The 72,089-nt window shown below is 42.3% G+C and overlaps 1 protein-coding gene across 1 annotated transcript; it reads left to right on the top strand.

Annotated features, from left to right (window-relative positions):
* Positions 1–13,966: 13,966 nt before the first annotated feature.
* LOC124134946 (LHFPL tetraspan subfamily member 2 protein-like) lies at positions 13,967–50,313 on the top strand. Its single transcript, XM_046500065.2, has 2 exons — positions 13,967–15,259; positions 47,751–50,313. The coding sequence occupies exons 1-2, from the start codon at positions 14,893–14,895 to the stop codon at positions 47,975–47,977; spliced, it is 594 nt and encodes a 197-aa protein (XP_046356021.1). The 5' UTR covers positions 13,967–14,892; the 3' UTR covers positions 47,978–50,313.
* The last annotated feature ends 21,776 nt before the right edge of the window (positions 50,314–72,089 follow it).

Consider the following 72,089-nt stretch of genomic DNA (forward strand, 5'->3'; position numbering starts at 1 on the left):
TAGTATCCTGTTCAACTTGCTCTTTCAGTGAAAAATTGAAAAATGGATTTATACTGGAGCAAATTTACAATATGTTCGCCACAACAAATAATGTTCAAAACTGTTTGACTGCCATGAACACACAATGCCATTTAGAAAGTGGTCAAATGTAACAAATTGTATATTTGGGATAACACTGGTAGTCAAGATCACATACTTTGTGTACCCCTCTGACAAGTGTATATTTGGCAGGGCTCCCATGGCCACTTGTCGGGACTTTCATTTTTGTTTAAGCCTCGGTGGCTGAATGGGTTAGATCGCTGACTTTGTGTGCTGGCGATTAGGTGCCTCACTCTGGCAGTGTGGGTTCGAATCCTGGATGGGACTCAACCCGAAAATGTACGAGAATCTGTACTTTGCAAAGAAAGTGTTATCCCAAATATAACATTTGTTACATTTGACCACTTTCTTAATGGCATTGTGTATTCATAGCTTTCGGCCATGGGAACAGTGCCAATTTACACTTGTCAGAGGGGTACTCAAAGTACGTGATCTAGACTACCAGTTGTCGGACTTTCATTTTTGTGGAAGCCTCGGATGCTGAGTGGATTAGATCGCTGACTTTGTGTGCTGGCGATTGGTGCCTCAGTCTGGAGAAACTGTACTTTGCAAAGAAAGTGTTATCCAAAATATATAACATTTGTTATGTTTGACTACCACTTCAGATTATTAAAAGGATATATTACATGCCTCAATAACCCCCCCAAAATCTAACGTAGCAATGTCAAATGGTTCCTCAAACCTTTTTGAGAATAATATGATGGGTAAAATTTTAAACTTTATAATTAGTGGGTTTACACTTGTCAGAGTGGTACACGAAGCTTGTGAGTACCATTTGTCAAACTTCCATTTTCGTCCCAGATGGGACTCAACTCCAACAATTACTAGGGTTTGCACTTTACAGATAAAAGTTTCATCCCAAATATGACATTTGTTACTTTGTACTTACTTATGTTTTAAATACTCTTTGCCATCAAAGTTAGAACAAATAGGGGTGACTATGGTATTTACATGAAAGGAAAACCAAGATGAAACTAATTCTATATAGTTTGTTTTAACTGAACTTCTCGTATCTACATGAATGTCACCAGAAGACCGCGTGCACCAATTCCAGTACTGGGCAGTAACATGATGTCCATTGCACCTGCAGGTTTATGAACACGCTTATAGCTCTTGAAAGATATTTCTTATTATGTCAAATGTTGAATCCAGTAAGTAAATACTGTTTCTGCTTCATGTAAAAAACCCACTTGATTTGTTAATTATGAACATTTGTTTTAATTATTCATCAATGTCTACTGTTCTTTTAATATTTTCGTACACAACTGACTAGATAAATGTTTCATGGCAAAAGAGTTATACTTTGTAATATGTCTTGCCTGCTTTTGAAAGCATTAATAAGGCCATTATGTTACGCACAATAAATTTAAATTTAAATGGGTTGTCTACAAGTTGACCAATAAACTTTTTTTTAATCTGCAGAACATTTAAATGTTTCGAAAGTAGTTTAAAATAACCAAATATCAATATTTTAAAAGAAGACAATTATTTTCTGGACTCACATACATGTCGTCTGCTACAGAAGCGCTTGTGGTCATTAATCAGATGTGACACACCAGGGAAGCTGGCAAGAGGACCCCTGCTGATAGCGGGAGTTTTGGGGGGACTGGAATGCAGTTAGCTGTTCCTCACTTTGAGGATTTCAGAGACCCTTATTCCACTAAGTGTAACGGCAATATTTCAGCCATATCATATAGAAGAGACTGAAATGGACACTTACGGATAACCTCTGTGTTATATAACTTCTTTTAAATGACATTAAATAAATTTGCGAGTGTTTTATATGAATGTTTAATAACTGAGCAATTTAGCATTTGAAATCTCAAAATAATGCATTGATTCCAAATGAAACGTCCGGGCAACAGCAACTCGATCTGAACAACAAATAAAAAACACATAATGTTTATCACCTGAGTCCCTCCTTTGAGATCCAAATTCCTATAAATGTAACGGCTTCTGTTTATTTCTGCAAATAACATCCTCAAAGGTAGAGTCCGGTGTGTTTGTTTCTATGTTTTGGCCATCTCTCTGCCCACCGCGTAAAACGGAACCAATTCCCTTCTACAAACAAAGAGACCCCATTCCTACAATGGCTCCAATTCCTTTCCTTGGACCATTACCATGGTAATAGTGACCACGGCGTCTGAGACAACATGTGGTCACTGTCTTGTCCGAACTTCATAGACAGCTTGGACACTTTAAAACCGATTCAACAAGTACCATGCCTACTGACCACAACGCTGGACATAAAACGTCAACCATTAAATCGGCCATCTTTGAAGACGGGTCTCCAGAGTGATTACCTGATTGTTATAATGTGAATTTTAGTACAGTTCCCATCGCTATCAGTGACCTGGTCATTTCGGCCACGCTGACCGCTCAGATGACCACGAGATAAGCCCAAGAGGGTCAAATCACGTGTTGTAACACCGACATGCAATTCAGAAGCATGTCCAATCATGCTTTATTCGACGGCAACAGCGTTTCTCAGTCCACGGTCATGGTCACTGAAACCGGAGATCAGATGGGCGATCGGCTATTTATCATCAAAGGATGTTATATGTCTTTCTGTTTGCTACAAGGTATAAATTCTGTTGAATCGGGTCATCAAATTATCCCATGGATATCCACTCTGAATTACTCCACACCTCAGCAATGTAAACGAAGTGCACCCAGCTGCAATAAAACCCGCAGATAATACATAGTAAATGTATCGCATAATGCCGACAGTATCCTTTGAACATTTACAACAAGGGGGTAGGATATATTATATATTGTGGTCAGCTCGTTCACAACTCTCCTTGAACCAACAATGAAACATGATTCGAGTTGTATTGGCATTGATTAAATGGCGTCCCTTATGCAGGCTATTCTCAACATATAAATAAAGGTTTTACTGCTAGGCGTTTCGGTGTAAATTGAATGTTTTGTCTGATGTAGACACGCGTCTAATTGGATTCGACAATTTAGTCAGCAAATGGGTCTTTTTTAGCTGTTAAGAATACGAGATTCTGCACAGGAATAGATATTGTCGATTCCAATTACGGTGTCTTTCCGAGTTTTGCTGATGGACTTCTGGCGCCAGATTTATTGAATCTACTTTTTCTAAGATAGAATTACTGTGACTATGAACACGATGTATATCGTCGTTACAATATTAGTAGCAAGAATGTATTGAGACCAAATGTACTTTTGTGAGGCAAAGTTCAAAAGGCCACGTCCACAACTGAATATCAGGCTTTGTGTCGACATAATTGCCTTAGCTTCCGCGCGAACAATGGATTGATTCAACTGCCACCGAATCGGATCATTTATACAGTATTCTATCATACGTGTACTCTCAGCGATCCCACAGCCACATTCGCATAGCCTCGCAATCGGCAAAACCAGCAGTAACAGTATATGTCTGTAAGAGAACATCTGAGACACTACTATCGCAATGCATACACTACTTCTCACGATTACTTACCTCTTTTTCGCGGTACAGTTCGGAAATTGTACCCCAGAACTTTTGGGGATTTGAATGTTTGCAGAATTAACGCGGTACATTTGATGAATTAACGATGTACTTTTACGGAATTAACCAGGTACGTTTACGGAATTAACCAAGTACTTTTACGGAATTAACGAGGTACTTTTACGGAATTAACCAGGTAAGTTTACGGAATTAACCAGGTACTTTTACGAAATTAACCAGGTACTTTTACGGAATTAACCAGGTACTTTTACGGAATTAACCAGGTACGTTTACGGAATTAACCAGATACGTTTGCGGAATTGGTGCGGTACGTCTGCGGACTTCACGCGGTAGTTTGCGGAATTACTGTTGTAGTGTGTGAGTTTGTTTTTACGAAAGTTTAATCAATAATCCAGGATTGTCGACGGGGATAGGGGGTGGGGGTCACCAATACTAGAAATCTGACTACATATTATAAGCGAAGCCATTCCTTCTTTCGGTTTAAGCTGGGCCTTTCAAATCAGACACGTATTCACTACCCATTCCTCAGATAGGGGTAGACTAATAATAAGTCCCCAAATAATTCTTAGTTAGGTTTAAAAAAATCATTCTACAAGCTAATGCAAAAGTACTAAATAAACCACCAAATCTCATTAATTTCAGAGCTGAGAAGGTGATGCCGAGAAGGTGGTGCGCATGCGTGTAAGTTGCTGTAGCCGAAAACAGAATGGGGATGGCTGTTTTATTAAATTTATCCTCTGGGGTCTGTAAGAGAGCCAGGGGTAGGGCGAAATGGATACAGTGATATCAATGATATTACTCAGTTTGACTCACTGACTCAGATTTGATATATGTGTCGACAGCCCAGTTACTAGTGTAAGGGAATTGGTAATAACATTATCAATGTCATGTTCGATGTATGAAAAATCACGAAAACTAAAGTCGGAGATAGCGTAATGGTGTATGCTTAGCACCGTCGCTTCGGAAGTCGGGTTCTATTCTCCTCCTGGTTCCCGTATTTCAAGCCTCTTTGTACCGATACAATAATATCATTATGTAGCTAATATTACTAACATCGGTGACGCCTTATACAGGACATCCTATGTTCGAGAACAAACGCGCACCAGGTACAGGGAAAAGTACATGTATTGTTCCGTGCAAAGTAAGACCCCGGTACAAATAATCGCAGTGACCAGTTAAAAAGTGGGACCCGTGAAGATCCGGGGTAGAATAGGTCTCCAGCAACCCATGCTTGCCGTAAAGGGCGACTATGCTTGCCGTAAAGGGCGACTATGCTTGCCGTAAAGGGCGACTATGCTTGCCGTAAAGGGCGACTATGCTTGTCGTAAAGGGCGACTATGCTTGCCGTAAAGGGCGACTATGCTTGTCGTAAAGGGCGACTATGCTTGCCGTAAAGGGCGACTATGCTTGCCGTAAAGGGCGACTATGCTTGTCGTAAAGGGCGACTATGCTTGCCGTAAAGGGCGACTATGCTTGCCGTAAAGGGCGACTATGCTTGTCGTACGAGGCGGTATCGAGTGGTCAGGCTTTCTGACTTGGTTGATGCATGTCATCGAATCCCAATTGCGTGGATCGATGCTCATGATATCAATCACAGACTCGATTATTTACAGTGCGGCGTTAAACAACAAACAAACAATGGTCACAATGTGTTATTGTGTGTCAGCGTGCCCTGACAACGTGGGTCGACGTTTATGTAGTCAACCATGGTTTGCCTAGCCACGATAGCCTGCCTCACAGTCTCTGAACCATATTATTTTCCATTTGGTCCAGCTATAACTGTAATACTATAGCCCTAAATAAAGTAAGTCTACATTTTCCCCAGGTTCTAATATCTCACTGGGCTCCTTTAAAATGGACCCGTGAAGATCCGGGTTAGAATAGGTCTTCAGAAACCTATGCTTGCCGTAAAAGGCGACTATGCTTGTCGTAAGAGGCGACTAAAAGGATCGGGTGGTCAGGCTCGCTGACTTGGCTGATGCATGTCATCGATCCCAATTGCGTGGATCGATGTTCATGATGTCATTCACTGGGTTGTCTGGTCCAGACTCGATTTATTACAGACAGCCGTAGGGGCGGTCGGGTAGCCTAGTGGTTAAAGCGTTCGCTCGTCACGCCGAAGACCCGGGTTCGATTCCCGACATGGGTACATTGTGTGAAGCCCATTTCTGGTGTCCCCCGCCGTGATATTGCTGGAATATTGCTAAAAGCGGCGTAAAACCATACTCACTCACTCACAACAGACCGCCGTCATATAGCTGGAATATTGCTGAGTGCGGCGTTAAACAACAAGCAATCAATCAATCCTTTTCAATGTATATGTCATTGTTTCTATCAATATTATATATTTTCAGTGACTAAGTGTTTGTACAGGCCACTCTGCTCACGTTTAAGTCTTGCTGCAGCGCAAAACAATATTCGCTCATGTGGCAGTTGGCAACATGAAAATTATATGTGATATTTTCTCTTACATTAATAATATGAAAATAATGATCAATTTAGAAAATTGTATCAATAACACACTTGTGTCTTTGAGCCAACCCTGACTACATCCACATCATAACGAGTACATAGCCCTTACATCTAACTAAACAAAACTCTGTAACGAGCTTGTAGTTTTTAAAGCCCATATGTACATTGATTTCTACATCAAAGCAGATAAAAGGCTACCGCAGCTTTCTACGTGATCCTTGTTTGTTTGGTCAGAATGAAAAACGCGTTTGTGAAGAATAAAATAAATATTTCTGATGTTCCTTCTCCGAACCAATGTAAATTAGCATGAGAGGCTTTGTGGCTAGAGGCAACAGTGGGGAGGTCTTATTTTAGCTATTATATTGTTAATTGCTTGTTAGTCAAATAGCAGGAATTTTACAAAAGTGGTGTGTGGAGTTTATCAAAGAGACGATCTTGCAGAATAAATCGGCGGTTGCAGAAGCGAACGGCGTATAAGCGATAATTAAATTACGCAAAAATAGAACCCGTTTGGAATCACGGCACGTAAAATTGAGTTTAACTTCCCCGTACTGAGGATGTCGATGGAGTGTCAAATCAAATGTTGGCCCATACTGCTGAGGAGATTTCGGACTCCATAACAGTTACCTTCAACAACACTTGGAAACTTTTTTATCGGGTGTGTGATACACATTTACTGACTCTGCTGATAATTTTTTATTTTTTTGCAATGAACGCTGTCGGCGTATAAGAGCCGCAAGGCCTCTGTATTGATTAACCGGACGGTCGACAGTCGCATATAGTTTCTGTCGACAGTGTGTGCGAGTGTTTTAATACTGAGCAACCCCGTTAATCCGGACTATACCGTTCCAGTGAAATCGTGCGATTTTGCAAATGTCTGGATGAATGAAATAATTTACTGAAATATGTGATGTGGATATATGTAGACATTCCGGTTGCGCCCGGTATGCAAGGTGTCCGGTTGATCAGGGTCCGGAGTAAACAGGTTTCACTTTTTTAATGAGACTGTTTATGGTCACAAAAGGGCCATGTTGATATTCTTAATGATTCATATGAGATAATTATTATTCCAGTTATACTGTACACTTTCCTAGAATAGTGAGCGAGTTGGGTTCAACGCCGCTTTTAACAGTATTCCAGTTATATCACGGTGTATCAGCTTAATGTGGGAGGAATCCCGAAGTGATGCAGGTCTCAGACGTTTCGGTGAAACCCACGAGCACGGGTATGGTGCCGACAAACCTAGAAACATAACCGGGATTCGAACCCACAGTCATAGGTTTCTGGCGTGCACAAGGGACGCAACTCTGCACAGCAAATCGCGGCGCCTTAGACGACTGGGCCACCCGTGCCCCTCCGCCGAAACTGGTTCCATTCGACGTGAAAGGCAAAATCAGTGATGACGCCAGGTGTTCGCAGCGGATGCAAGCATGTGCGTTAGGTTTAACGCCGCTCTGAACAGTTTTATGGGGGCGTGTCAGCTTGATGAGGGAGAAAAGCCCGGAGTGGTTCAGGTCGCAGGGGACGTTTTGTTACGGGCTACTTGTATTTGATTCGAAGATGCACACTCCCAGATTATGTCGACAGTGGGGAAATATGTCTAATGGTTTTTTTTCAGTTATTGTTGTTTGTTGTTTAACGCCGCACTCAGCAATATTCCAGCTATATGAAGGCGGTCTGGACATAATCGAGTCTGGACCACACGATCAAGTAACTGATATCATGAGCATCGATCCACGCAACTGGGATACGATGACATGCATCTACCAAGTCAGTGAGCCTGACCACCCGATCCCGTTAGTCGCCTTTTACGACAAGCATAGTCCCCTTTTACGGCAAGCATGGGTTGCTGAAGACCTATTCTACCCCGGAACGTCACGGGTCCGAATGTTTCACCAAGATTTAAGCTCACTGAATCAAGTAAACACCCTTCCGTGCCCAAATGTACAGTCATTGATTCTCACGTTTCCGGATACACGAATATATTGTATAAGGTGAGGTGAGGTGAGGTTAGGTGAGGTTAGGTGAGGTGAATGTGGGGTTTAAGCGTGCAAAATGATTGCACTTATACTACACAAAAGAATTTAAAGAACGCCGAATTTTTTCATGTGACTATAGTTAATCTGCCATGGCTGGTGGGTATTGCAACACACATCCTTCAAATTGTTGGTGTTCTTTAACTTGTTTACAGTAGTATATCTAGCGACGCGTGCCTGCGTGCATACGTGCCTGCGTGCGTGTGTTACTCCGGACTTATATCAGTTTTATAGTGCTTGCCCACTGAGATACCGTGTCGACCACCGTCCAGGAAAACGCTCAATCCACACGACCACTGAGGCCTTCTAAACGGTACAAGGAGTAATATCCTGGCAGTAACAGTAATCGTCCAGAAAGCGAGATTTCCGGTTTAACGAGGTCCGCACTAACCATGGGACTGGAATATTGATAAACATATTACATATAAACATCCTTTAAGTTATCTTGTAATACTATACATTTGATCATGATCCATCCATCTTATCTTTATATATATATTTGATTGTTTGCCATTATTTAATGAAATTGGAGGTGTTTTTAGCTGGCTGTGTCTTAAGCCTGTTCCAAGCCTCTTACGTACATTCGTCTGGGTCGTTTCATAAATAGACATATACACTTCGCGACCTGTCATTTTCGGAAAAGGACGTCATTAGTTAAGCCTTGATGTTTAAATTAGTTTTAAATGACATCATTTGTTTACGTCTGGCGTAGACAGGAGTCCCGTATATTACACAGGCGTGCGATGACAGCTAACATAACCCGAAGATTCATCTGAGAACCAGACAACGAACCACTCACAGTGCAACAGTCATTAGGCAAGTAGTATATCCCTTGGGCCAGGCTATTAAACTGGAGCAGGTATCGCTGAGCCCGGAAAGTGGTTAGGAAAGTAGTATTTGTCCTCTGAAGTGGAACTTGTTCATATCAAAGCTAAATATTGCTGTCTAGTTAATGGACGAACGCTGTGCGGAGTATGAGCTATGCTTATGTAACGCAAGTAGGCTGGCCAGCGCACCCAGCGATGTGAGGAATATAAACATTTATTGCTTACACGTGTAGGCTGATGTTTTCGAAAAATCATTAACTTACATCTGATTTTTCAGTTCCCTGTATTTCAATAGATCTGATATTGACAAAACGACGATCATTGTTTGACTCTTGACTATAAAGTAATTATTAATTACTTCCGATGGAAATATGTTGAAATTTAGATAATATATATAATTTTCGCTTCCATGACGTAGAGCGTCACGACTCGAAATCATACGAGGCCTTCCATGAAAAAATATTATTGATATTTTTTGTTTCTAAATCGGCCTTGTTGCCACATAAGATAAAGACAGTGTTAGAACCCAACGCGTGGGAACACACGTGGAAGTGTTATCTGCGCGTGGGCCTAGCATTGCCAGTGGGTTACCCTCAAGTATATTTGTCGAGAGACGGGTACTTATGCCAAGGCAGCCGGGACGCAAACAGCTTCAAAGGCGAAAACAGAAAGCATGAGAGAGTGAATATGACCGCGCGATTCCTTCGCAAAAACATCAATCAATGTGGATCCTTCTCCGCATCCCTCTGAGTTTGTCTTTTCATAGAAACCAATACCTAAAGTCCATCCGCCGATGCTCGAGCACACCCAAAATTAGCCCCGGATCAGAGGAAGCGGACTCGGAATGCGAGAGGCATGTTGGAGCAACACTCTAATAACAAGCTCTAGGGTTAAATCAATGGGACCGGAGCTTAAGTAAATAATTAACTAATGCAAAAACATTTTGTCTTGATTAAGATCACAGTGGTTTCATTTGAAAAGAAGAAATTTGTCAGACTCGTTGAAACTGTCCGTGATACCGGTGTGCTAATTAGTGTGGCACAAGACCATTGCAAACCAGATCCAGATTAAGATGAGGTCACTCACTAACTGGTCCAGTGTTCCTCGGACAAGACCGGAATTACCCGATGTGATCCGATTGGCTGAGGAACGTTTTGTCCTCTGGTTGTCATCATCGAAACTAAAAGCAGAAGAAAAAAATCCGATTGGTTTATTGAAAAGTTGGACCGCCATTCGACAAAGCGGACAAGAGTCTTCATGGAAATGGTGTATTTGATTTACCGATCCAAGCAAAGAAGATTAATCTTTGAAGGTTTGGTCATTATTTGAATGTGATTCTGGTAAAGAAAACGATCGGTTTGAAGGTCAAAGCAATAGCGTATTCCCTGGTTTGTTGCAAATTTGAACATGATGAGGAAACGAGTCCAGATTCCTTTTAGCTGGAGGTTTTTAAATTTTATTTAAAGCCGGGCGATACTTCTATTCAATGTCAGTTATTAGGCGTTTATGACGAGAAACAAACAAATCGCTGCATGTTGATCGCTCCCAGTGACAAATCCGATCTCATTCTAATTTATTTTCCTGCACAAAGTTGCCGATGGTAATGTATCTATTGGCTTCGTAAATATGCCTGAGTGTATGACGACATTGATGCTATTCTCCTGAATCGCGAATTTAGTAATCTTATAAGACCCTTCTACTACGTTCATACTTCTTCGTCGATAAGATATTAAAGTTCTAAAATCACACGCTGGATTTGCTTGTGAGATTTGATGTTTTCCAACACGCGAGTCGGTTCTAATCAGTAACATAACTGCTTCATAAGATCCATATAGAATTATAACAGAAGAATTCTATTGAATTGATTCACACCAGATGCGTACAATGTGCTGAAGAGATATAGGTTTGCACTCTGCAGTTGCGTCCCTTGGCCGTAACTATATCCAGTCTTGGGTTCTAATCCGAGATTCGGTATGTGGTTAACTCTTCTACTTCTCATTGCACTGTTATCTACCTTAGCCGTGCCAGGATCCACGTTAGTCGTTGGTTCGAATCTCAGATTTAAAGTGATAGGGGACTGCATGGATACCCCAATCATCATATTCGCTGCTACTCTCTCTGCGGTTGCTTCCCTTAGCCGTACCAGGATCTGCTAGTCGTTGGTTGTAATCTTAGGTTCAACCGGATGTAAATTCATGATTTTCAGCACCAAAATTATAAGCATTTTTTTCCTTTTTTTTCCACACAATCAGCCGGTACAATATCTGGATCTCGTTCAATCAGGAAGAGGGGCACATATGGCCCAGTCGTCTAAGGCGCCGCGATTCGCTGTGCAGAGTTTAGTCCCTTGGACACGCCGGAAACCTATGATTGTGGGTTCGAATCCCACGACCGTGAACTGGAATACTGTTAAAAGCAGCGTTAAAACCAACCCACTCACTCAGGAAGATCATCAAAGAGCATGGGTATAGTCCGTATTGAATTTATTCTGGTCAGTGTGGACACTCGATAATACAAACAGACAAAACAGTCCATTCATAATTAGGCAGCTGAACGCATTGTAAAACAGTGTAAACATTTTATGCTATCATATTTTTATGAAAAATAGGTTTGACCGATGAATAATACAACTTGAAGATTCGAAGTAGTATGAGAATTGAACACTTCAGTTGTGTACTTAAAAAGCGCGAAATGCGTCTTGAATTCGTGAATACTGAATGATGGATCGAAACGAAACACCCATCCAACATCAACATCATGAACGTCCGTTTAATTGCACTCAGCTATATGACGACGTGTTAGTTCTCGCTACCGCTAAACAAAGATCTGAACACATCCCATTACGGTTCACGTCAGAACGACCTTTCATCCGACCAATCAGAGCGTCGCTTACCAGATTAGGAAAGTGACAGTCGGAATGTGATTTATAATCATGCAACCTCGAAAACTTTATTCCCAACGATAGTTACGGGTTTAACGACTGAATCCATACAATCTATCCCATCTATTAGCCGTTCCAGAATGTTCTTTTGTTCAGGTTTCAAATTTGTAATCGAGAATTTGTCAAAATATGTTTCGAAGCGTAGTCGCCAATTTGAAATTAGTGCCGTAAAGCACGAGAAAGCTGCCTTCTGATTGGTCATTCCATTGGTCGGTCAAAGTTCGCGCAAGGTCGGTCTGACATGACCCGTAATGAGATGTCTTCAGATCTTTGTTGAGCGGTAGCGAGAGCTAAGATCTGATTTTAATGAGATTGTCGTCGGGCTTACGAAGACACGCAGTCAACAAAGTCACAGTTACCTTACCCGTTTAGTCGGCGCTTAACCAGCGTAGATTTTCTGACCCGGAATCTCCACTAGGGGAAGGGGGGTGGATGGGTGGTTAAGACCTAAGATCTGAAAAAGGTTCTTAGATCTTAAAACAGAGATATTATCATCTACACACAGTAGTGACATACAATATAACGGACCCTCCCAACCTGAAGTCCCAGCATTCCTTTCTGACACACAGAAATGCATCGCTAATTACCATTGCCGACAGGTGATAATTGTGTATGCGCCCTGGTTTGTGGGGCGGATCTGCCACAACCCTGAACTTTGTCCAATACTCTGCACCTATACATTGCTCTCCCCTTTGTCACATAAGAGGCTTTTCGCGTTAAACTGAATTGTTGAACCTTTTCACAATGTTAACGGGTCCAGATTTTCTAGTTAAACTGAAAGGTGGAACCTTTTGAAATATAAAGCGGATCCGGATTTTCGCGTTAAACTGAAAGGTAAAACATTATAAAATATAAAACGGGTCTTGATTTTCTCCTTAAATTGAACGGTAGAACCTTTTCAAAATTTAAAACGGATTGCGAATTCTCTCGTCAAATTGAAAGGCGGATCGTATTTCAAAATATAAAACGGATTACGGATTTTTCTGTGCGGTTTATCAGGCGCATTTTTGTACAGCGCTCGCCATTTTTTATATCGGTGATTCAATGTTCGTTGGTGAAGAGTCACGTTTCGCTATGAGTATGTATTCCGAGCAGCTGTGTGTGATTTGAGTCATGTCAGTTTGGTTGAACAGGCTAACAATTCACAATCAGGCTCCTAACACCCTCCGAAGTATGAAGTTATATTTGCAAATGCCAACTCATTCATTCTCCCAGACATGGAGTGTATTTCTCACCATGTGAGACGTTCGCCAACGATTCCTGCAAGTTTTATATCAACCGTGTTTCAACTGGAGCAAGATTAGTCCTGTCTCATAGCATGAGATGCAACTGGTTCCTTAATCGACGTTCATGGCTGTGCGTGCTCGGCGGTAGCGCGCACGTTCTTTATCTAGCTTGTCAGCTTGGCCATATTTAACGATCCAAACTTGGCTGGGTTTTTTAGGCATCGAATGATTAAAAAACGTTACTACAGTGCAGTTTATTCACACAACATCATCTGGGTGGAAAACTATGTTAAACTGTTTTGAAATAAAATAATAGTATTTTGGAGTTGCATATTTTGGCTCAACTAAGCAATGAGATTCGCGTAATCGCATATTTGGCACTGGTGATGCTAATTAATAGTGGTTTCTTTATTGAGCTGATAAGGTTATAAGTTCTTCAAATAAAAAGATCGTGTTGCTAAATCTTTGAGGGATGGATGTAAGCTAAGACAATGGCCTGTTGTGTTGATTCATTTTACAAGCCATCATAAAATCACGTAACGACTTTGTAACACAGCGCTAATCTTGCCAATCGCGCAACGATGCCACACAATTACACGATCAAACAGTAGGTATAGCGATGACACGCACGTGTTGCTCCTTACAGGGCATTAGGGGCCAGATCCACAATGGCGGTGTGAGGAGTTAAGACCTAAATGAAAACAGAGCAACTTGGTGTTAATGCGTTTATGACACAGTTGATCTGGAGAACAATTAAGATAGGCCATCTTATCGCGAATCCAGATTCCTAGTTATTGAAATGACAGGTCTCGCTTACCGCGAGTTATGCAAGACGTGTTTGTTAACTATTACCTGTACCTTGCACGTGCGATAAAACTGAAGTAGATTGTTAACGTATCGGAGTACAGGGAAAGAGTCACGGCTCTACGCGGCCGATCTGTTGGGATCCTCTGAACGCTGTGAGGAGTTTGCTCACTCTGCTACAGCCAGAGTTATACGAGCGTCACTCGGCGCGGCTTGGAGTAAGTTGGAGTGAATGGGTTTGTAGTAAGCGGTTGCAGTTGTAGTAAGATCTATACCGCTCCTGTCGAACTGACCACGCTGGTGATTGGTAGGCGGGTCCGAGATCACGTGACTTTATCAGCACGCGCCAGGTCACATGGTTACTGCCAACTGGTGTTCGCCTGTGGGATTGTGGTATAGGGGAATTCCTGTACACGTCGAAGGAACATCAATCAGCTGGCCGGTGGATTCTATAGGTTGTCGCTCACAGTCGGAAGGAGAGGGGTAACGTTGATCATTACATCGCGACTGGTAGACAGAGCCTGCTCAATGAGAGGATAATCTCAAGGGACGCCTGTTGGATAGCGGCAACAGTGGACGATATAATTATACCATTAAATCAATGAAAAGGATTGAGAGAGTGTCCGAAATTTGAGGACTGGAGAGTCACACGGAACTGAAGCATGAATAGGATGTGTCATTGATGAAAAAGGCTATGGGGTTACTACCGACGAGAAAGTGTTCAACAGTTTGAAACCCTGTGTGATTAATTTTCTTAAGTTTTCCAAGTGTTGGTCGACAATCTCTAAAACTGGCGCTGAAAAAATTCTCTGCTTCCTCCTATTTCGGAAAGAAATTATCCTCGTGGAGGACGAGGTTCGATGATGTCATCACTGACCAAATCCACAAGTGGAAAGCCAGTTGCACATGGGGCAGACGACACCCCAGCACTGGCACGTGCGTTGCCAAAGCAACCGAGACCAAAGAGACAGAGGCCAAAGCTGATGAGCCTCCATCACAAACCCAAACCATGGCCCTGACACCTGTGTCCATCCTGTGGTCACTACTGTCCATTTTCGTGGCCTCAACATGTACAGTGACCTTTTTCTACCCTGCGTGGGTCACCCACCCGGACCGACTCCATTCATTCGGGGTGTTCAGATACTGTGTGAGGAATCTTGAGATCCTCATCCCCACCCCTAGGTGCATCAGCTACGGAGGCAACCCCACCCTGGGTAGGATTCCTGCTGGGGCGTGGCAGGCCTCGTGTATCCTGTACGGAGGGGGCTGTATTCTTATGTGTGTGTCAGCGTTATTGACAGTCCTCGTGTTGTGTGTGGACAAACGTAAACATAGACGCTTGGCGTTAATCAATGGCTATCTACAGACTGTTGCAGGTAAGACCACGGCGAAATGTTCAAATTTGATTTGAGTGTTGTTTTCAAATACTTGACCTGTTTACAGCATAAACATAGTAAGGAAGCAATGGCCCATACCGTTGACAGTCTTAGCAAATTGGAATCAGATTATTCAAACGAGAACTTTACCCGTCTGCTGGGATAAATGTAAGCATCTCGATCAACTGCGAATGCATGCTTACCCTTACACAGAAACACTGTCTCAATTTCTCACAAGAGACTAAATGTAACGTCAAAATCTACACCGAAATGGACGACTGGTTTTGAGCCATCGTCTCCCTGTAAAATGAACACTGACAAACATTACAAGTTTTAGCGGTTAAACACCGTCCTATATTTGTATGCTTAATTGTTCTGCGAACCGTTTTCACCAATCGTTTAACGGTCATAACAACTGCGGGATTACACAATTCAGTTTAAAAACACCCTGTTCATAATTCTCTAACATCTACAGCTGTCCGGTTTGGCAAGTGTCCGGATTAACAAATCATACGTATTAGGTGATGCTCCTTTAACTATATACAGACCTGTACTGCAATAATAATGATAATAATAATGATGATGATAATAATAATATTAATAACAAGAACAAAGTTTCAGATTAGCATTGTCCGGATTAACGAGGTTTCATAGTAAGACAATGGAGCGACTGATAGTCCTCACCGCCAGATGTTTCTGCCAAAATGTCATCTCTCATGTAGACATCCCTCTGTCCCACGTCAATTAATCATTAACGTCAGTGTTCACTAGACCGTCAGTACACGTACATACTGCTGGGGCCGTTCCAAGACAGCAGAGAAATCCTAATCCCGCACAAGCCTCATTATGACATATGTTGTGCTACCATACTCCAACAACGTCTAGCCACTGTGACGGTTTGTAGACATGCCGGAGGTTTATGTCTTAAATCTGTCTCACTTATATTATTTGGTTTTTTTTGTAACCATGTCATGAACTTCCCCCTCACAAGCAACACGGTGCAACAGTTTGTGTTTTTTACGATATTCTTTCACTCTGTGGCTGGGTTTAGGGCATGAACTTGATCAAATCAAGTTTCTGTTTCAGTCTTGCTGTAAATCGTCAGAATTATCCTTTTTGCAGAGATAAAGTCTACACGGTCAATTAAAGTCAATTAAACTTAAATTAAGTTAAAGTGATGCGGGTTCTGCTTTGGTACTTTTAGATTAACGCTTATAGTGTTGATAGAAACAAGCAACTACATTTAAATTCAAAAGGATACCCAGTGAGTTTCACAATCTGTGGAAAATCTAGACTTGCTTCATTTAGGGCTCCAGCATTACAGTAATATAAGGGCTTGCCGGAAGGGATCACAGTGAGATTCAGGGCTGTAAGACAGACTGCATGTCGTCTCTCGTAGTTCATCGCTTCAACATTCAAGTGACGTGGAGTTTAGACACTGAATAATAGTTCATCACAGGTTATATTTATTTCCCGAACCGCTGATATACGACCTACTGAGTATAAAGTATTTTCGGCTGATATACGACCTACTGAGTATAAAGTACTTTCGGCTGATATACGACCTACTGAGTATAAAGTATTTTCGGCTGATATACAACCTACTGAGTATAACGTACTTTCGTCTTCAGTAGGTATGTCGCGACGTATCAGAGGCCACAAAATGTCCCAGGCGAAGTTAATTTGAGATACGTCAACATACGGTTAAACCCGTTAATCCGGATCGTGAATTGTCCGGAGATCCGGATTAATGACGTCCGGACAAGCGAGGTTACACTGTTGTTCGCTTGTGCTCGGGATCCATATTTCCGATATGACAGGTTGGCTTTTACACAGGACGAAATACTATTTATTAAGCCCTAACGTCATTCATCTTAGTCAGTCGTGCAACACTGGAGTCTAGATCAGACAAACCAATGATCGATATTAAGAGCCACGTTCCACGCGGTTAGGTTACGATGACATGCAGTCAACCAAGTCACGAGCCATCACCCGGTCATTTTAGTCACCTCTCCTACCACAAGCAGACCGCCCCCGTGTCTGAGTGGGGTAGTCATGTTTACCTGCGACATGGTATCTCAGTGAGCGAGAACTATAAACATCGGCATTAGTCCGGACACGTATAAGCAGCCACACACACTATACATGGAATCTATACATAGCTTATTAGGTCTAAAATGACACGTGCGAAAATTCCGTTCCGATCGTCAGTTAAAGGGGTTTGTCAATGAAATTGAATTCTCCGGGGTTAGGCCTGTGTCGCCTATATTGGCTAACCAAGTAAATCTGGATATACCCCCTGAATTATGCCTTTAAACGGTGCTTCGGATTAAACCGCACGTCACATGCAACGCAATCAGTTTAACTACATATGCTAGCATTGACCCAGTGCGCACGGATCCCCAAATTAATTCTGACATTCAAGCAACTATACAATCCAAAGCTATACATCTTAGCGACTGCCAGTTAATTCAAAAGCCTCCCCCAATAGCGATGTAAAGTTCATCAATCCTCTCTGGGCAATGTATAGGAATCGCGATAGCTGTAAGGCAACACGCTCGTTGCTGGAGGGGACCAAAGTCGCCCAACAAGACCGCATGATATGTACGCGTATTATCAAGTCTCTTATGTCAATTAGAGGTTTAAGACAGTAATGCGTGGCCCGTATTGCTTGGCATAACCCTCCTTACCCCATGTGGAGCTTCACAACCTCCTCTTGAGCTCACACTCCACTCAACATGCTGCAATGGCAGGAGAATTGGTCTTTATTGGCCGCAGAATTGGTTTTCACTGCCGTTCTGTCATGTAATCAATCAAACTATCAATTTGAACAGGACGCTAGCAATTAACCCTCCTTATTGTTTATCGTTGGGGAAGGAGCTTCTTTGGCCTATTCATCCTTGAGGAATGTTACGACTGCGTTTTGTCCATAATCGTTTGGAGACATGAGGCTGGAATGCATCTGAACGAACAGAGGGTACATTGTATGGGTGATTAGGTGGGCCAATTCGTGGCGTGTTTATGTGGTATTGTAAATAAACAAACATACCGTAATTACCTTGTTAGTGGAGCAATGGTAATACAGAGTGCTTTCCTCCTCGTGGGAGATGTAAAGATGTTTTTTTGTTATATATGACTGTATCGTGTAAAGCAATACAACAACGCGTCTCCCGCAAACCATCGCTTCAATATGGAATATAGCAAGGGAGGATTATATGGACCCGGAAATGAACACCATCTAACTCGTTAATCCGGACGGTACGGTTCCCGTTGAAAACATCCGCTGAACTAGTGTCCGGATTAACGATTATATGTGTACATGTATACCTTCCAAACATTAATCAGCCGATAGGCGGAGTTGTCGGATTAACTGTTTCCGTACTAACGCAGTTTGACTTTATAAGTGAAGTAGTACAGTGGGTGCGTGTTCGCTGGTTTAAAGACCAAAGACTTGGGTTCGATTCCTATATTTTAAATACATAGGACTGGTTCTTATACTCCCGCTGTCTTGATCCTATAATATTGGTACAAATCCCAGCATTCAAACAGGGTGATACGTGGCACCCTAACATACTCTTAAAACAACAAAAATGACATGTAAATATGAGTTTGGTTTAGTAGCTGGAATTCAGACCTGCAAATGACCAGAAGACGGTTGAGAAATATGGCAGATTATCCTATATCATATGTTTTTCTATTATATTACTAGTCTCCCTGGCTAAGACGATTGGGCGTTTGCCTTGAGAGCAGGTTGGTGGTTCAATCCTCCGTCATACCAAAAAACGTTAAAAGATGGCACTTGTTGTTAACCTGCCTGGCACACGTCATTAGGGAATAACATGACTGGTCGGCTGGGAGTCAGTATGTGTCTGAGTGGGATATCAATGTTGAACTGCGGCATGGTATCAATAGGCTAGCATAAAAAAAACATCGGTATTAGCATAAACAGTCACACGCACACGCACACGCACACGCACACGCACAAGCACAAGCATACGCACGCACGCCGCATTAAAAGTGCAATAATCTTGAACGCGATTTTAAACCCCAACTCATCTCGCCTCCATTTCACACGCAGCACCTTTAACACGGAGAATAGCGCGATAAGACATTGTAGGTGCGCTTCATACAGCAAATTGCACCCTTATCTTAACGTTAGGACCAGTGCTACAGATGTACGTGGGGAATGTTAACATCCAGCGTCTCATCCTGATACACTGTATCTCTCAGACATTCAGAGGAAATCGGATCGCTTTCGTATCCACTTAATGCTTGTATTATTAGGATAGTGCGACAGCTTTATAGTCTGGCTGATAGGGGGAGCCGTAGGTGGAGCGGGATGCTGGGACGTCAGTCATCATGCAGCGTGGTGGGCTACTGGGATGCGGTGCCGTAGGTATGAGGATTAAAGGAAGTCATCGAGTCGTACTAAAAGGCTGGCAGACTTGAAGTAACATGTGACCTCATTATACTGTACGACTACGCTTATATGTGAATGAGTGAGTATGGATTTACGCCGCTTTTTAACAATATTCAAACAATATCACGGCAGGGAGCACCAGAAAAGGGCTTCACATATTGTACCAATGTGGGGAATCGAACCCGGGTCTTCGGCGTGACGAGCGAACGCGTTAACTGCTAGACTACCCCCAGCACCCCAAGATCACATGTATTCGTGTTCGGAAATACAGAGTACCAATAGTTGAAATGTATACACTAAAAGGCAAAAGATTTTACGCAACGCCTACACAAAAGCACCGCATATCTACTCAGGACTACGACGTGGCTACCACAAACGATGCGGTTTAAATAGCAGTACTAAACCAGAGAGTGATGACCGAACGCGCCTACCACCTGGCTACCAATCTTCTTATTAGGGAATCAAACCCCTCATTGTTTAAAGCTTTGTCGCGTTTGACTTGCCTGTGCATGTGTTTGTGACGTGTTGTGGTATAATCTCTGTATGATAGTGATTCATATACACGTGCTTGTGATATAGTCGGAATGGATTGTGTATGATGGTTTCTGCTTTTAGCTAAGATTTCTTATGATTATGGAAATTGTGTTCATGCATTATTGCATTATGATTCCTAAAGCGTGAAATAAAGCAAGAACCATGTGACATAGTAAAGTTTGAGGCGATTAAGGCGATACACTCCTAAAGAGACACTGCCTTATCTCTGATGGGGCTAAACATTTAGATAGATCCATAGTTGAAAACAAGCCCCGAAGATAGCGCTTAAGCAGCATAGACGAACAGAAGCTTTCAAGAACAAGATTTCTCTTGGCATTTCGATTTCGTTATTTGGATTGCCAAAAAATGGTACAACGGTTGGAACCAGTTCTTGGCAAACCGTGTTATATTGTTGGAATGTTGTTAAAATTGTAAGACATCCTTTCACGTCCGCGAAGATGTTTGTAGATCAAGGTCACTTGTGACGTCGGCATCAAGGTCGACCACGTTCGACTGGTTACATTCTCAATCTGACAATCATCCGTTCCTTGTTGATCTTTATGATTCCATACTTGCTTCATCTGTCAGATATCGTTTATACAAAATGTCGGGGGTGCTTATTAACCCAACAGCCTGTGTTTATACAGCTCCCCCTCCCTTCCAACGTTTACCCGTCTCAACATCCGTTGATCCGGGTTTGATACGTCCCCCCGTGTTTGTGTTAGCGAAATATAGAAACGTAAGCAAATTTAACAGCCATCATCGGTCCAAGGTTGGGTATGCGTGTATCTTGATAACAACGAATATGTTTATTCCATGAGCTTGTATATTTACGCCTGCCGTTTCCGTCACAGAGTTGCAGCCCTGTCGAATGTTTGATAAGAAATTGATAACAGGTATGAGACCATCCTTGAGACGGTCCCCGCTGACTTCGCTCTGCTGCTGGTTTCCTCGTATGAGCTCCGTGCAGGGTTTTGATGGCGTGAGGAGTCTGTGTAACCAATCCCGCTGTGTTTGTGGACAAGATATAAACATTTTCTTTCATTTCTCGTGCGTTTTGCCTGTCAAGTGTTTTTTGCACATCAAAATTCCGCATTTATATTAAAAATATCTTGACACTTCTCAAAAGGTTTGTTATATGTGTGAAACCGTGCTTGTAAAAAACATAAAATTCCTAATCAATCACGTGGTCTGAAATTTAGCACGTGCAACACTGCCATATACCTGTAGATATGGATAAAAAACATTTCCAAACAAACCTTTGCCAGCTGATCACAGCATGTGTGGGTCCCCTTAATTTGAAATAAACAAACGTGTATATTGTAAGTGTTTGATGCCTGTCAGACAGCTCAAGGATTTTTAAATCTCACCTCACGAAAAAAGGTGCCCAACTTTCCTTTTCGGAAAACTATAAACATTTTATATGTTTTTTGGATCACTGACTTGTAGAAGATAAGAACGTGTATGTTTGACTCGATGGTTTGTTTGTTTGTGTGTTTGTTGTTTAACGCCGCACTCAGCAAATATTCCAGCTGTTTGACGGCGGTCTGTAAATCATCGATTCTGGACCAGACAATCCAGTGATTGATATCATAAGCATCGATCCACGCAATAGGGAATCGATGCCATGCATCTACCAAGTCTGCGAGCCTGACAACCCGATCCCGTTAGTCGCCTCTTGCGATAAGCACTGTCGCCTTTTACGGCAAGTATGGGTTTTGACTTTACCCCAAAGTAAATATCGGCCTGCAAATATTCGACGCATGCAAACCAGTGGTTGGACAAATTTGGACATTTTTTTTACTTTAAAGAGACATGTCGGCAAAAACAGTGATGTCCACACCAAATAGCTGCTTGACATACAGTTCTTATGACAATGCAGTGTTAAACTGCAATGAGCAACGGCGCCGGATCACGTACATTAACGGTCAATTTAACACGTGAAATGATAATCGCCTAATCCAACAACTTATAGCCTCCCTTCCCCGAAAAGCCCCACAGTGACTGGTTTCAGCACTAGTATACCCATGCGCTAGCACCAGATTACGGCTTGACTACAATAGATCTGTATTGATTTATGTAGATCGGCCGTATTGGCGTTGGACCAGTTTGATAGTGTGGGATTGTACTTGCGAGCGTTGCTGGGCCGTGGAAATGGATGTGATTGGATTAATGTAGTTCTTATCGCTCACGCTCGTGTATAATGACACTTGTGGAGTTTATGGAGTTGAAACCATCATCGCCAACAATCCCCCCTGTGTTAATCGGGTCATTGATAATGTATCTCTTCACAATGAGGAAAAGCTAATACAATGTATCTGGGTCGATGGTAAACTATTTATTATCAGAGATTTCCCTCGTCAGCACGTTTTCCCGTTGGCTTTTGTCTTATCTTTCGTCAGGTATTGTTTATGTAATAGCGTTGCTGGAATATTAATCTTATCGTGTATTGATTTATAGGAAATCCAATGAAAATCACGATCATCAACCATTGATTGGCATCTTGATGTACCAATCTAAGAGAAGTGTATCGTTCGCCTGAAGGCGCTTGGCATATCGCGATCGTCCTGTTTTATAGCCATATTCAAAATGTCAAGGGTTCAATAGGACATAGGAAGCATTTCGTCTTTCAACGTGACGTCAACGGGATTTCGCGATTAAATAATCCTAGAATATGGCATTTTCTATTCCGAAGGCAATATTCAAGCTTGTAAGTATTCCATGTTTTAAAAGTGTTTCGTGCAAACCACGACACTGGAACCAATGTCACTGATAACGCGAGTGCAGCGCCCGTATGTATGAAGGTCAAGGTCACGCTTACAGTTGTATGTATATTCAGAGTGTGGTCCTCAGAATATCGAAATGTCTTCCTCGAGTTCCCGTCTTGTTTTCTGTAATTCTATTTCATTCTATTCAATAACTGAAATAGTTTAAATACCTGGTATTTTGTACTGTTGATTCCAACCGTATATTGTAACTACAATATAACATGTTTACAGGAGAGAATTCGCACATCATTTGCATTTAAACCGAGGTGACTGGAACACATTTCAATACAATACCAGAATTGTGTTGAAAACTTCTGGAACACTTCTGAAGACGTTTGGAATATTGCAAATGTTCCTGAACACTGCAAGAACACTTCTCTGTCACTTCCAAAACACATCATTACCAAAACACTTCTGAATAGCTACAGTTGGCACGGGTGGCCCAGTTGTCGCGATTCTCTGTGCACGCCAGAAACCTATGATTGTGGGTTCGAATCCCGATTCGCCCAGATTATGTTTCTAGGTTTGTCAGCACCATACCCGTGCTCGTGGGTGTCACCGAAGTGGTAAACGTCTGAGACCTGCATCACTTCGGGCTTTCCTCCAACATTAAGCTGACACGCCGTGATATAAATGGAATACTGTCAGACCCAACTCACTCACTCTGAATAGCTACGAATACGGTATTACTACTCCATCAGGTCTCCGCCAATTCATCTTCTTGGAAAGCACATACCAATGTTTCCCGAGCCATTTCAACCTATCCCGCAGGAAACACACACTGAGAGCATTTTAGCTTCCCTTCATAAACTACAAACATGAAGGGTGTTTACTTCAGTTAACCGTCATTAGAAGTCATAGTACGTTTGCGAAGCCATATGCGCTGTTTTTGTATTTCGGGAAACACTCTGGGTAAAGGTAAGTGGAATATATACAACCTCCTGTTCTTCTGCATCTCTCTGTTGTAGAGATGCGTGGCATCCTTTAGACTGGAGAATTCCGATCATGTTTTCAGACATTTGTTTCTGTAATAGGGATGCTTTAAGTGTCATTATGTTAAAAGCGTTTTGCAATTCTCAGCTGTTACTCTGACAGGTTCTGATAATTTTTGAGTTTCCACTAATGGGTAGAGTTCATCGAGTGATTCTGACACATTTCCAATGCGTGGACAGTCAACTGGGCATATACGGTATTTGGGAAGAGAGGTATCGGAAACTCAATATTCACGAAATTCACTCCTCACATCAACAGAAATTCACTTTTCGGATCAACAGAAATTCACTGTTTACATAAACAGAAATTCAGTATTCACATCAATAGATATTCACTATTCACATCAACAAATTCTCCGTTCACAGAAACAGAAATTCAGTATTCACATCATCATAAATTAACTATTTACGTAAACAGAAAGTATATTCACCCATACACAAACTCACTATTCACATAAACAGAAAGTCCCATTCACATATGTGGTACTACTCTGTGATTAAAAGAGACACTGGTGGCCGAAGTTGTGAAAGGCAATGGAATTCGTTTCGCAGATTTGCGTCCCTTGTGTGCCAGACCCACTGAGGCGTGAAGACTCGCCTTGTCAGTACCATACGTCTCGTGGGTTTCATGCTTCTCGAGATAAACGTCTGAAACCTACGTCACTTCTTGCTTAAACTAAACTCAGTCCCTGTATTTAAAGACGGCGACATAGCCAAGCTTGTGGCTACAGCAATTGTTTGCCACTCCGGGGATGCCTGTTTGACTCCAAACATTGGTGCAGTATGTGAACCACGTCTTGATGTCGACTATGGCTGAATATTGCTAAAGGTGGCGTAAATTAATACTCAATCACCTCCGTGGGTTTCAGTGAGTGAGTGAGTATGGTATTACGCCGCTTTTAGCAATATTCCAGCAATATCACGGCGGGGGACACCAGAAATGGGCTTCACACATTGTACCCATGTCGGGAATCGAACCCGGGTCTTCGGCGTGACGAGCGAACGATTTTACTACTAGGCTACCCGACCACCCCGGTGTATTTCAGGATTAACCTCAACCGGTATGTCACATTTTTAAGTAGATTAAAGGTGATGAACGTCAATTTATAACTGACGTTAACTACATCGGTATAATTCTACCGCAACACATTGTATCCATGTGGGGAATCGAGCCCGGGTCTTCAGCGTGACGAGCAAACGCTTTAACCACTAGGCTACCCGACCGCCCAGGTGGGTTTCAGGATTAACCTCAACCGATATGTCACATTTTTAAGTAGATTAAAGGTGATGAACGTCAATTTATAACTGACGTTAACTACATCGGTATAATTCTACCGCAACACATTGTATCCATGTGGGGAATCGAGCCCGGGTCTTCAGCGTGACGAGCAAACGCTTTAACCACTAGGCTACCCGACCGCCCAGGTGGGTTTCAGGATTAACCTCAACCGATATGTCACATTTTTAAGTAGATTTAAGGTGATGAACGTCAATTTATAACTGACGTTAACTACATCGGTATAATTCTATCGCAACCGCTCGGAGTTGCCTTTATCTAAACCACGGACAAAGGTTTTTATTTTGCGATTTAATAGGTATTATCGGTTGGTATTACCTATTCACACTTTTGACTATTTGCTGTTACAATAATGCTACGCCAAATAGATCCGTTTGTGTCAATAATTTAGTACAATACATCGTCAACCTGGTGTGTCCCTTTGGCTAATGTGTTGGGAATAGGTATTGCTGGTGTGCGGGCAGTATGTGTGTTATCAATTTGCATTGCCTATTTACACTTTTGAATATTGGCTGTTAGATTAAGATTACAACGACAAAACGTTTGACAAGAAACCAGTTTGTATCAATAACGTTTCGGGGAACAGACCCACTCATATTGCCCTTTTAACTTACGTGCCAGGAATAGGTATCACTGGTGTGTGATCTGTATGTTTATTATCCCCCGCCGCGCGAAAGCGCGAAGCGGGGGATATAGTATTCACGACCGTCCGTACGTCCGTCCGTACGTCCGTCCGTCCGTACGTCCGTCCGTACGTCCCACCTGTTTGTTGCCGCGATATCTCAAGAACTAAACACTGGATTGTCTTCACATTTGGAACTATGGTGTATATACAGACTCCGCAGACACCAGTCGGTTTTGGTGACCTTGACCCCATTTTCAAGGTCACAGCAGGCATATCTGCTTTTGGAGTTGGAAAACGGTGTTGCCGCGATATCTCAAGAACTAAACACTGGATTGTCTTCATATTTGGAACTATGGTGTATATACAGACTCCGCAGACACCAGTCGGTTTTGGTGACCTTGATCCCATTTTCAAGGTCACAGCAGACAAATCTGCTTTTAGAGTTGGAAAACGGTGTTGCCGCGATATCTCAAGAACTAAACACTGGATTGTCTTCATATTTGGAACTATGGTGTATATACAGAAACCGCAGACACCAGTCGGTTTTGGTGACCTTGACCCCATTTTCAAGGTCACAGCAGGCAAATCTGCTTTTGGAGTTAGAAAACGGTGTTGCCGCGATATCTCAAGAACTAATCGCTGGATTGTCTTCATATTTGGAACTATAGTGTATATACAGACACCGCATACACCTGTCAGATTTGGTGACCTTGACCCCATTTTCAAGGTCACAGCAGGCAAATCTGTTTTTGGAGTTGGAAAACGGTGTTGCCACAATATCTCAAGAACTAATCGCTGGATTGTCTTCATATTTGGTACTATGGTGTACAGGCGGGGGATATTTCGTCACTCTGTGACAAATACTTGTTATCGGTTGGTATAGCCTATTTACGCTTTTTAATATTGGCTGTTGTTGCTTTAGACCACCAAGACAAACCGCTTTAGAACAAACCAGTTTGAATAAATGCTTTAACTGACATGCAAGGAATAGGTATCACTGGTGTGTGATCTGTATGTTTATTATCGGTTGGTATTGCCTATTTACGCTTTTGAATATTGGCTGTTGTTGCCAAGACCAACCGCTTTAGAACAAACCGGTTTGAATAAATACTTTAACTGACGTGCAAGGAATAGGTAGCACTTGTCTGTGATCTGTATATTTATTATCGGTTGGTATGTACATTGTTTTAATATTTGCTGTAGTTGCTTAAGATTCGAGCATCGTGGTAACCTTGCCACTGCCCCGTGTCAAGCACTGAGGATGTCGCAATGTGGGCTAATGACGTACGTGACAGAACAGAAGAACGCGGGGGACACGTGAGGGGGGCAATAGATTCCTGCGTGATATCGACAGCCGGGACAAAGATGAACAATACTTCGTGATCACGGCTCTATGAGAACAATGCAGCGACATCTGAAAATTCTAATGGAACTCGCATCGACAAGCGTCGAACGAGAATCGTTTGATTTGTTTTAATAGACTGAGATCATGTTAGCTAACGTTGTTCAAAGGCGATGAATGGGACTTTGTGCGTGAGAAGTGTGGGCAATTAGACAATTGGGTGTAATTGTGCAAGTTTCTGCGAGGAACCTTTTGTTGAAAGAAAACAGCCAAAATGGAGATTTATTTCGGATCATCTTCAAGTTTTCTGTTTTTACTATATTTCTATATATAACACGAACGTAAACACGAATCGGAATGTTTTCTGCTCTAAGGGGAAATTCTTTTCGCCTCACCTTGTAATTGATACCGTTCTAATGGCGTAAACATCGAGTCTTCGAAAGGAGAAAAATAGTCTCAATTTAATTCTTTTCGCTCCGAAAGATTTTTTTATCGGTATGCACGCAAAGTAAAAAGTATTATCTCCCCTTGACAGCTTCAAGCAGGAGGTTCTACTCATTAGTAACGTTTCATGGGCCGTAGTTGGTAACGAATCTACATTTTTGTGTTCAACTGCTACATTAAATGAGCTAGAAGAGGCAAAGAAAGATTTGCGGTCAGAAATACGTTGACAAGATATATTATGAAAATGTTAGGATTGACAGAAATAAAATCAAAATGTCACATGTTGGGAGCGAGTCAAGAAGGGGGAATTGCATTGGCAACGTGATACTTCTTCTTTAACGCACTTTTCTTTCTAACATTTTTCTGGTATATTTCACTTGTACATTTCACGCGCACATTTCACTTGTAAATTTATCTTGTACATTTCTTCAGCTGATTAATCAACGTCCACTGTACCTCTTACCGGGTCTCATCAATAACACGCTTCTTTCTACATCCAACTTTGACATTTTGACTCTGGAGGTAATGACGAGGTCGATTTCCTATGATATTTCAATGAGCTGCAGATTAAAGATAAGAAAAAAGACAACGCTTCTTAGCCTCCATTTGTATAAGCTTTCCTACACGGCCTTCAGCGATCACCTTGCTGTAGTCGTTTTCCTAAGCCCTTACACAAAGACGTACTGCTTTCATACGTCAAAGGAAACATGTCCTTACGGAGTATAATTTCCCCTTTGAAGTAGGATTTACAGTCAGTTCTCAGCTGGTATATTTTACATACTTATCAAGATGGGTTTGGGTACTGCATGCATATTATATGTACACTGACAGCAGCATTTTTTGAAATGCCAGCTGACGTCGACCGAAGTGTGGTCTGCCATTAGTTGTTGAAAGGTTAACGAGTGTCTTCCCTGACCGAAGGCAATGAGCAGATGCGCGGAGTCTCCTAGGATTACTTTTCTTTAGATAAGCTATCCGTCTCATATGTACCCAAACATTAACCAGCGTTAAGATAAAGATTTTTTTGTGTGTTCAAAGTACCGTTTTATGGATGGAGCAAAGCTTGACTTATTTGGAGTTTTCTTTAAGTATCGAATGATGAGTGACCACTTGCGAGTGATCTCGCTGAAGAAAGAAAACTTACGCTGGCAGTGAAACCGAGTGGTTTAACGCCGCTTTGAACCTTATTTCAGTTATATCTTAAGACTTAAGACATTCAACTTTGGTGAAACCGACGAGCGTGGATATGTTGCTTACCTACGAAAGATCAAGATCATGATGAAGAGGGGATTCGAACCCACAAGCGATTCTGTCTTTCACAGGCTGACATGATTCAGGGGTTTTCTCTCCCAGAGTTTATAACAGGATTACTATCTTCCTAGCCTGTCAGACGATTCCAGCCTCCTTATGTGTCCGATATCTCAGCCTCTCCAGACGCCCAGCTTCACATCCTCCTCAGACGCCCAGCTTCACATCCTCCCCAGACGCCCAGCTTCACATCCTCCCCAGACGCCCAGCTTCACATCCTCCCCAGACGCCCAGCTTCACATCCTCCTCAGACGCCCAGCTTCACAGCCTCCTCAGACGCCCAGCTTGCCATCCTCCCCAGACGCCCAGCTTCACATCCTCCCCATCCTCCCAGCTTCACATCCTCCTCAGACGCCCAGCTTCACATCCTCCTCAGACGCCCAGCTTCACATCCTCCTCAGACGCCCAGCTTGCCATCCTCCTCAGACGCCCAGCTTGCCATCCTCCCCAGACGCTCAGCTTCACACCCTCCCCAGACTCTCCAGACGCCCAGCTTGCCATCCTCCCCAGACGCCCAGCTTCACATCCTCCTCAGACGCCCAGCTTCACAGCCTCCTCAGACGCCCAGCTTCACATCCTCCTCAGACGCCCAGCTTCACAGCCTCCTCAGACGCCCAGCTTCACATCCTCCTCAGACGCCCAGCTTGCCATCCTCCCCAGACGCCCAGCTTCACATCCTCCCCAGACTCTCCAGACGCCCAGCTTACTATCCTCCCCAGACGCCAAGCTTACCATCCTTCCCAGACGCCAAGCTTACCATCCTCCCCAGACGCCAAGCTTGCCATCCTCCACAGACGCCCAGCTTCACATCCTCCACAGACGCCCAGCTTCACATCCTCCTCAGACGCCCAGCTTCACATCCTCCTCAGACGCCCAGCTTCACATCCTCCCCAGACGCCCAGCTTCACATTCTCCACAGACGCCAAGCTTGCCATCCTTCGCAGACTCTCCAGTCGCCAAGTTTACCGTCCTCCCCAGACTCTATAGACGCCCAGCTTGCAATCCTCCCCCAGACTCAATTGACGCCCAGCTTGTCATCTTTCCACAGACTCTATGAACGCCCAGCTTGCCATCCTCCCCCTGACTCTATGGACGCCCAACTTTATATCTTCCCCAGGCTCTCCAGACACCCAGCCTCCTCCAAAGAATATCAGACGCCCGTTTCCACACCCTCTCCGGACGCCCAGACTCCCCACTTCTCCATACTGCCTGAGACCCAGACTCCCAAAACTCAAGATGTCCCCCTCCCCCCTCCCCTGCCACCCAGGCGTCTCCAGTCTGCAACCAGAAGATAAAAAGAGTAGTAGAGTAAATCAACTTACGCTGTATGCATGTGTGTCCACACGTATACTTCAGACAATACGAGCTTCATTGCCTTACGTCATGACCAGACTTATCGACAGCCCACTCCTTGGATGAAAGCAGGGTTTCAGATGAGCCGAGATTTATGGACACGGTGTAACCTTACTGGCTTGACCTTTCCGATTTGCGAGTGTACATGTATGTATTTTAGCAGCTATTGAAAGCGGGATTATCGAAGGGTCATATTTCCTCCTCACTTTGCTTCACGACTTCCCATTGCCTGCCACCCATACATTATAACCCATGAAGGATCACGGACAACAATTAGCCTGTATAGAATCTCACCAAATCTCCATCACTACAAGGAGACCAGCCGGCTACTGTGGCACTTAAAGCAATTGGACGAGGGGCATTATCTAGGCGTGGACTGTAGGTATGTTGTAGAACGGCGGAAGTCTGTGAACAACAATTAGACTCGGGAAAGCCTTCTGACTTGGATCAATACATCGTTTCTGACAGAAGGATCACGTTTCCAACATCAATGCCGTGGTCGATAAGGAACTGGAAACTGATCGATGGTAAACAAGCAGGCTATGGCTGGACATGGCGGTAGCCGGGCTGAAGACCTTTGGATGATGACTGGGATATTGGGTACCGTGACCTCACCGTCGGCTGCGGTCTCTGCAATTATGTAATGATTTAACTCTAGGTAAATAGTATTGCTGAATTGGCAAACAGGATGTTTGAACAGTGTATTACGTACAAGTCGCTTGTTTGGCGAGGAAATAGACTCTGGGCTAGTATTGAAGCCTAAACAAATGCTATGACTGAGAGTGGATATTTGCATGTGGGAGGGTTTCTCTGTATTGTCTTCGGGTAAGGTTTGCAGGTTCCATGAAAGGGCAGGCAACACATTTTCAGATGGTTTGCGTTAATATCAGACTTCTTGGACATGAAAGGACGGAAATGCACACGTCACCTGTCTCATAAACACCTTTGGGTAGAGCTGCGGGGCGCAGACAGGCAAATAAGTCTTGGTGTAGATTCAATAGCTTGTTCATTTATTTCTGCATGGAAATGCCTAAATTATATCTGGATCCATCTCGGGGTATATATTTAACTGCGTACGTTCACGTTGGGTCAATTGATTTGTCTAAGGGATAAGAACAGTTTCGTTTTGATGGCGTCAACACGGCTGAGTATTAGAGTTAATTTCAGTTTGCTAATAAACTCCGAGTAACCGTTTTGCTACCCATAGCAATTGTCGTTTAGGTTGCCCGTCCTCGTACTGTGGCACAACTCGGGCCTTGGGTGGGGAGGGGGGGGGGGGGGGGGGGGGGGGGCGTCTGTGATTGGGGCTGATAGTCTTGTAATCTACGTGTGAGTACCGGCAGATTGGTTGTCATTGTGGAGTTAATCACAGACGAGCGCCTGCTGGTTAGATTATCGGATAGACGCAAGTCTAACTTAACAAATGAGGGGGCTGGGTGTGTGGGTGGTGAGTAGGGGCGACGTGCTGCCTCTTGGCTTCTCTTCAAACGGTCGCTCATCACAGAGATCGCCTGTGTTTGAGTCCTTCACCTTTAATATGAACACTCGCTCATCAGTCTTCAGTTATTGTATTGATATATCCCGAAATAGTTTATACCTGACTTATGTGCACACTAACCTTTGGAGATAGTTCAGGCATGTTTGGGGGCGGTGGGGTAGCCCAGTGGTCATGGCGTTCGCTCGTCACGCCGAAGACCCGGGTTCGATTCCCGACGTGGGTACAATGTGTGAAGCCCATTTCTGGTGTCCCCCGCCGTGATATTGCTGGAATATCGCAAAAAGCGGCGTAAAACTATACTCACTAACTCAGTTATTGTATTGATATATCCAGAAATAGTTTATACCTGACTTATGTTCACACTAACCTTTGGAGATAGTTCAGGCATGTTTCGGGGCGGTGGGGTAGCCCAGTGGTCAAGGCGTTCGCTCGTCACGCCGAAGACCCGGGTTCGATTCCCCACCAACATGGGTACAATGTGTGAAGCCCATTTCTTGTGTCCCCGCCGTGATATTGTTGGAATACTGCTAGAAGCGTCGTAAAAACTCACCTACTCACTCATGTGCACTCATTCACTCAAGCATGTTCTGGGATACTTCTTCTGGCCTGAAATATTCCTCCTCAAAAATGACTTTCCGTTTCGAAAATGCAAAACAATATCTGTCGGTCGCTTCTGTTATCCTCTGGTTCTGAATCCCCAACATAAAGGTGACGCGTCGGGACATAACTGGAATTCAAAGCGGCGTTAAAACAAACTCACTCACTCTAACCACGTGGGGGTAGCGGGGTGCTCGGCTGAGTTGAACAAATTAATGTTTCTCTTCATAGTTAGACATAAAAAACACCCTTTGACTGAATGAGGATCGTCTCTGTCAATAAGTACATGAGCGTACAATCGTAACCTAAACTGCCGCGTCAAGTAACATTCTTTCTTGCCACGCACAATCTCTCTCTCTCTCTCTCTCTCTCTCTCTCTCTCTCTCTCCCTCTCCCTCTCTCTCCCTCTCCCTCTCTCTCTCTCTCTCTCTCTCTCTCTCTCTCTCTCTCTCTCTCTCTGTCTCTGTCCATGGCTTTATCACATGATGGAGCTCTCCCTCAATCATTCCTATCTGATATAACTTCTTTTAACAAGTTTGGATTTTCTTTTAGGAGCCATTATTTTTGCTATATATAATAATCATAATTACTTTTTAACGACTGTGTTTCACCGAAATATATTTTGCATACGCAATACACTTAGAAGCTAACTTTCATCTGGCACATTTTATATCTTAAGTAGAGCACAAATATCTGTCTAGTTTTTCACAGACAGGGTTATTTTTAACCCTTTAACCCTATGAAAATGGAACGTGCCTGGACAGCCAATGGTCAATGAAGTCACCCTTTGCGGCAAGCCAACAGGGTCGAGAAAACTGTTTACGTCGGCTGTTGTGCCAATGTATTGATGTAATAGAAGAAACTACCTCAGAAGCAATCGGGAGTTTAGATCTAAGTCATTTAGGGTGTTTCACGAAGATGTACATCAGTGGAACATTATTTTACGGATCATGAAATCTTGTAGTTTTATTTACCATTTAGATATTTTATCTGCAGTCTCAAGCGATGTCGACCATGATGGGCTTGTTTATTATCGGAATTATCATTCCATAATATGACTTTTATATATGTGATAAAAAGTTTCGATATGATTACTCCATTTCATCAAGAAAATGTTTTAATACTCATATCAGTTTTTGGAGGCATCATAAAACATTCAATTACAGCCAGGAGACGATCAGGCTCGCTTCGACGGTGCGCTTTGTGTAAATATATATTATCAGTCTTGTCGCACTGTTTTTCTGGCCCTGTGTTTTGTAATTCTGAAACACCCCGCTGCGTTGAAACAAACTGGCTCGTCAGTCCATACCCGTTTTTATCTCGGCTTGTCTCGGTCCCAGCACGTCTTGCGCATCATGTGATTTCGCACGGATTTTATCCCGGTTGGATACAAATTCGGGATCGGAAGCAGATAGGACACGAAGTTGGATTCTAGTGCATTTATTACAACGTTATCGCAATACATTGTAAGGTTATCGTGTGGAGAAAGTTTATGAGATGCTTAAAATTCCATTAGGACTTACGAATGTAGATCTTACTGTCAGGCGGGGGAAGGGGGAACGGTCCCTGTGGGGTTACAGAGTATGAATGAGAGGCCGAAGATAAGCCCCTCTCCGTGCTCAGCCTTAGGAACATTATATCTGCACCATGTAGGTCTTTAAAGTGTATTCCTACGTCTGAATCGGGCTACCTTGTCTGAGATACTGTTTATCGTGGTCATAACTATGTCTAGGTTGCATGTCAGGGATAGTTGATAGCTGACATGTAATCGGTTCCACGAGAGGTAAGCGCTCCAAGCTGCTGCGCAAACATGTTTAGTAGACGGAAACCAGTCAGGCTTGATACGAAGACGTAAGTTGGGCTCCGTACAGGTGTGTCAGTGTGGGTGGTAAGGACGGGGGGGGGGGGGGGGGGGGGGGGGGTGATGGCGGGGGGAAGGGGGTTGCAGGTACTGGGAGGCTGAAATTGAGTGCAAGGTGGCTTGTGTAACTCGTGACCGCTACGCTGCAGGTGTTTAGCACCAGTGACATATATAACGTGTTAATGGCAGATTTACAGTAGGCAGCCAAAAACTTTGTCTCGTAACCTCAACACATGGCGATGCAAGGCGTCTGTAGCTAGACATTCCGTTCTGTGTTTGTACCATCCGCAAGAATTGCCAAATACGTGAAACAAAGTGCACGAAATAGTTTTCTTCATTATCCGCCGCTGTGCCCGTGCCAGCGATACAAAACAAATTTAAACAGTTTTGGAAACATTTATTATCAGACGTTCTTCAATGGAATTGCGCCACCGGTTGTATATACGTACACTGTGTATTTATCAGCTGTTTACGATTGGAGTGTTGTTAGAGCGTTCTTAAGTGTATATATACTTCCGTATATTTTTTTAAATGTTAGAGGTTTAACACCAGTTTGTGACCTCAAGCCACTGACATTTATTCCACTAGGTTTGAAGTAATTAATATCAACTGATACAGTGTCTGCCTTTCCTTGGACAGTATTTCAATCAAACATTCATTATGATGTTCATTAGTCGTTTTTTATTTGTCAGTTGATTATGTATCTCCAGTCTCAGACTGTGTCTATTATGATGGTCCCGTGAAGATCCGGGTTAGAACTGGTCTTCAGCAACCCATGCCTGTTGTAAGAAACGCCTAACGGGATCGGGTGGCCAGGCTTAGTCCTGCACCATGACCGTGGAATATATTTATTTTATGAAAAAAACATAACCTAGGAATGCATACAAAAGCAAGTCTAGCCAGCTCAAGCTAGCTCTATTCTGAAATCAGCATAGGGAATTTTATTTTTATTTTTAGAGTCAAGAAAGATATTGTGTAATATAAGATTTCAGAGACTAAATGTTAGTCTAGGCCAGGCTCACTGACTTGGTTTATGCATGTTGTCGTATCCCAACTGATGGCCTGGTCCAGACACGGTTATTTAGAGATCGCCGTGAATGTGGACTTTCTTATTGTGGGAATTATCAATAAATGATGTGACCTGTGTGTATAAAAGTGATAGAAGTCCATGTTTAAGTATTACGTTGACGTTTATCACAAAAGTGAAAATTTCCGATGACTTGTAGATGGTGCTGAGGTACTTATCGTAGTGATCGGTCCTATTCTGGGATTCGAACTCACAACTAGCGGACACGCATTAATCTAATATTCATCGATTGGTTCGTCCACTCTCGGAAATCCACTCGCGGAATATACCGTTATTGTTTCAAAATGCCTCATCTTTTTCAAAATTTGTATTTCATTTAAATCACGTCGTGTCAGTTTAATGTTGAGAAAAGCCAGGGTGAATCTGGGATTCGAACCCAGTTTCGTTGGATTCTTGCACGTCTGAGGAATTCACAACCAATTCCCACATGCTTGCCGTAAAAGATGACTAACGGGATCGGGTGGTCAGGCTCGCTGACTTGGTTGATGCATGTCATTGATCCCAATTGCGTGGGTCGATGTTCATGATATTAATCACTAGATTGCCTGGTCCAGACTCGATTGTTTACAAACCGCCGTCGTATAGCTTGAATATTGCTGAGTGCGGCATTTAACAACAAACCAACCAACCACAACCAATTCCCAACACACAGAGACTTATAGTATAGAAAATCGTGCATTACATCGTCGTGAAACGTTGTTTTTCAAATTTTATGGATTTGTACATGAATATCAAGGAAGTTCTTAATGTTAAATATATTTAAGTTAATGTCATTATGACTCGTCAAATATTGTTTCAGTTAGACACGATCTACTCCAAATGACATTCAACTGTGACATTTCCTTAACTTCCTCCTCGATGAAATAGCTACGCAATTTAAAAACTAATCATGGCACATTCGTCTCAGCTGACTTCGAAAACATCAATGCTCCCCCAATACATGTGTTTTGTTACAAGCAATACATTATCTTAGATAATTGATTTTTTTACCGTAAGCCGACCGCTTGTGATATTTGATGACAACTTAGAAATGTGTTTTGTTCGATCTTATCGTACAAATGATTGATTTTCGCGTTATACCCAATAGCGTATCACAACAACATCTTTTAAAACAGTATCCCATGTACCTGTCTTATCCTTTTATCAAACAATTCCGACAGCTCAGCACAAATATGTCAAGCATTGATTTACACAAAACAAACACTGCCAACGTAACGAAATCAACGGATTATCCCCGGCGTTCAATATCCTACGGAGCATTACAAGTGTCACTATCAGCTATTTTCGGAGGTTTCTACATATGGCCGTCCATGATGAAGTCTCCGCGCGACTTCCCTGCAGCGATGTGTGACCACACAGGACAGATTTCAACGACTACGTCGTCTACAACCAATTACCTCGCGACGTTATACGGTGTTTGCACGGGGCTGCCGAAATAGCCTAATGTATTTGTGCAGCCATGGTAGATTAAACCGATACTATTGACACAAATTTCCGTCTTATTACAAGAAGCCATGAGTGTTTGAGAGGACCATTGTTCAGCACGTGTATCTTATGCCGAGTGAAAACACACTGGCTTAAAGTACGGCTTTTATAAACTGTACAAATGGAAACGTATGGTCGATATTCTCTCTCTGTCTGAAGAGGCTAATTATGAAGGATCCTGGGGCATTTGAATTCGATAGGCGGTGTTTACACACGTATAAAAAGAATATTAATACGGCGAGACGTGGTTCTGCGAATAAGGCTTCTGTAATGATGAAATGATATCGTCTTATGTGTTTTTCCCATGCGGTGCTGCCAGCGTTACTTTCCTAGCCAGGAAACTGGGACAGAGGACCATCATATTAGCTTCCGTTGTATACAAAATGCGTCGCTTATATCCATTAGTTTTAGCCTTAAGTCTCAATTTAGGAACCTCCTCGACCCCTGGGGTTTCCGGAATAGAATACCCCCTCCCACTCCCATGACCCGACCCCGATACGACATGTAACCGTCCTTGTTTGTGGACCGCATCCGTGGTCTTATGGTAAGCGTCTGCCCGGAGAGCGAAAGATCCGGGGTTCGATTTCCGGTGACGTCATACCAAAAGACGTTACAAGATGGTACTTGTTGTAACCCTGCCTCGCGCTCGGCGACGTGAAAGCCAATTTACTTACTCTCGTTGGTGAAGGAGTGAGTGATTATTGTTTTACGCCGTTTGTAGCAATATGACGACAGGGGACACAACAGAATGGCTTCACACATTGTACCCGTGTAGGGAATCAAACCCGGGCCTAATGCGTGACAAGCGGATGGTTTACCCTGTAGACTACCACATCGCAACCTTGTTGGAAATGACTATCCCGAAATGGCTCTAGCGCTAGTGGGGCGGTCGGGTAGCCTGGTGGTTAAAGCGTTCGCTCGTCACGCCGAAGACCCGGGTTCGATTCCCGACATGGGTACAATGTGTGAAGCCCATTTCTGGTGTCCCCCGCCGTGATATTGCTGGAATATTGCTAAAAGCGGCGTAAAACCATACTCACTCACTCTAGCGCTAGTGTGAGTTAATGTTGTATTACCACATGTGAACATTATTTCCGCTATAACGCGGTGGTCGGGTTATAGTCGAGTCTGCACCTGACAAACTAGTGGCTGATGGCATGAAGGCCGAGCCATTCCGTCGGGGTACATGTTGTACATCGTTACCATTTGGTTCTCTTTGAGTCCATTCTTACGTCTAACAATGAACAGGCGATACTTGCGTGTAATGTACACAATGTCATTCATTCTCGATTATCTGGAGTACCCAACTTAATTGTTGTGATTGGGGCGGTCGGGTAGCCTAGTGGTTAAAGCGTTCGCTCGTCACGCCGAAGACCCGGGTTCGATTCCCGACATTGGTACAATGTGTGAAGCCCATTTCTGGTGTCCCCCGTCGTGATATTGCAGGAATATTGCTAAAAGCGGCGTAAAACCATACTCACTCACTCACTTCTGTTGTGATTAGCACCCAGGGCCTGTTCGTCATCACAGCTTCGTTCTGACGTCACCATATCGATCTCATTTACATAACATAGCACCGAAATTCTCTCGCATGTAATTTGATTGGACGGCTGTTTTCAGCGTCGTGTCATTCGAACTGGACACAAAGGAACCAAATTATGATGGCGAAAATATCGAAAACAGAATGAAGATATACTACACTGGATATGAGAGGATTATATACCTATGTACCTAGTGTGTGTTTGTCAAAGTAATTTTATGCAAAGGCGCATTGGTGGCCCAGTGGTCTGAATCGCTGCGATTTAGTGTACAGAGTAACGTCCCTTGGTTAAGCCAGGAGTCGCTGCCGTGTGACCAGCACATTGGCTTTCCTCCGATACTTAACTTTTACAGCGAAGTTACCCAACACTTGTCTAACGTGGCATAAATCCAACTCACTCACTCACTCACTCACTCACTCACTCACTCACAGCGAAGTTACCCAACACTTGTCTAACGTGGCATAAAGCCAACTCACTCACTCACTCACTCACTCACTCACTCACTCACTTTATGCCTTCGGAAACTGCTGTCTTCTATCGTCTACCAGCAGCCGTGCAATGTCCTGACGTGGCGGCACATCTGATTACTGTGTCGTTTTTAACGATCACTTTTTCCCCCAAATGCACTGAATTTTCCGGTTTCAAGTTGGAGCAACGGTTTTTTTTGTTTTCACGCAGCTTTCAGGAAAAACAAATTATTACGGCTTGTGTTTCAGAAGAAAAAGTATTGCTGTAAGTTGTTATTTACAAATTTGATGCAACAAAAAAAAAAAAACGATTCTATAGAACTTTTTTATTTGTGAAGAGTAACATAGGGAGGCGATTGCAATGTCGGCAGGAATAAAAAAGCGGTTCTCTTATTTTCGTTCGACAGTGACAATACGGTTGATTTAAAATCAGAAACGCACATCAAGGTAACCATTGTATTATTTTAGGTGATGTGACATTGGGTTCAACGTCGCGTCCAAGATTATTGCACTTATATAGCGACGTGCATGCACGTGTGTGTGTGTGTGGCTGCTTGTACCACCAGTCCAGACAGATGCCGACTTATAGTGCTAGCTCACTGAGATACCATGCCGCACTGTACCATAAATACCCCGCTCAGACACAGTATGCAGACTCCGAGACAACAAGTACCATATTTTGACTTCTTTTGTTATGACGCGGCCGGGGATCGAACCCCGGACCTTTCGCTCTCCTGGCGGACGCTCTACCACTGAACCACAGAGGCGGTCTGTAGCATTTGATCGTCAGTGTAACTGTATAGCATATCAGTATGATTGCTTTGTTTATTCTTCTATACACGCTGTTTATAGGTGTTTATTAACATATAATGTTGCTTCACTGTGTGACAATGCGTTAGAAATCGACATTTTGTCATGATCTAAATTGTATCTTTCTATTGTGTGTTTGGTAAGTATCAATGCTTTACTGTTAGGTAATTTTGTTGCAGTAATCTTTTTTTGTTTGTTTGTTTAACGCCGCACTCAGCAATATTCCAGCTGTACGACGGCGGTTTGTAAATAATCGAGTCTGGACCAGACAATCCAGTAAAAGAATTCACAAAAATCGATCTACGCAATTGAGATACGATGACATGCATCAACCAAGTCAGCGAGTCTGACCACCCTATCCCGTTATTCGCCTCTTTCGACAAGCATTTGCTGAAGACCAGTTTTAACCCGATGTTTACTAAGTGAACGGTTATTCATTGACAAACAATACATGACTCAAAGTCTTGAGGAACATCGAAAATGTATCGAATATCTGCGGATATATGTCGAGTCATTGGGGTTCAAGTTAACGAGGTGTTGGTGTGTGCTTCCCATGCTTTTGGTTTGTTTTTGAATCTCTCTAAGTGCTAAAACACGCCGAATTCCAGCTTAATATCGCCGTCGGATAAAATATTCAAGTCTGAGCCGGTCAAACCAATGGTCGATAGCATGATCAACGTCTCTGGCGTCTGGATGACAAGGCGATGACAAAATTGTGACCACCCGATCTTCAATAGACTGCTCTTACAACAAACAAGATATACCCAGGACGTATTCTCCCCGGGTGTGGATGTTCTTTTACGACGCACTTCCAGCTATATCACGACTGTCTCAAAACCTGTGGTTGATATTACGAACAACTTATCCGGGTATGATGATACGCAATCAACGAAGTCGCCACCCGATCCAAATTATTGTCTCTAGACTAACAGATAGTACCCGAAATATATTTATCGATACGGCTAAATACAATTAATTCAATAAGTGATTCAGAGTTGAGAACGGGATCAATATAGGCTGCTGGAGCTTGAAAGGTGGTTGGAATGGGGGGTTGTTTTATTGAATATATGCTCAGGCGTCTGTTCGACATTCTTAGTCGCCCCTTAAGACGAACAAATGAGTGCTTGAGACATATGCATATTCTATTCCAGAGAGGGGTAGTGTTCAATGAATACGTGAATCAAATTAAGTGAGTGAGTGAGCTGGGTTAACGCCGCTTTTAACAGTATTACAGTTATATCACGGCGTGTCAGCTTAATGTGGGGGGAAAGACCAAAGTGATGCAGGTCTCAGACGTTTACCACTTCGGTGAAACCCACGAACACGGGTATGGTGCTGACAAACCTAAAAACTTAATCGGGGCGAACCGGGATTCGAACCCACAATCATAGGTTTCTGGCGTGTCAAGGGACGCAACTCTGCACAGTGAATCGCGGTGCCTTAGACGACTAGGCCACCCATGAACCCACATGAATCAAAGACTACGTGAATACTTACAGTTGCCATATTTTTCCGAGTATTTAGTATTTTTTCTTGTCCTGTCAACTTCACTGTTCATACGATAGGCGGAATCGTAGAAACACTTTCAGAATTAAACTGGCAGAAAAGTTCTTCAAAAGGAAACAAAACAACTTGTTGGCATTTGCTGACATTTGTGAAAAATATTTTTATTGAAAGTTTTGTTGTAAAAAGAAACCTAAACACCTCATTTAAGCTTTAATTGGACACTTTAGTTGTCTGTGTTTGATGAAAAGCGGCGAACATGGCATAATTTGTCTTTGTATTAGATGAAAGGTTAGTTATATGTGTACCACATTTGCGTCATCGTCCGTGGCTGCAAGGTTAAACTGGCAGTGAGGCATTGATACAAAGGTTGTACGCGCATTAATTGTATACACAAGACTGGTCGTATTACATTGTTGATTTAGATCCCCTTGCCGTCACCTACGTTCTGTATTTCGACTCTTCACGCAGCCACAGCCCCGTTCGACAAAACAAGCCAGATAGACATTGAGGACTCATTACAATCGCTGCTTAATGTGAAACGTGCTATATTTACCATCACTGTGGTTAGTTATACGCATGCGTCGTAACAGGCAGTGGTCACACTTGTGTCGTGTGCAGAAAGGGAATTCCTCGGTGACGTATTTAGGTCACGTGTTGCCTTAGGTCTTCCAACCTTTAGCGTCCTCTAACACTGCGACATTGGTTAATATATGTTCCATAATTGTCGTAGTGACCATGTGATGGCCAGTGAGTAAGTGGGTTCGGAATTACGACACTTTCAATTATATCACGTTATCATTATTTCAGTTATATCACGGAGCGTCAGCGTACCGTCATGGTAGAGAACAGAACATTTACGCAGGTGTTAGGGCTATAACATAACACTGAAGCAGATTGAGGACGGGTCCAGTGCCGATAGACCAAGAAACATATCTTGAATTAGAATCCAAGTTAGAGTCCGGTTCCACAAAACGTACTTAGTGCTAAGATTATCCAAAGCATATGTAAAATATGGGAGTTACGATCAACTTTGCGCTGAGATCGCTCTGTGGAACGGCTCAGGTGATACTTGCAAAGAAAGGGGCATAACTCTGCACAGAGAATTGCGGCGTCCTTAGACCTTTACACAAAGGTACCCCGGAGCGCAGTTAGTCAGTTGTATTTAAAACTCAAATTCCCTTCTTATTTTTAATCAACCGAAAAGAAATGCTTTAGACATTATGACTATGTTTCGGCATATAAAACAGGCTCAAACAATAACGCTATCAGATTAAGCATCAATATCATTTCCTGGAATATATTCATACAAAATGGAAATTAAAAAAATGCCGTCATGTGCAGTGCATAAAAACTAAATTTGTCAATAATCGATCCACTGTATTACGTATTCCGGAATTCATCAAGAATCTGACAGCAAGTGAAATAGAACCCCGCTAAAAAACGAATTTCAATTTCAATTCTCTGGCAACGACACGTGGAGATGTTAGTGATGGAGCATCCCCCGCGAAGATGCACGTGAGATGCGCGTTTGATTCTAAAAACAGCAAGGGGTCTTTTTAAAGGGTTTGTAAGTGATGAAAAAGAAGATAAAAATGCAATCACAATGGAATCTGACTCACCACGGGGGGTCTCATGAGTGGGCGGGGCTAATACACATTAACCAATTAGCCGCGACCTCCAGCGAGAGACAGGGCGATGCGCACACGTGATAGGTCGGCATGCTCTGACTTTAACAGGTGAGGCGGAAAATTGAATAGCAAATTTCAATGGAGGTTAATCTGAGAAGCAACTAAACACACGAGCTGCCTAATCTGCTGGAATGATTGTTTCTGTGTTTGTTCTCATAATTTGATAATGTTCTAAATTAGTCTTGTGACATCACTATTCGCATTTGAACAAACTGATGCTGTCTGTAAAATTCTATTATAATCAAAAAGTCATTTAAAGAGACAAAAATAATCATTATCTCGTTTAAAAAAGACGCTTCATAAGGCCTGTGGTAACATGACTATTTATTTCATGATGAAATGTATCTGAAAATATCAAATCGATATCTCGAGTGAAATAACATTTAATGCCGCAACTCTTGCATTCTGCTTCACGGTGTTTCCCGTGGAAGATCGTGTAGATTAGTAAGGAAATGGATGCTAAATAGAATTTTATTTGTCTTATCAAATAACGTTTTCATTTCATCTCGCGGCCTGAATAAGTTGATATCTTCACTTGTAGCTGCTCGACTTATTATAAAATCAATTTTGTTTGGTCACTCAATGAAAAACAGGTTTATTATTAGACAAGAACAGGCATATATATTCAAAGTATTAGTTGAAATGAATGATGCTTGAGACGTGAACACTTACACGTAAAATAGTGAATTGATGGTGAATTGGGGAGCTTTAGACGACAGTGCCTCCAGGTGTGTGATCCTGTGCGAGAACCTCCCTGTAAGCTGTACCATTTATGAATACTTTTTAACCGGTTATCTTCAATGTTTAAGAAAGATCATATTCCTCTTGATAGTTCAGTTACGAAGACTAGAGTCGCCAGAGACAAAGCTGACCTTCTACCTTCAACAGTTAGAATGTTCCACCACTGTTATCATATCTCTCCACTCAGTTGATACAACCAGTGGCATTTCTAAACTAGGCTTCTCCCAAGACGGACAAAAACATATATTCTCTATTTCTAATTTTCCGGGCGCTTTGCTTGCGAATAAACCAGTATCAATTTCTGCCTCCTCAAACGCCAACAATCGCCTCGCAACAATAGCTGCGTTGACTAAAAAAACGGCATCGAGAATGAAACAAACACAGGGTGTATCAGTCACGAAGCTTTCAGACTTCCGAACAAAAGACTAGCATTATATCATGTCTTAAAGCAAGCTAACTAATTCTTTGATGAAATGCTTTATGAATTTTCATGAAATCGACGAAATCATCTCTAATACTTCTCTGTCATCGTTCATGGATTAATTTCGGCAACGGCGCCTTTTTCCGTTTTTTGACAGTGCCACTTGTTCCATCTTTTGATATTAACCACTCTATCATTTCTACGATTGCCATTGGTGCCCAAAGTGTTCTGAGACGACCTGCCGCCCGTCCCTCACAATGGCGGACCATGACATCCCACAATGGCCGCCATGTTCCCCGATGAATATCCCGCTTATTCAACCTCAACCAAGATTAGTCATAATAGGAACTGTCCCTTAGAGTTCTCATTGCACCCAAGATTGAATTTTTAATGGAATTGTTGAATGGGATGTGCTCTGTGCAGGCGAAATTGCTTTTCCAAAGATTAAAAGCTAATTTGAAACCTTTTTGAGTAATGGCGTCAGTGATTGACCACCTGACGGCCGCTAGAGGGAACTGGTCACCACGTGCTGCACGGGCAACACGTGCAACTAATGCGATTGACACGAGGGGTTATGTCAACAGGCAATTGAGAGAAAAAACATGAGATGAAATTAATACTGCACTTATTAACGTATTGCTGTTTAGAGACAAAACAACTATCAAATTATTGTCTGCGACGCACGGAAGGAATTTATTCATTTTTTTTTTCAAACAAGGCAGTTATCGATTTTTGTATGATCTGATTGCATAGTTTGTCTTCGTTTTCACCAAGCACTAACTTGTTTCTATAACTATTCACGTGCTGTGATAAATAAAAGAAACATGACTCTGTATCGACATACATGTCACACACACTCACACACTCTATGTCCAATGGAAAACTTCAGTTTTGAAAGTTACGGAAACCCCTTATTTAATGGTGAGAAAATCATCAGGAATATTTAAATGGCTGACAACTAAAACTGTTTCGTTTTTGACACTTGCAAGTTGTGGACTTCTGACATGAAAAGGGTCGAACTCCAAGATAAACAAACATGTATTGTCTTCATTTTTTATCTCCCCAAAATTAGATTGGGTCAAAGACATACGCATGTTCAAATATTAGGAAAAACGTTTCCTGAAACCTCCTATCTGAGGGTTTTGTCCTGACTGTTACCTGTACATTTAGAGTTGTAACGAGTCAAGGAAACATAAATAGAAGAAACGTACACATAATTATCATAAGTATGAACATTTATGATCACTTTCATAAAAAAATATTTTATGATTTACCCGTCCTATTATTTGGCAGTTCTTGCCGGCCTTGTTATATGTAACATACACCACTCATAGTGTCATCGAGATGCTAGTATGTGGAGTTACAGAGACGGTACACGATACACGGTACACTATACACAATGCACGGTGCACGAAGCGCGGTTCACGGTGCACGCTTCACGGTACACGATGCACGAAACACGGTACATGATGCACGGTTCACGAAGCACATGAGCAAGCTTTAGTCGAACCCTACAACACGCAGATGTGTTGCACTAATCAAATATTTCCCAGACCCGCGTGAATAAATTTAAATCGAATCCAACCCAAGTCCCGAATGTTTTGGCAAGTCTGGATTGGATTGCCTTATCAATTAAGATAATCCTGGGATCCATTTGGATTATGTGTTTTATTGTGTAGTTATTTTTTAATAAGATTTATATACTTCTGGAACTTAATGTCAGTCGAGGCCTGACGCGAATCTTGACAATAGCTTGTGTATCCCACATGCTGTAATCAATAGTTCTCTCTAACAGAAATGAAAGAGATCTCATTTCTCGATTCATATTAGATTTCCCTTCAGCTATCATTGGAAAATGTCAAACATATGATATTAGCAGTTTTATGTTGTTTGGTTTCAAATTTATGTCCTTGAAAAACGTTATCAACCTGCAAGAAGTAGGTTTAAGGGCTTTAAAGAACAAATATATCTGTAAATTGAGGAGACATGGTGCTCTATAGTCCACGCATTCTCAAACGTTTAGTCATATATCACTTTATCTATGACCGAGTGAGTATGGTTTTACGCCGTTTTAAGCAAAACTACGGCACTACAGAGACGTGGGACACTAAGGATATGTTGGGAATGGAACCTGGTCCTTTGGCATAACGAACGAAAGAAGCTGTTTCTTTTCCAACAGGTGGACATATTTGCAATTTTGTCCTCAATTCTTCAATTGCATGTTCTTTTGGGGCGGTGAGATAACGTAGTGGTTAAATCATTCGATCGTCACACCGAAGGCCCGGGTTCGATTCCCAACATGGATACAATGTGTTAAGCTCATTTATGGTGTCCCACTCCATCGTATGCGGCAATAATGCCCAAAAGGCGGCGTAAAACCATACTCACCCACTAAGGTCTATAGTTTAGTTTGTGATATGTGCTGTTCCCGATTTCGATCTGCGCCCTCCATAATCTTGCAGACAAGCGATTGGAATTGTCAACTATCTCCCCCTCGTGTGATAAATAAATAAAATACCAGGATTCCTTTATGATATCCTTAGAGATACGAGATTCAAAACAACTGAAAATGTAAGTAGCAAAAACTTCAACCAATTTCGGTTTGTATTGAGTCCTTAACAGACAAATACTCCTTAAAAACAAAATGAGAAATCCCCTTCTCCAAATGTAACAATTATGATCATCTGTGGGTAGCAGCTAGCGAAACCTCTTCACATTACGTATTATAATGGTTGTGTGAAAAGCTGTTAACGAAAGACAGATGTCCTCTACATTCCAGACGTTTTATCTTATACCCCCTGATAAAACTGATGCGATTTGATTGGTCGGTTAGTCTCACTGAAGTGTCATATTAACGACAATTTTCTTAAATAGCAGCTGCCCAGAGTGTGTGTGAACGGCATCTATTTCCTATACGCCGAGGATGTCCAAAGAAGATTTGCTTCTGTCACATCATTTTATCATCCCTAACTGGTTTTCACGGGAGATGCCTGGGTGAGATGTCCTAAGACATACCGCTGCAGTGAAATCGCATGATTAGAACGATATGAGACGTCTTCGGTTATCATGACGTCACAATCAAATGACATCACTAATCTCGGCCACTGGAAGTTGTTGGCTGTACTTTTTACACCCAAGACACTGGTTATTATTGTTTACAAACTGAAAAAGGTGAAAGCATGATTTAGGCTGATGGTTAGAATCTCACTCTTTGCTATCAAATATAAAAATGCCCATAAAGGTTTTAAACCTTTATCGACTCGTACTGATACATTTGATGTCACAAGACACGAGGATATGATCATATCGTCGATAAAAGTTTTAAACCTTTAATGATTCGTGTTGATATATTTCAGAAGACACGAGGGTGAGATTCTCTATGTCGACACTTTTCATAATTTACGACAGGCATGGGTTGTAGAATAGGTCTTCAGCAACCCATGCTTGCCGTAAAAGGCGACTATGCTTGTTGTAAGAGGCGACTAACGGGATCTGGTGGTCAGGCTTGCTGACGTGGTTGATGCATGTCATCGTATCCAGATTGTGTGGATCGGTGCTCATGATGTCAATCACTGTTTTATCTTGTCCAGGCTCGATTATTTCCAGACCGCCGTCATACAGCTGGAACATTGCTGAGAGCGGCGTTAAACAACAAACAAACAAATCATAATTTTATTAAATTAATATGTATGTTTTATTGTTTCAGTGTTGATCATGGCTGCTGGGCTTCTGATGTACCCACTTGGTTTCTCGACGCCATTTTTCCAGTATTACTGTGGAGAAGGGGCGGGGCCCTATTCAACAGGCCACTGTCAGATTGGCTGGAGCTACATGCTGGCCATTATGGGCGTGTCTCTCTCCATCTTTTGTCCAATACTGTCCAACTTTGCTGACGTCAAGTACGACGAGGACGATTATTTGGCGTTTGTATGACGTCATGTGTGATGTCATTCTGACGTCATAAGTGATACGAAAAAAACTGAATACGATTCATGTATCGCGTGTGATAACATGTATTATGTCATGTATGACATCAAGATGTATATTTTCCTATGTACAGCTTATGGATTACTGTAGAATTCTTCATCAGAACAGGCGTAGCGGTGAAGTCATTCGTCCTTATCTTCTCGAGGCAAGGCAGTTAATAGACGATAAAAGTCCTGCTGCCATCATTCCCGAACTAGGCTAGAATTTCTAGTTATATTTTGGCTATATGAATAGTCCAATCAAAATCGTGTAACGGAATCGACATCCGGTTCGATGGCGACTGCAGTGAGGGAATTCGGTCGTTTGCAGATTTGCAAATTATGTGTACCTTCAACTTGGCGTCGACAGATATTTTCCAAATCTTTCCTTTTTTGTTGTCATCAATGTGCTCAAGCGTTGTGCTACAATCCACATGTACTGGTTGAGGCATGGAATGTGAAACTTTTCTTTTAACATGATCAGATGGGGCGACGCCATTTTGTTCGGTACGAGAGGTGGAATCTGATTGGTCAATAGGAGGGACATAGAAGGGACATAACTCGTAAGAGGCACTGATGGCGCTATGATCGGGACACGAAATGCCAGCTGAGTTCGGCGATAGTGGAAACTGGACATTTAACTCCCTTGCCTCAAGAAGATGTTCGCCCATGAAGAAACTCCACACTTCCTCAATAACGCAATTCAATACTGCCAGCATTACAGAGGGAACACGTGGCTCTAACCATCGTAAGCTGTCTCCTTAAGCTTCGTCTGTCTGTAAAATGTGGTGAAGATGAAGAGATCATTAACAATGTGACGACACCTGTGAAACATTATATGATGACAATGCTGAGGCATCAAAATTGATTCAGGTCATGAAACAGCATTTTATCAATTCTATCATCCAGTTCGATCAAAAAAGACTCGCTATCCTTCTTAAAAAGCTTCTCAGTTCACACAGAACAGGTCGACAACCATCTGAACATTGGGACCAAGAAAGTGATCTACCTTCAAGAAGCGTAAAATTCCATGTCGAAAACTTCGCGGAAAATATGGTGATAAAATGTTGTTTCATGACGAGATGACGGACATCTACAAATGCAGATCTGAACATCGTGCATTACCACATAACAGACACACGATCTCGAACGTATTATATATGTGTGATAAGTGCAATGGACAACTGTTGTCAATTTCCAATGATTTGTATATTTTGTGTTTTTCCTGTACAATATTGTGCTGACTATACCCCCTTCATCAGTGTTTCATGTACAAACAAACGCGCACTGTATCCAAAAAGTAATGTATCATCGTTAAAAAAGCATGTACACTTTATTGAGAGCGGTTGTATTAACCAAAGGTACTTCAACTCATACCTATATACTGAACAAAAAATGTTAAGGATCTCTAATATTTTGATAAGTCCTGAATTAGTTGTCTGCTCCGTATTCACTTCGAAAATATATCGCCAAAATATGCATGATCCCTAACCTTTTTTGTTTAGTATATGAAGACGGTAAATTATATTGTTGTTGCATTTCAAAAACTTGTTAAACCGGTCAACACTGAACAAATCATATCGTACATAAGCAGTGAGACCTCGTTAATCTGGACTGTTAGTCCGGAAACCTCACATTCAGGACGATGTTGTTGCGAACGTCCATATAAATATACAGCAGCATTACTCCGCAGCCACGATTAATTAATCCGGACATGTCTTAATCCGGACGATTTCACAAGGAATTACACAGTCCGGATTAAAGAGGTTTCGTTTTCCATGTTTCATCACTTCCATTAAAGGTAACTTAAATTGTTAATATTTTATGATGTGATGTGATGTAAAAGTCGTCACAATATTTGACATAAATCAAATTTGTATGTTAAACTACTTGAAGCAAATCTATATCATATATCAGGTTATTATGTTTGACAGTTCGCTTTACATTTTCTGTCAATCACCACGGCTTTGACCTATGAAATATTTTTCCTCATCTATGAGCAATTTGATTTCAATATCTCCAGTTATGGCAAAAGTGTATCGTCATTTCATCGTACCATTTCTCACTGACTCGCACAGCCCAAGACTACAGATTACCACGTATTTGGTGACGAGCTGATGTTTCAAATGTGGACATGTTATTTTGATCAGTGCCGTGTGCAGTTTAATTTAATGCGAATATGACGTATCACTGTATTATATTCGTGTTCCTTGTGTCAAGATTTACGTTCAAGAAGTCCAAATGTTATTCAAGCATTCAAAAGCATTAAATATGTTTTGAAGAAATAAATGATGATACAATTGACACGTGTTCTACGATATTTTGTGTCTATTCGATTATCTGATTGAAATGCACATGTCGTCAATGACGGATCTTATTATAGAATGAAATGGAACTCTGTGCAACTATACTATGTAGCCAGTGGCTATTATGACATTATATCGAATTGGCATTTAAACGAACCCGATCCGAGTGAACTTACCTTCAATTTAGATTTTTTTTAAACTATACTACTCAAAGTTTGACAAGGATCACCACTTCAAAAGGCAACACATCAAATCGTGTACATTTGTTGAAAGAAGCAAAGACAATCTTGCGTGAATGTTTAATGAACACACGTCCGTTGTCATGCACCACACAATACCAACAAATATATGACAAATAATCAGTTAGATCACCTGTCAACATGAGAGAATCTGACCAAAACTGAAGCGTAAATAATCAAGAAAACACATTCATTGTCCAAAATGCACTCTCCAGTAAAAGCATTTCCGACTTGCCTTGAAGGACAGGGCGTCGTGATAGGGAGATCTGCAGGTCATTCCACTGTGTTCGATAGGGTTGAGATCTGGTGACCGGGCTGATTATCCTGTGCGGGACGACGGTTTCCTGTTCCAAGTAGGCTTCAACGCCCCTTGCACAATAAGGTCATGCAATATCGGCCATGAGGATGAAGTCCGGTCCGACTGCACCAGCATACGGTCTCACGTACACATCCAGAATGTCATCCCTGTTGCGTCTGTCATCATGCCCCGCTGTCGGACATGGAAATATTTTTTTCCAGCTTGACTGATCCCACCCCAATTCATGATTGAACCCCATCCATAGCGGTCATGTTGGACTGCTAAAATCTTTCTTCTTGTCTACGCCACACTCGGGCACGACGATCTGTGAAGTCCAGATAGTATCTCGATTAATCAGTGAAAAGAACTGGAGCCAAGTCCTTATCTGTCCAATTGACGTGATCTTCATCCCAGTCCAAACATGCCTGCCTGTGATGTCCGGTCATTGTCACGGAGACGATCGCGCACGAACTGAGTAGAAACGTTAACGCCACTGGCGTTCCGCAGGTCATTTCTGAGTGTGGTGGCAGTCACGACCACACTTTGGTTGACACCAAAGATGTTTGCGACGTGGCCTAATTCTTCGGTCGTCAAACAACGTCTTTGACGCAGAGGGTACAGAAGTACGGGGGAAAGTCCGTGACCCAAATTGATTGCTTCACTGTGATGAGTGTTCTGACTTTGTCTACATCTTCTAAGAAATCCTTCCTCCTCCACAGTTTATTAAATAGCGCTTCTTCCCCTAGAGCGGAAGGTCGGTGGTTCGATCCCTGGCTGCGTCTTACCAAAATACGTTTTTAGATGGTACCAGTTGTTCCTGGTGCTCGGGATTTGGGGGCGAAAACAATGACTTGTCAGCTGTCTGAGTGGGATATTTAAGCTTTGCTGGTCCTATTCTCTGGAACTCTCTCCCATCACACATCAAGGATTCTTCATCTCTTGGCGGCTTTAAATCTCACCTGAAGACATTCCTCTTCAGAAAATTCTATGAACTATAAATACGCCTCAATATAAGAGTGTTTCTTAGTCCATTATTATTTTTTTGTAATCATCATTTTCAATGACCTTTTGTGTTGCGCATCTGCCATTTGTATCGAATTTGCGCTATATTTGTCCACATATTTTTAGCCATGATGTTAAACTACAGCATGATATCTCAGTGGGCTTGCACTGTAAAACCGGCATATTAGTCCGGACTAGTACAAGCAGCCACACGCAGTCAATTAAATATAGAGTTAAATACGCAATCTCTCTCTCGCTCAGTCGAAAAGCGTGACATATATGGAATACTGTAAGGGACATTCTCACATTCTCGCGATCTCGACCTTTGGAAACAAGCCAAATAGGCCAAAAGTACAAGATTGGTCCAAATCTCGCGATCTTATGGTATCACATTCATGTGTTTTTTTTGTACATAGTCCCTTTTGACAAAATTCGAGAACGCGAGCATGGGAGGAAAAGAAATGGGGCATTTTCACGTTAATGTGGCCTGATTTGACACGTCCAATTTAAGAGATTGCGAGACTTTACATGATGTCCAACATTTCGCATTCTCGTGTTCTCGACACATGACAAACAGTACTGGTTACAAAACGTACGAGATCGCGAGAACGCGAGATTTTGGCCCTCACAATATTCCATAGACACAACTATCAATGCAAGAAAATGTCAGCCACTCCAAAAAAAATGTTCATTGGCATGTTGTGTTCTTATTACAAAAACGCTTGACAGGGGCACAGAGACCTCGCCGTAGCGGAAATGATACTGCTGTGTGACTGTGGTTGCTATGGACGCCCGTATCCCAGTAATTGCGTCCCACGAGTTTCTTTTGTGCGGCGGACTAATCACAACATGCCATATATATCAATAATTAATCTACCGGCAGACATGATCCAGTGATATAATATACAAAAGGTAATCTTCGACATGATTAATAAACCCTTTTCATTGGCAACCTTCCATCGTTACCGTCGTGGTCCTTCTCTCTTATTACATCTGATATTGTTCTCCGGATATTAGAATTTCTCCCAATGGGTGTACATCTCTCCACAATTATATCTGTATGATGTATACAGTCTGGTACAACGCTACACGTGTGTATGCGATGATTGGAGTCATTCTGGGGTTTCCCTGTGTGTTTGTGACCGCCTCCGTGGTCCAGTGGTAGAGCGTCCGCCCGGACAGCGGAAGGTCCGGGGTTTGATCCCCGGCCGCGTCATACCAAAAGACGTTAAAAGATGGTACTTGTTGTTACCCTGTCTGGCGCTCGGCATTTAGGGGCTAAAACAAGGACTGGTCGGCTCGGAGTCAGTATACTGTGTCTGAGTAGGGTATTCATGTTAAACTGCGGCATAGCACTATAAATCGGCATCAGTCCGGACTAGTACAAGCAGCCACACACACACACACACGTACATGCACGTCGCTATATAAGTGCAATAATCTTGGACGTGACGTTAATAAACGCTAAACCCCATTTCACCTCACCTCACCTCACCTCACCTCACCTCAACTCACCTCACCTCACCTGTGTGTTTGACTTGTATACCCTCTGACTGTGGGTCTTTCCCTGTGTGTCACCCAGCCTACGATCCGATGATCGTGTGTTTAAATCCCAGAGGAGGCACGGGTGGCCCAGAGTCTAAGGCGCCGGATTAGCTGTGAGTTGTGTCCTTTGGGCACGCCAGTAACCTATGATCGTGGGTTCGAATCCCACTCTGGCTCTCCCAGGTTATGTTTTAGGTTTGTCAGCACCATACCCGTGTTCGTGTGTTTCATCAAACTGGTAAGAGACCTGCATCACTTTGGGCTTTCCATAAAGTTGGTACGCCGTGGTTTAACTGGAATACAGTTCAAAGTGGCGTTAAACCCGACTCACTCACTCACTCGAAGCCGAAACTAAGGTCCTCGGAACTCGATCTATACCTAGTAATCAGGAACCTGATACAGGATAAAGATGACTCGGTCTTCTTGGCGCTACTATTCACTGTGGAAAGTTGCCTCCCTTAGTTACACCAGGAACCGCTTGGTTTGACTCCCATATCTTTAGCTTCAGTTTGTCGCAACCCCTGGTGGTCTTCACTAGTGTGGTAAATGTCTACATCCTTCACTTCCATCGTTCCTCCACACAAAGCTGACACGTCGTGATAAAACACGATGTCGAACCAAACTTACTCATTTTCTGAAGTAATCGTTCCCCCAGCTTGATCCCCCGGAATGAGTGGAACTGATGTACAGTTAAATGTGTCGGGATTCCAACAGTAACAGTTTTTTTAACAAAGATGAGGAAGTGTCGCACTAAATATGTGATTCCTAAATTTTATTGAGAAGTATACAAAAATCCCGAATGTCTTCAGAAGTTAAAGGTTTTGCTGGTATCGATCTAAAGTGTGAGTGTGTGATCTTTGACACTTGAGTTTAATCAAGCAGTCAGTTAACCAATTGTCTTGGTATTGTTGTTATACAATATTCATAAAACTGACCATCCTACAATTGGATCATCACGCTATCAGGGTTTGAACTGATTCCGGCTCAGAAGACACCGGATCAGAATAGACACCATTAATCCATGATTGTCTGCCTGTGGTACTCCTTGATTGTCTGCCTGTGGTGACACCGGATCAGAATAGACCCAGTACCCCATGATTGTCTGCCTGTGGAGACACCGGATTAGAATAGACTCCAGTACCCCATGATTGTCTGCCTGTGGAGACACCGGATTAGAATACACCCACTACCCCATGATTGTCTGCCTGTGGAGACACCGGATTAGAATAGAACCCATAACCCCATGATTGTCTGCCTGTGGAGACACCGGATTAGAATAGACCCCAGTACTCCATGATTGTCTGCCTGTTGAGAAACCGGATCAGAATAGACACCATTAATCCATGACTATCTGACTGTGGTGACACCGGATTATTTTTCAGAAACAACTATTTTAGCTAATAGTTTTAATAAAATATATCTCGCTTTACATCTGTAGCTGAAAAAATATCTGGTCACAATTCGAAATCCCATTTTTATCTCCTCTTGGACTTTAATGAATCTAAAACCTCGCCCACCAAACCTTGATCTGCAATTGCTCTTTTAACGACGTTGCTTGATGTCAGTGGGAGGCGCGGTGAGGCTACCAGGCCATTAGAGGCTCCGGTGTTGGACGTTGTACAAATGGCGCCATGGTAAAGTTGTATGTAATCTATCGCACGTTAACGTTAGTATAGATCGCGGGGTGTAATTCACAGAGGAATACGTTCTATAGGTCGATTTCAATCTCATAAGTGGGATTTTAAAGTTTCTGGTGATAGTTCCTAAATTTCCGATTATGTTCCCGAAAACGAACCACCCATTTACTTAGGAACATACAGCACAGTCAGGAGAGATTGTGTCACAGTCTATTCCTATCTTCGATATGGATCTAGGGTGAGTTTGATCTAACGCCGCTTTGAACAGTATTTTGGTTATATCACGGAGTGTCAGCATGATGTGGGAGGAAAGCCCGAAATGATGCAGGTCTTAGACGTTTACAACCGAACTCCGTTAAGGTAAGAACAATCGTCACACGTACATAGAAATGTGTGTAAAATATCGGATTTCTTGCCAGAAAAAAATCAAAAGTTTCTGATCGCTCTGAATGAAACTTTCCCTGGTATGTTTTGTATGAGCAGCACGTATAATAAAAATAATAAAAACAATACTTAGGGTCCAGAAAACTCTTTTGCAGGATCAGTACATTGAATAAAACGTTCCCTCATTTGTCCGAAACAAAAAAAACATTGCATTCAGCCCGTCAACGTGCTAGTGTTCGTAGGAACCTGTGTCGGACTTTCCTCTCATAAGCAGACACTCCAATATATTACTTAAATGCATGAAGCGTTCAAACGTCTAGACCCGTGGAGATCCGGGGTAGAATAGGTCTTCAGCAACCCATGCTTGCAGTCAGAGGCGACTAAAGGGATCGGGTGGTCAGGCTCGCTGACTTGGTTGGTGCATGTCGTCGTATCCCAATTGTGAGGATCGATGCTCATAATGTCAATCACTGGATTGTCTCTTCCAGACTCGATTATTTACAGAGCGCCGTCATATAGCTGGATTATTGCTGAGTGCGGCGTTAAACAACAAACAAACAGATCGAAGCGGCGTAAAACAATATCGAACTCGTTTGAAACTGCACTGGACCTTCCCTGAGTGAGTGGATTAACGCCAATATAGACAATATGCCCGTGACACCAAGAGGGGGGAAGAATCGAACTCGGTCTACTGCGTCACAATCCCGTTAGGCTGCCACAGCACCGCTCACTGAACAAGTTGTCATTGCAACATACGTGGCCATCAATACAGTTCATTTTTTCTGGACGAACAGACGTTATGTCTTTGTCGAAGACCATGTCCCCTAAAGGGGTCACATGATCTTAATGGCTCGACATCAACATCCTGGCTTTAAAGCTTCTGTTTTACCAAAACTCCTTGCTTTCACCGGTCAGGATTCCTTACAGGCTTCTCGTGTTCATGGCAACCACCGCAGTAGACTTCATGTCTTCCACGTCACATGACCAAGTTCTGTAAAGTTTAAAGTAAAAGATTGGACTTGTAAAATCGTTGCCTTGACGTAAATAAACAAAAACAATGTTGTTATCGTTTCCTCTTGGGAGTGAACTTTAACGGTATATACTGCTTACTGTTTTTCGAGTCAACTTCTGAAAATCTAACACTGAGCCAGGCAGATATATGTGAAAATACAACCAGCCTTGTTAATCCGGACCCCTTGCTTATGAAACCAGGAAAAGATGGTTCCATCCATTTATTGTTGAGCAAATAAGTGGACCATTTTTCATCTTCGGATCCCTCATGGAATGTAACACTAGCAGAGACATGACCTTATTTATATATATGTGGGTCTTTGGAAGAGCCAAAAGGTACATGTGTCGGTATATGGTCATCCATCCAGTAGATCATACTACAAATAATTAACTTCCAGACAGAGTTGGGGCACCCTATTGATTCCTCTTTAATGGCATACTGTTGAAGTCAGGTCAATTACCATGAGTAAAAGTCAGGTATTTTAAGACTAGTTTGTGCTATGGAAATGTCAGTATCGCCTCGCTTCAAGGGAGTAAGACATGTTTACCTACGTAAAATGACGTTAAGCGACTTTGACAACACATGCCACAGGAAATGACCAGGGCGACACTGTAACGGGATCTTAATGACAGAGATGAATCACAGACGGAAACGGAAGTGCCAACATTACGTAACTTCCTGTTTATGGAGAGTGTATAGTCTGATGGACTTGTTGTCTATCATGCACCATTAGAGTCACATAAAAGGCTTCCTCAATACAATGTACGAGTGTATGGCTTGAGTGAAAATGTAGTGCCTAAAATAAGAATGGTTGACTCATGATCTTAAAACATATTGAGACGCCCTTTTAGAATTATCATTGGTCTTCAACTTGTTGAAGAACCTTTTACTTATTTACATTTACGCGCGTGCGCACACACACACGTCGCTGGATTGTTTGGTCCAGACTCGATTATTTACAGGCCGCCGTCATATAGCTGGAATATTGCCGTGGGCGGTGTTAAACAACAAACAAACAAATAGATAAAAGTAAAAATTGGAATAGAGGAATCTATTTATAGGCAAGTGCTTTCCGTTCCAACGAGCTCTTCATGCCACACATGGCGGATCATGCGTTGCCGTGCTATCTGATGCCTATACCCCCCAGCTACGGATATATCGAATAAACATCAGTTATAATATCAATATCAACTCCGTTCACCCTCCTTGATGGTTATTAGCATTTATGCAAGGATAATATTCGCGGCGAATCCAGAATTCGGTTCCATGATCAGCGGATCCGGGCAGCAAAAGGGCTGTAACATATTTCAACATACATCATCAAACACCCTGAAAGGAAGCCATGGAGCGACACCCAAAGGCTGGAAGACCTGGAGTGACACGTGACCTACGTATGTCACAATGGAATACCCGTAATCCACACGACACCAGTGTAAATACGTCCTGTCAGGACAAATGTGTTAAGAAGACCGCTAAGATGACATGATAACGATGGGAGATTAAGCAACGTTTGGAGTGATCGGTTGATTCCTCCGTTTAATTGAGTTTTTTTTGTACTTTTAGACAGTGGTTTAAAAAAATGTAGCGACAGCATACTCCATATGTTCGAGACGGACACCAGTATGTTATACACTGTCATGTTTCGAGGAACTACTGTGTTGACATTTAACTTGCCTACTCGCGTTACCTTCCAAAATAAAACGGCTGACATTAAATACTTTCAACTTGTGTAATTCACTCAAAAAAGGATCTGTCTCAAACTTCAAATCGTGGAAAAATAACACCAAACTTAGGTTTTAAAGAGGCTTCACAATTTCCACTCTTCTTAAGGGAGTTTGACGATCACCCCGAGAGGCAACAAAAACGGTGGTCCAATTTTAAAACTAGACCTGGAATGGGTTTTTTCCGATTCATATTATTATTTTTGTAAAAAGTAGCTTTTAAAAAATCTCGGCAACACAACGCCCTTCTAGTTATTTCTACGTTTTATATTCCGAACAAGGTTTGACATTTGCTTGGATCCCGCTGCAGTGATAGCGCCATAAATCTCACGACATGCGATAACATGCGAGACTACAATGTCAATGAGAGATGCGACACGTGTTTTGGTTTGCCAATTGTCAGCCTTGTTCTTGTCCTGCAAGATTTCAAGGGGCACTACTTTATCACCATGACACTGCACTGCTGCTAATGATCCGCGTCAAGCCTTTAATTGCACAATCACTTGAAGGGCGTAGTGATACAATGCATCACTTTCAAAAGCAGGAAGGAGGTTTTTCAGCGGATGCGGAATTCCGTCGAAATGTGATTAACCTATAATCATTTTTGGCCGTCTCGTTGTCAGTCAACTTCCTCTGAGCATTTTTTTAAACCCAGGTTCATTTTGAGATGCTGGGTTTCGAATCCAAATCGGAAAACTATCGGTTTTAGAGATTGTGGAATCGGTACGCCGGCCCAAACAATCACCAGACTGCCGCTGAAGTACGAATATGTCTAAGTATAACCACCTCTCAAACTCACGGTAAATATCTCGTTTCGTCGACAGATTCGTGTTTTTGTATTTCCCAAAATGTCAACATTCACCACACGGCTAGGCGTAACTATGTCTGTCATTGCGGAGTTGACAACATCCAAATTACCTCCCGAAGGTTCGCATGTGGAATTGTAATAGGAGGGGTAATTGCCCTTGTCAACTGTCAATATTATCGTATTACTGCACGTGCAAATCATGCAACCCACGTCAGCTGTGTCGTGTTGAATGACAAGTGCGCTTCGCTGGATCTGTAATTCGCTGAACTTTAATGCACACAGACGGTTGGGTAAGTTACACGGTGTTACAATTACCGAGAGGGTTTTAATGACGTGTTATTGAGCTGCTCTTAATGTAAATATTTATAACATGATGGTTATATCTCAGATGCAAACCTAAACGTAATTGAAAATAAGATTGCCGCTTTCTTGCCGATTTACACAATTAGGGAAATATACTACTCAAAAAAGGTAAAGGACCCCCGATTCTTTCATGTGACTGTAGTTAATCTTTCAAGACATGTCCGTTTACTTGCGAATTTGGTTAACAGAATATGCAAATTGTACGATGTATTTTGTTAGTTATAACTTGCAGGATTTATCAACTTTCTTACAGGCAGATCGTGCTTTCGAATTTCGAATAACTTTTTTCAGCAACCGTCCTCGTTGTTTCCTTTTATTTATTTTTCTTATCGTGACTGCTCAAATGAGTGGGTGAGTGTGTTTGGTTTAATGCCGCTTTGAACATTTTTTTCAGTTATATCACGGCAGGTTATTCTTACTATTATGTGGGAGGAAGATTTGGATGAAACCCACGAGCAGGGGTATGGCGGTGAAAAATCTAGAAACATCAACAGGACTAACCGGGATTCGAACCCATGATCATAGGTTCCAGGCACGGCTTTGTGACGGTGAGACAACTGGGCCACCCGTGTCACCTCTTATCTCGTATAGCAACATCATTCATGTGCAGACTCAGGAAGGTTGTACGGAGAAAAAAAACGAATTATCATGCATTATCAATTTTGCGGGGAACGAATGTTAAGGTGGTGATTATTGATCGATATTTACGTTTAACAATGACCAAAGGGGCGAATTTTATTTGTAAAACCAGAGCCAGTATCCGTTGGTCGTGAATTGAGTCGCCCTGATAACGAACCTTGGTTTATCTGCACCATACCATGACCTCGATTTTTCTCCGACATTAAACTGCCACGTCCTCGTATAGCTGAAATACGGAAACTGTTTTACATAATCGTCATTTTCTCTCATAATCTAAATCATACGCATGTCCAATGAATGCTATAAACTGTGATGCATGTCCCATGAATGTTATAACTATGATGCATGTCTCATGAATGTTATAAACTGTGATGCATGCCCCATGAATGTTATAGTCTGTGATGCATGTACCATGAATGTTATAAACTGTGATGCATGCCCCATGAATGTTATAAACCGTGATGCATGCCCCATGAATGTTTTAAACTCTGATGCATGCCCCATGAATGTTATAAACCGTGATGCATGCCCCATGAATGTTATAAACTCTGATGCATGCCCCATGAATGTTATAAACTGTGATGCATGCCCCATGAATGTTATAAACTGTGATGCATACCCCATGAATGTTATAAACTGTGATGCATGTGCCATGAATGTTATAAACTGCGATGCATGTACCATGAATGTTATAAACCGTGATGCATGCCCCACGAATGTTATAAACTGTGGTGCATGCCCCATGAATGTTATAACCTGTGGTTCATGCCCCATGAATACTATAAACTGTGATACATGTGCCATGAATGTTATAAACCGTGATACATGTGCCATGAATGTTATAAACCGTGATGCATGCCCCATGAATGTTATAAACTGTGGTTCATGCCCCATGAATGTTATAAACCGTGATGCATGCCCCATGAATGTTATAAACTGCGATGCATGTACCATGAATGTTATAAACTGTGATGCATGCCCCATGAATGTTATAAACTGTAATGCATGCCCCATGAATGTAATAGTCTATGATGCATGTACCATGAATGTTATAAACTGTGGTGCATGCCCCATGAATGTTATAAACTGTGTTACATGCCCCATGAATGTTATAGTCTATGATGCATGTACCATGAATGTTATAAACTGTGATGCATGCCCCATGAATGTTATAAACTTTGGTGCATGCCCCATGAATGTTATAAACTCTGATGCATGCCCCATGAATGGTATAGTCTATGATGCATGTACCATGAATGTTATAAACTGTGGTTCATGCCCCATGAATGTTATAAACTGCGATGCATGTGCCATGAATGTTATAAACTCTGATGCATGCCCCATGAATGTAATAAACTGTGATGCATGCCCCATGAATGTTATAAACCGTGATGCATACCCCATGAATGTTATAAACTGTGATGCATGCCCCATGAATGTTATAAACTGTGATGCATGTGCCATGAATGTTATAAACTGTGATGCATGCCCCATGAATGTTATAAACTGTGGTGCATGCCCCATGAATGTTATAAACTGTGATGCATGCCCCATGAATGTTATAAACTGTGATGCATGCCCCATGAATGTTATAAACTGTGATGCATGTGCCATGAATGTTATAAACTGTGATACATGCCCCATGAATGTTATAAACTGTGGTGCATGCCCCATGAATGTTATAACCCGGGGTTCATGCCCCATGAATACTATAAACTGTGATACATGTGCCATGAATGTTATAAACTGTGATACATGCCCCATGAATGTTATAAACTGTGGTGCATGCCCCATGAATGTTATAAACTGTGATGCATGTGCCATGAATGTTATAAACTGTGATACATGCCCCATGAATGTTATAAACTGTGGTGCATGCCCCATGAATGTTATAACCTGTGGTTCATGCCCCATGAATACTATAAACTGTGATACATGTGCCATGAATGTTATAAACCGTGATACATGTGCCATGAATGTTATAAACCGTGATGCATGCCCCATGAATGTTATAAACTGTGGTGCATGCCCCATGAATGTTATAGTCTATGATGCATGTACCATGAATGTTATAAACTGTGGTGCATGTCCCATGAATGTTACAAACTCTGATGCATGCCCCATGAATGTTATAAACTCTGATGCATGCCCCATGAATGTTATAAACCGTGATGCATGCCCCATGAATGTTATAAACTGTGATACATGTGCCATGAATGTTATAAACTGCGATGCATGTGCCATGAATGTTATAAACTGTGATGCATGCCCCATGAATGTTATAAACTGTGGTTCATGCCCCATGAATGTTATAAACTGCGATGCATGTGCCATGAATGTTATAAACTGTGATGCATGCCCCATGAATGTTATAAACTGTGGTTCATGCCCCATGAATGTTATAAACTGCGATGCATGTGCCATGAATGTTAAAAACCGTGATGCATGCCCCATGAATGTTATAAACTGTGGTGCATGCCCCATGAATGTTATAAACTCTGATGCATGTGCCATGAATGTTATAAACCGTGGTGCATGTACCATGAATATTATAAACTGTGATACATGCCCCATGAATGTTATAAACTGTGGTGCATGTACCATGAATGTTATAAACTGTGATACATGCCCCATGAATATTATAAACCGTGATGCATGCCCCATGAATGTTATAACCTGTGGTTCATGCCCCATGGATTTTATAAACTGTGATGCATGTACCATGAATGTTATAAACTGTGATGCATGCCCCATGAATGTTATAACCTGTGGTTCATGCCCCATGAATGTTATAAACTGTGATGCATGCCCCATGAATGTTATAAACTGTGATGCATGCCCCATGAATGTTATAAACTGTGATGCATGTCTCTTGAATCTTATAAACTGGATGCATGTACCATGAATGTTATAAACTGTGATACATGCCCCATGAATGTTATAAACTGTGATACATGCCCCATGAATGTTATAAACCGTGATGCATGCCCCATGAATGTTATAAACTGTGATGCATGTGCCATGAATGTTATAAACTGTGATACATGCCCCATGAATGTTATAACCTGTGATGCATGTACCATGAATGTTATAACCTGTGATGCATGTACCATGAATGTTATAAACTGTGATGCATGTACCATGAATGTTATAAACTGTGATGCATGTACCATGAATGTTATAAACTTTGGTGCATGTACCATGAATGTTTATGACTGTGATGCATGGGTCATGCATGTTTATAACTGTGATGCATGGTTCATGCATGTTTATAACTGTGATGCATGGGTCATGCATGTTTATAACTGTGATGCATGGTTCATGAATGTGTATAACTGTGATGCATGGTTCATGAATGTTTATAACTGTGATGCATGGGTCATGCATGTTTATAACTGTGATGCACGGGTCATGCATGTTTATCACTGACGTATGATGTATTTTTACTCATATGTTATGGGTCTATTTCAGTCTTGATTAACTCCTTAACTCAATTTCGTCATCACAGTAATAATATAATTAAGATCTATATCAGCACAATCATATGTTCAAACATATTCATTTCAAAGCATGATTCAGGTCTGGGAATTTATTCATTCTTTTCAGAGCAGGAAATAATTTTCATATAGCAATTATCGAGGAAATCGTTTGTTTATAGAGTGCCGACGCCGGCGTGCCCCTGACCTAGCCACGGGTTGGAGTCACGTGATTTCCACACAATCCAGATTTTACTTCGTTTACTTTGCTAGTAGACGATATATGTCAGCTTAATGGTTCGTTTGGGATTTAGTCCGATCCGCTGTGTATAATCGGATATAATTGAAAATTGTAAGTGAAATTAGTTTCAAGTAATAGTTGTATGATAATAATGAACCAAATTGGGAACACATTCCAACCGATAGTGAAGTAGGACAGTAAATGGTACATGGCCGCCAGTGATGTTCAAGGACGACAGGGGGAGATGGGGAACTTCAAGGTTGACGTTTATGGATCAGTGGTGCCTTTCATCATTATTTGTCAAACATTCATTCACTCGAAGAAGCCTACTACGCATGCGTCTCACAAAGGCGATTTGAGGGAATCTGTCCCACTTCTCTGGCAGCGCCTGGCCACGTTCATTCTACGTCGTCGGCGGCCTATGACGTTGACGCACACGGTTGACGTTGACGTTCAATGGGAGAAAGGTATGGGCTATGGATGTTGTGCTGGTGGTGGTGAGTATTGACCATTCGTGCGGAGTGAGGACGGACGTTGTCCTGAAAGAAAAAACGTCGCCAAGAAAGGGCGTCAGTATGTTGTCCCGAAGGTACTTTCAAGTTACCCTTCCTTGCACAGTGTGGAGTTGGGTTCGCTAAATCTGTCATGAGATCTCAGGCTGACATTGACTTAACGTTCATTTCGACGTCGTTGGACACGACCACGCCTACAAGGAAGTGCAAGGTGAATCGGGACTCATATGAAATCAGGACACGTGATCAGCCACGGTTACCAAAATGTCGACGTCGTGTACACCAGTGACGGATGTTGGCAATATGAAGATTTATAAAGGACGGCACAACACATGGAGATGAATTGACGATGGAGACGATTCCTAACTGTCTAACCGTAACTCGTACTCCAGTAGCTAGATCAAAGTTTGCTGCAAATTCATTCTCCGTGTGAGCTCGATTTCGTAGAGCCTGGTTCGGGATCAATCGATCCTTTATTCTTGTCGTGTCCGGAGGCGTTCTGACGTCGATCGTCAATATTTTGGGTTTGTTGGTACCTGTTCAATAGTCTGCTAAATGCAGACTGTGAAACATTGAACATTGGCCTCTGCATGCTGACGTCTGCGTTTCCAGCACGCCAATAGCCAGTAGAGGCTGCGCGTTACAGACGCCGCATCGCTAGTTCATACCCAAAAATGAATGGAATCAAGTACATCACAATAAGATTGACGGATAGAATGGTCCACAGAGATTAATCGATATTCATTGAAAGTGTGATAATCAGGAGTGACACCCTGCGCACGCGTATGGCGCTACTGCACGTGAAAACTATTTGATGTGTTTTGGTTTTTCAGACCTAAACGCTCTAACGTATGTATTTGATGTGTATGACCTAATTGGCCTTTGAAATCGCACGTGCAACAATAGGCTTTCAGTACATCTGCTGTAAATATAAGAGACAAAAGTTTTAATTCCATTATAAGAAATCTCTGCTCAAAGCAGAGTCCATTGTACGATTTTTACTGTATCATAAGCATGTGTTTATGAATCACAATGAAATAGTGACGATACCAAGTGTTCGCGAAAAAGGTAAACGCACGCCCCATCGGCGGCGCCATCACAAACACATGCAGAGGCTAGTCAATTGCCCACCTGAAAAACACGGTAACATAAGTTAGAACTCAAAATAGGGAATCGAATCATATATCAGTTTGGTTACTGATGCGTCTGACTTTATATATTTGTTTTTGAAAGCGCCACCAAGGCTTTGAATGAACCCTTATCAAACAACCTTTGAGGTGCGTATAATGCTCTTTGAGTTCTTTAAAAACCGAGCATGCTCGATTGTGTACCCCAACAGTTGTGAACTGCAGACACGAAAGGCTGGAGCTACTAGAAGTTGCCCGATATAAACTTAAGGGAAAGTTGACCATTGGAAAGTTGACGTCATCCCTCTCGTCCTAAATCCTTGTGGGTAGTTTTCTTGTTTTGAATTTACTCCTATAGACAAAAACCACTTGGCTCGTTAACCGGACATTTGGTAATCCGACAATTTTCTTGAAAACTGTACCGTCCTGATTGACAAGGTGTCAATGTATCTCTGAAATGGAACTGCTGGGGCATGACAGATGACTGGTTCTGCGTCTACGCATCTCCCGTCATGTCTCCCCTTTCAGAACACGCAACACAAAGACGAAACCTTGTACATCAAGCCTGAAGGCTCATGAATTATAACAGCTTCGTTAGATCTATTTCCTCCCATGACGCCGATGGGTGTAGACTTCAACCTCCGACCATCTTCTTCCTGTTCAATTAAAGATTTCTCTTTGTCTGCACGACAACCCATGACTGACGGCCGGGGTATGGAAATAAGAGGACGCTGGCAGTGTGGAGCCGGGACGTTTTGACTTACCAGGGGACAAGGATCCTTGATGTTAAATGACGTCAGATATTTAAATTTGAGTTAATTTTTTGTGCTCATAAAGGGGGCTACAGTAGTTGAATGGACAGTCCTAGCAAGATTTGATTTGTTTGTTTGTTTGTTATTTAACGCCGCACTCAGTAATATTGCAGCTATATGACGGCGGTCTGTAAATAATCGAGTCTGGACCAGACAATCCAGTGATTGACATCATGAGCATCGATCCCCGCATTTGGGATACGATAACAGGCATCAACCAAGTCAGCGAGCCTGACCACCCGATCCCGTTAGTCGCCTCCTACGACAAGCATAGTCGCCTTTAACGGCAAGCATGGGTTGCTGAAGACCTATTCTACCCCGGATCTTCACGGGTCAGCAAGATTTGATTGTAATACTAGACAATATACAACATTTTGGCTATGCTTGCTTTAGGGTTTTTTTCAGTCGGCGTGTTAATGTTACCTTAAGGAATGAATATTGCTTTACGCCGCATCTGCAATTTTCGAGCTTTTCCCGGCGGGATTACCTTAAGGAACTGACTGTTTGGTGTTCCGCGGTTTCGGAAAGGGGATAACATTTATTTTAAATCATTTGTTCCCCGAAAACATTATTTTGACTCAGGTTTTGCAAGACAATTTAATTGTTAGCTAGACGTACCTAACAATCCATAGATGGAGTCTCAATTCCATATATTGCACTAATAACAGTCTTGATCGAAACTGAAAGAGGCCTCCAGACCGTGGAGCATTGTCCCTCTTGAAACTGACCAGACAAATTGGGTAATGGATCATTCTGATTCGAGTTACCCTGAGAGGCAATATTTGGACAATCAGGCTAAAGTAACGATGTTCAGTTTCTCGTAACACTTTGCTAAAACCCTCGAGCAGGAATGTTGTTGACAGATTAAAGTTTAAACAAAACTGGGATTCGCTCACCGATTAGAGGATCCTGGCACTGCCAAGGCGCGGTAATCTTCACTTGCATTATGGTGCCTTAAACCACTGGGCCACCCGTTTACCCGTGAGCTTTGTATAGAAACACTGGCCTCGCTGCAACGAATGAAAAAAATTTTAACGTTTACATTTACACAAATCTCTTCCGAGTCTTTGATATGTTTATTGGACAACTCCGAAGGAATTTCAGCAAGACGATATTGGCCGATGTACCCAGAGAAATAATTATCCTTCAATACAAACTGGAAAAGATATGTTTTGGGTAGGAAAGAGATGAAGGTCCCTAGCGGTATAAGTTCCACTTCTTACCAAATGTCAGGGGCGGTGGGGTAGCCTAGTGGTTAAAGCGTTCGCTCGTCTCGCCGAAGACCCGGGTTCGATTCCCGACATGGGTACAATATGTGAAGCCCATTTCTGGTGTCCCCCGCCGTGATATTGCTGGAATATTGCTAAAAGCGGCGTAAAACCACACTCAGTCACTCACTTACCAAATGTCATAAAATGCACACACGCACATTCACAGTACCGCCTCCGTGGTGGAGTGGATAGAGCGCCTACCCGATGAGTAGAAGGTCGGTGGTTAGATCTCGTGCCACGTTATGCCAAAAGACTTTCAAAGATTTACTTGTTGTTGCCCTGCCTGACGCTCGGCCTTAAGGTGCTAAAACAATAACTGGTCGGCTCGGCTCGGCATGGTATCTCAGAGGGCTAGCACTATAACAACAGCATCGTTTTAGCAGTCACACACACGTGCATGTACGTTGCTATATAAGTGCAGTAATCGTGAACGCAACGTTACACCCATTTAACCTCACCTCACCTCACCTCACCTCACCTCACCTCACCTCATCCCCTCTAACATCCCCGACCCCACCCCACACAAGAGTGTGTTTATGATAAAAGTCAAAACATGATTTTTTTCAGTATATATATATATATATATATATATATATATATATATATATATATATACATACATACATACATACATACATACATACATACATACATACATACATACATACATACATACATATATATATATATATATATATATATATATACACAGGAGAAAATGGACCCACAATCACACACACACACCCTTCCATTCTTGGATCCTGTCGTTGCATCCGGTATGTTGATTGAAGCATATTATGTTTGTATCCTCAAGAAAAAGTATGCACAGACAAATGCATGCGCAAGCGCATACTACACGCATACACCTTCACACACGTCTACCTACAGACATTTCCCCACACTTGTCAATGATCGAAGGAAGCCACAGTCCCCCGTCCTCCGAGTACGTACACCCAGGAGAATACAAGGAACCAATTCTCAGTGTGTGTGTTCGGCCAATTCCGGACATCCCCGAAGTCAGTCTTCCGGAAATGTATCATAGAGGGATTTTACGGTGTGCGCATGTCTGATGTAGATGCCAGACGAATCTGTCACGCCATGTTGCCTCGCATCAATCGCTAATCTCACTACATAAATAACTTTTTCTTTGATTTCCTCACTCCATTTTCTTCTCACGACAATGTTAAGACATCACAGCACCTTGGGTCAAGCTTTCTATGCACGATGGCAATTTTATGTGGCTTATAGTCGGTCCCCGGCTCAAAGGTGTCTGTTGATGGCGGTATCATTGTGTGAATGGACATCAGAGAGAATCGCAGTACAGGACGGATGCTGAAGTAGACTGTTGTCAGACATTAGTACCATGGCGTCTTGAACTTTTCGCTTACAGCTGTTAGATATGCTGAATGTTTGTTACAAAACTAGTGAGTTGGGTATAACGCCTCTTTGAACAGTATTCCAGTTATATCACAGCGTGTCAGGTTAATTTGGAGGGGAAGTCCGAAGTGATTCAGGTCTCACGAACACGGGTACATCTTCCCGAGGCAGGGTAGTTAACTGACTGTAAAAGTCCAGTTTCCACCCTTGCCGAGCTAGACTGGAAATTCCAGTGACTCTTACGAGTTATGTCCCTTCTATGTCCCTTCCATTAACCAATAAGATCCCATCGCTCATATCGGGGCCGTCGGGTAGCCTAGTAGTTAAAGCGTTCGCTCGTCACGCCGAAGACATGGGTTCGATTCCCGACACGGGTACAATGTGTGAAACCCATTTCTGGTGTCCCCCGCCGTGATATGTCTGGAATATTGCTAAAAGCGGCGTAAAACCATACTCACTCCCATCGCTCATATCGCTTGCAGGTGCTTCAAACAAGATGGCAGCGTCCAGTCAAGATGATCTGATCGATAATCAAAATCTATATTGTAATAATACGGGTCTTACCCCACGAAGTGCATCAAATCACTTGGGCACTGTGATTAAAACATCAAAAGATTTGGAAATTATCTGTCGACGCCAAGTTGGCGGTACACATGCTTTGCAAAGCCTACAGTCGACCGAAATCTGCACGTTGAAATCCATGTTGTTAACGAACCGGATGTCAAGTTCGTTACGTGATTTTGATTGAACTATGCATACACTCGTTAGTCCAGCTAGAATAAAACTCCGGATCCGGAATTTCAGCCTTGTTTGGCAAGGGTGGAAACTGGATTTTAATAGTCGGTTAATCCCTTGCCTGGGGAAGATTACACGGGTGCGGCGCTGACAAACTAGAAACATATTCGGGGCGAACCGGGATTGGATTCCAGGTTATAGGTTTCTTACGCCGTGGATATTTGTGAAATGTCTAGCCCCTTTAGTCTGTCTTACAAATATATCAAATACAGCCCATGCAAGTCTATAATGTTTGGCAAGTCTAGATTTCTGCAGTATCAGGCTGAAAATGAAGAGAGTCCCTGGGCTCCTTTTTATTACTTTTTTTTTATTAAGATAATTTTTTTCCTGTACGATATGTTCATTTCAGAGACTAGATGTTAGTCTGTGGCCCTTTTTATAGGACGATTTATTTGATGGTCCTCGGATGTAGACACAAGCGTTGTGGGGGATGACAAGTTATATTATGGCCTATGATTATCCTTTGAAAGTTTTTCGTTCTTTATATTTATATAAAATCGAAACTTAGAAATGAAACTTTAAAAGGACTTCAAATTATTAGTATAGTAGATTGAACGAGAACAAATAATGAATTTCACGTATATTGTACATTTACAAATGATTTTTAGCAGTCACTATATATAGTTTGTTTTGAACAAAGAAAGATTTTGTCAGTCATCTTGAGATTTTGACTTTACGCGAAAATTCAGCTCGTCCGAATTAGTAATTAGAATAATATGATTGATTATAATGCATATGTTTTCCTTTTAACATGCAAAGTAGACGCATGTCTTCACCTAAAAATCACATATACGACAATTTTTACTTTTAATACCATAGTATTACATAAATAACTGATCATATAATTGTATTAATTAAGAATGATGTGAATAATGTTGAAATACACAGTAAATGAATATTGTTTATGGCTCTTACCGAACCGAACCGAACCTCAAGGGACAAGCCCCACTTCAACTACATGTTTACCCTTCAAGATTTGATACTTTGAATTTGTATCAATCTTAAATTTGAAAAGAATGCACCTCTAAGAATTAAATAACAGTACACATTAAATCAGTAAATACTAAACAACTGGCAAAGTATGGAAACGCAAAGGGGAAATGAGGACATCTTCAGCTAACTGAAATGAAATTGGTATGAGGTAGTGAGGTCTGGAGGCCCGCAACATTGCGATAATGTCTGAGCTTGAATCCTCAGTCATGTGACCGCCTCCGTGGTCTTGTGGTAGAGCGTCCGCCCGGAGAGCGGAAGGTCCAGGGTTCGATCCCGGGCCGCGTCATACAAAAAGACGTTAAAAGATTGTACTTGTTGTTACCCTGTCTGGCGCTCGGCATTAAGGGGCTAAAACAAGGACTGGTCGGCTCGGAGTCAGTATACTGTGTCTGAGTGGGGTATTCATGTTAAACTGCGGCATGGTATCTCAGTGAGCTAGCACTATAAATCGGCATCAGTCCGGACTAGTACAAGCAGCCACACACATACACGTGCATGCACGTCGCTATATAAGTGCAATAATCTTGGACGCGACGTTAAACCCAATTACACACCTCAGTCATGTTGTCATACCTGGACATCAGCTTCCTGTCACTTCTTGCTGATCGTGAGTCGAGATCCACTAAGTGCTTCAGTGTAGGCAGGAGTTCAGGTTTTGAAAGTGCGATGAAATGTTCTGACATGAGTCAGTATTAATAATAGTTACTGGTGTCTATGTACAGTTAATGAATCAATGCTGCCGGTAGGGCAGGACATGCTTACATCTTTCGCGAACACCTGGTGTCATCACTTGTTTCAGTGATCCATTCATATCATTGTCACCTCTATTTTGCCTTGAACGCCCAATGGAATCTGTTTCGGCCGATAATAAAGACGGGTCTTTCTCTGGCGCTGACGTTCTGCATATATAATTATATAGAAATGTTTTAAGCTTTGTAATGTCGAGTGTTTGTGTGTGTGTGTGTGTGTGTGTGTGTGTGTGTGTGTGTTTGTGTGTGTGTGTGTGTGTGTTTGTGTGTGTGTGTGTGTGTGTGTGTGTGTGTGTGTGTGTGTGTGTGGCCTACTGAGATACCATGCCGCTGTTTAGCATGGAGTCCCCACCCACAGCATACTGACCCCTCTAATCCTTGTTTTATCCCATCAATTCAGAGCGTCAGACAGGGAAACAACAAGTACCATCTTTTAACGTCTTTAAGTATGACGTGGTCAAAGGTGATCGAACATCCGACTTTCCGCTCAGGGGGCAGACGCTCTATCCACAGATGTGTTCTCAAAGATATCGATCCTTTGCAATCCTCGTTTGTTTACAAAAAACATGTGATGATATTACTTTTCTTAGGAGCAGGGAAATAATATAATTGCAACTCAGCAGGTTTCCTAATATGTCGATTAGGTCATTTGAACTTCAATGTGAAGAAGTAATTTGTTCCCCGAAAACTTATTACTGACGTCAGACTTGTCCTTCGGCTTCACGAAATACCTTCCCGTGTATTTGCCTGTATGGATTGATTTATTGATGGAT

The sequence above is a fragment of the Haliotis rufescens genome, unplaced genomic scaffold, assembly GCF_023055435.1.
Source record: "Haliotis rufescens isolate VD_foot unplaced genomic scaffold, xgHalRufe1.0.p SCAF_15, whole genome shotgun sequence".
Taxonomy (NCBI): domain Eukaryota; kingdom Metazoa; phylum Mollusca; class Gastropoda; order Lepetellida; family Haliotidae; genus Haliotis; species Haliotis rufescens.

Coding starts and splice junctions, on each gene's coding strand:
- LOC124134946 (XM_046500065.2), top strand. CDS start 14,893: ATGGCCCTGACACCTGTGTCCATCCTGTGGTCACTACTGTCCATTTTC. Junction 15,260..47,750: donor CTATCTACAGACTGTTGCAG/GTAAGACCACGG, acceptor TTATTGTTTCAG/TGTTGATCATGGCTGCTGGG.